The sequence below is a fragment of the Sphaerodactylus townsendi genome, linkage group LG03 (assembly GCF_021028975.2).
Source record: "Sphaerodactylus townsendi isolate TG3544 linkage group LG03, MPM_Stown_v2.3, whole genome shotgun sequence".
Taxonomy (NCBI): Eukaryota; Metazoa; Chordata; class Lepidosauria; order Squamata; family Sphaerodactylidae; genus Sphaerodactylus; species Sphaerodactylus townsendi.
In genome coordinates, this window is record NC_059427.1 from 154535553 (window position 1) to 154599397 (window position 63845).

Genomic DNA, 63845 nt, shown 5'->3' on the forward strand with positions numbered 1-63845 from the left:
TGCGGCGGCGCTGCTCGACTCTCCTATGGCCTGAGCGCATGAAATGCTTAATACTGGATGCTGTCGACGGTAAGCCGCTATGGAAACGGTGTTTTAATTCGGTCCTCGCGACTATTGCTGATTGATTGAATTGGGATCCTGGCATGCCTCGCTTTGAGTACGCTGCCGGAGGTCACCCACGCCTGGCCGCCACTCGCGGCCCACTCGCCGCTTCCAGCCGCCTCTACTGAGACCACTCTCCGCCGTCAGCCGACTGGGATTGTGTCTTTATCAGCGGAGGTCCCGGGTCATCTAGCCACCAACTGCCCTAAAACAGAAGCCAACCACCGCCGCTACACCCCATCTGCCAAGCCACCACGGCGAAATCAGGGCTTCAACGGGCTCGCTGGGCTTCAAAGCAGCGTCATCGGCTTACCTCGAGGAGGGGAAGCAGCTGCTTCGTCTTCAGCCCAATGGCGGGTTCGACCAGACGCGGGAGTGAAGGCAGCCCCATTACAATCCGCCGCTTCTGGCCAACCCCGCTTAAGCATACCTTCGCATTATAGCCTTCAGCCCTTGTGGATTCTGGCTGCTCCCATTGTTTACCGCGCCCCAGGTGCATGGAGGAGCTAGGTCTAGACCAAGTCCCCTCGCTAAGCCCATACCTTTCACCCAGATGGACGGCAGTCCTCTCGAGCCGTATGACCGCCCAGTTCAAAATGCAACCGGTTACCGACCATTGGGAGAAAATTAGTTTATTCTGGCTTGTGGCCAAACACTCCATAGTTCTGGGCATGCCATGGTTGTTGTTACATGAACCAAAATTCCTTTGAAAGAAAGGATCTTGAATTACTGGACCTTCCCTTAAGCGGGAACATACATGAATTGGGGAAACTGACTCTCCTGACACACAATAATACACCCCTGGCTTCATCAGCGATGTTCCGATTCTACCGCATCCCACCGCGCATCTTCACAAGATCTGTAGCCAGAGCATTTCAGGAGCAAGAATGCATCAGTTGCCACCCCATAGAGACACTGACTGCAAAATCGTGAATGGCTGCGCCAGGGCTTAACGCCAGCAGAATCTACCAGGAGGAGGTCCTAATGAGGAGAAGGAACTTCGCGTTTCTTAGACAAGAACCTCGCCGCTGGGTTCATACGCTGGCTACCAAACACACACATGCTGTTCTGTATTGTTTGTAAAGAAAGATGGCCTCCTACTGCTCTGCACAGATTACCGAGGTCTCAATGCAGTCTCCTGTCCAATAAATACCCCTTTGCCTTGATCAAGGACCTTAGACCATTTCAAGCAAAGGACGATCTTTACTGCTGGACTTGAGAGAAGCTTACCACAGGGTCAGAATTGCTGAAGGCCATGAACACTCCTTGACTGCATTTTAACAAAGTTTGACAGTTTGAATACTTAACAATGCCATTCGGGGTTATGGGCCCCCCGGAGCTTTTATGGCCCTTATCAACGGTTCTCCATGATTTATTGTACAAGGAGTAGTGGTGTACTTCTAGATGACGCTTTAATTTATTCACAAAACCATGGAGGAGCATGAAGCATTGGTTCGGGAAGTATTGAAACGCTTTGTTCAATAACTCCCTTTGCCAAATCCTTCCAAGTGTTGCTTCCACCAAACCTCTATTGACTATTTGGGTTACCGGATCTCTACCGAGGGCCTGTACCGGATCCTGCTAAGATTGATGCGTCCTCCAACAATGGTCGCTCCCCAACAACCTAAAAGAACTCCAATCTTTTTCTAGGTTTTGCTAATTTCTATCGCGGACTTTTATACCCCAATTCGCTAAACTGGATTCCTCCTCTCACAGACCTTCTTACGCTACTAAGGGTAGCGATCCACTTCGTCCGGCCAGTCAGCCCGGCCCTTTCCTGGTCCGAAGAACGTCAGACAGCCTTTCAGCTTTTAAAGTCTGCTTTTACCACCGAATCTTATCCTAAAGCACTCCCTGACCCAGATCTCCCTCGCTTTGTGGTTCACGTGGATGCCTCGACAAAGCGCTTTGGGGCAAGGTACCCCTGCTGCGGTGAGAAATAAAAGATGATATATTGGTCCGCAGGCTACTTTATCAAAAGAAATTCGCGCTGAACTCAACTGGACTGTGGGGATAAAGACCGTATGCCATTAAAGTAGCACTCTCCTTAATTTTTACATACCACTGGCTGGAAGGGGCTAAACACCCCTTTCAAGTTTGGTTGGATCACAAGAACTTGCACGCCTCTCTATACCCCTCAAGATGTTCCAGCTAAGCAACTTCGCTAATCGCATTTTTTCAAGCTTTTCACGGGTCCATTTTTTTTCCTCGAAAACTAATAAACTGGCTGATGCGCTCGCCGCCACCCGAGGGGGTGGAGCTTTCAGCTTACTGGACATTCTCACGCGACTATTCTCTCCTCCCACCATTAGGGCTGGCTGTCACCGATCTCACAGACATCCACTCCTCCTTCTCCACTTCCATTCCCAGCCTGGTCTCTCCTTTTCCTACGGAACTTTGAGGGAGTATGGGCTTAACGCTGGTCTCGGGCGGAGGAAGGCTTAATTCCAATTGGCGCTTGAGTATCGTATGCGTTTACGCGGGATTGTTGGTAATGCGTCTCCTCGCGAAGCAGGTTCGAGGCTCGCCATGATGTTCCGCTCGCTGGATTATTTTGGCTTTCTAAAATCCTCTGCATTTGGCCCGGCCAAGGCCATCGGTATGCCATGGCGCGATGATACAGACATTGAGATCGACGCATTAAAGGTTGCCTGGCTTCTTGTGCAGAAGCTACTATCGCTTCCGAAAGCCCCATGGTCTGTTGAAACTCTCCGGTGGTTTTCCCCGCCTCTGGGAAGTCATCTCCATGGATTTTGTATTACAGATTTGCCAGAAAGCCGGGCGGCAACACGGTCTTGTGGGTGGTGGTGGACTCTTATTTTTCTAAAACAAGCCCATTTTTAATTCCATGTGCTTCCCATCCCTCCGCCTCCTAAGTTTAGAAACTATTCAGCATATTTACCGCTCAAGTAACTCCGCACTCTACCAAGTATATCTCCCAACCGCCGCCCCCCCCAATTCATTTCAAAGTTCTGGAAAGTTTCTAGGGTTGTTAGGCGTTCGGCCACTTCTTACCACGCTCAAAGTGACGGTGAAGTCGAGAGAACTTAACAGAACCCTAGAGCAGTATTTTACGCAGTTGTTACACCAACTACCACCAAGACAATTGGTGCGAAGCTAATTCCGCTATGGCGGAGTACGCCCATATAACAATGCGTGTTCATAGCAGTACAAAAAAACCCCTTCAAATTGTAAGTCTGGTCAGCCTCTTTCCTTTCCCGCCGCTGTTTCGCAACTAGCCTGGCGGAAACATTGGATCCTCCAGAGTTTTCAACAATGGATTTCATCCCTGGCCGAGGGTGGAAAACGGTCCAGGACTGCCTTACAACAGGCTAAAGACTTCCCAAAAGCCGTACGCGATAAGCACCGGCTGATTTCCTCTCATGCAGGGCTTCGGGGCGTATTTGTCTCACCAAAAATCTCAGAGACGGCATAAATTTCTAAACTAGGCAAAAGATCAGACCTTTTCACAGGATACTAAAGTGCGATTAATGATGTCACTGGCCCGATTGGATTTGCCTAACTCTCTTAGTAACATATTCATCCTGTCTTCCATTCCAAGTTTACCTAAGCGAGGCTCCCCTGCTCGATGTTTCGGCACGACTACCGGAGAGAGGCTCCCCATCCACTATTATTGATGGGCTACAAGCATTACGAATTGACGCCATCCTGGACTCTCAAGCTTAATCGCAAACGCTTTACAATATGAAGGCTAGTCTTCTGCGGGTGGGGTATTCCTCTGGGCATAATCAATGGGTTTATTCTCCGAAAATATTGACGCCTTATAGGCCCTTCTTATTTCTGCTTTCCAGCTTCTTCCGACATTGCAAACCTAAAGGGGTCTTCTTTAAGCGAGGCAGCGTGTAAAGGATTCAATGGTGTTGATGAGATATAAGCAGCCGCCTGGCCTTTGACTACATCTACCCACAGCCCGGCGCATGGGCCAGCCCGGCGGAGACCTTTATCTCTGCGTAGGGAGATGAGACTCGCTCCCATGGGAATCGGAGGGGATGGGATGTACAGAGTTATAACCTGTGTTTCTGGCGGGAGATCTTATTCCTGCCACTGCGTGTACTTGAGCTTTCTAAGATGTCTGAATAAACGGTCTTTTACACCAAAGAGCCTTTTATTTCTGCTTCTATGGAATTCCTTACAATAATATGAATTTTATATTGTGAGAAAAAGTTAAGAAAACTATGACAGTAATTCAGTGTTTTTAACCAATCTGTTGTGGAATATCAGCAATATTTTAAAAGCAATAACTTTGAGATTTTGAGAATTCTGTTAAGGTTTCTGTATAATTTTATGCATAAAATTTTATTTATTTATTTATTTGTTCAATTTATATACCGCCCTCCCCAAAGGGCTCAGGGCGGTTCACAATAATTAAATACATTAAAAACATGAACAGCTAAAACATTCCACCCTCACAAAGTTAAAAGAACCATAATTTGTTGATGGCATCAGAAAAAATTATTCCCTCCTCCTTTTGTACTCTTTTTTAGCCCTTAGAATTGTGACTATGATTTTCCATTACATTTGTTAATTATTTACATTTTACAAAAATTACTTAGCCTCTTTCTCTCAACTAGTGATATAGCTAAAACACTACCTCTGTCTCTCCTCTTCATTATCAAGTATTTTAGTGACTGAATAAAGCTTTACCTACACTTTGTGCACCTTTGCTGTGTTAGGCTGAGACAGAATGGCTGGTTCCAGGTCACTCAGCAACCTTTATGGCAGAGGAGGGTTGGGGATTCACCTTCCAGCGCACAATCACATGAATCACAAACATGCAAAACTCTTGTTAACAAAAAGGCACGGGCAGAATCTGACACCTAGTTCTAAATGAGGAGCATTCATTTATATGACTTTCCCCCTCCACTTTCACCTCCAGTGGAATAGAGCAGGCTTAACACCACAGAAATAGGCCACAGTGCTGAAAAGATGGATGAGTTCTCTTAACAGTACCCAAAAGTTCCCAGATCAGGCTGGATGTTTTTAAAAAAGGCTAAAAGAAAAATAGGAATGTTTCAAGTCATGATCTCAAGTATTTTATTAGAAGGATGTTCCCAGTGCCGGTCAAAACACTATAAGCGATCATGAACTGTCATGTTTGAACTGAGCAGAGACGCATTCTTTGTCTTTGATTTACTACTGAACATCACTGGGTGTGCAAAGATGAAAAAGAATATCCTCCCACTGACATAGGCCTTGTTCCTTGATGCCAATGTTGCGGTCAAGGGGAAGTGATGACGGCTTTGGAAGTCTCTATACAGTGTCCAAAATGGAAAAGAACTGCAGTAGCTTTGCTCCAATGGCAAACGACAGCTGTTCTACATACTGGGTGAGAAGGTTAGAGAGGATGTTTGAAGGGAAAACTGACTCCGCTGTCTTGAGGGGAAACAATTATGCACATTTTATTTCCTTTGGTCAGAAAACAAGAGAAGCCATTAATGAGGAAAGCTACATGACATACACAGAGTGAGATGTTTCTGGCTCCTAACATTATACAACATGCTCCTCCCTCCCCCCTTTTTAGAAGCTCATACAGAGTTTTGCACATAGCTCCCCCTCCTTCCCCCAGTTCGCATACCTTCTTAATAATCCATTTTTCCCTCCTGCATGATGCATCCACCAACATTTAAAACTCAGAGAGAAAGAGAGGAGTTTCCAATTGTGGTGTTTTACAGACCTCTCTACTACCCCCTCCCCTTCCTGTCTCGTAGCAGAATGCTGGGAACAGTTAGTATTGTGCAGGGAAGGAATCAGTTGGGGTTTGTTGCCCCCTCCCCAAAGGATTGTTTAATACAGCTGAAAAGAGTGTCACGTTTTTGCAGCAAAAATCAGCTTTCTTCTACCAATCTCCAGTCATCTCCTGGAGCTTGGCAACCCTAACCTTCTTCTAAACCGAATAAAAAATGCACCCCTCTTACCAAAGAGAGAGTGTCTTCAACCAAGTCACAGCATTTTCAAGTTACAGTTGTAACATGTATTGTAACATGGTCAGTTTCTCAACATTTCCCCAAACCCTTTCTGCGTGTGTGTGGCGTGTGGGTGAAGTAACAATGTATAAGATCTGTAAGGTGGGGAGATCAGTAGTTGTTTTGATGATTAGCCTCAAATATATAGGGAGTGTTTTTACAATGGGAACTAGGCTAGAATATTTGGGGGCGGGGGACCCGAACATTTAATCCTTAAACACACAGCCCCCCCCACCCCATCACATGGACCCCTCCTCCCATCCCTTGCTCATTCAACTGTACACCCTGATCTTTTTTTTTTAAAAAAAATCCCATGGGAGTCCATTGTGTGTTTTTACCATGGAGATTAGGCTAGAATATTTGGGGGGGACCCAAACACTAAATCCTTAAACACACACACCCAAAAAACTCCTGCTTATTCAGCTGTACACCCTGATATGTTTAAAAAACAAACAAACAAAGATTAAGACTAAACGTATGATAGTCCTACCAAATAGGAACAGGTGACAGAACATAGCATTGCTGTTTTTTTAGAGGAGTGCTCCAAAATGCTTGGGGCATTGCAGAAGTACCCCAGTGATGAGATGAAGCTGCCTTGTGGGGTTTGGAGTGCCTTCTGTTGCACAAAATGTAATCTGGGGCGCCAACCCCGCAACATTTTTGTTTTCTTTCGGGGGGATGATATCTCTCCAAATGCATCTTGGGGCGGGGGACCACAAGGTGGCATTTTTCAAGTGGTCTGATGTATGAGGTGTAGGGGACCCAAACTTTTGCAATGTCAGGGTGTGTTGGGCATTTACAGATTTGGGGTGACCTTGTCTTACAGCCCAGAGCATTCTGGTGTGATTTTGATAGCGGAGCCAGGAGAGAATCCCGCTCCTGGACTATGTCTGAACTAAAAACAATTGGAAAATTTATTTCTGTCTTGTATTTGTTTAGGTAGGAACTGATTTGTATTAGGTAGAAATAGGATTTGTAAGTTTCCCTGTATTTGTGCTTGTATGGAACCTCCTTGGCGCGGGGCAGAGAGCCATCTCTGCCCCACCCGGACTTATCCCATTCACGTAAAAGTCCCCTGATGCGTAATTAACACGGGACAAAGCGGTGAAACCCCTCAGCCGAAGCGCGCCTTTGCTCCCTGCTCTAATCTCGGTCAGCAGTGCAGATAAGGGGACTCACCGTCATCGCCTCTTTTAAGCTTCCTGACCTCCGACACCTGGAGAGGCAAAACCTTTTGTGTGTCCCCCCGGTCAGTGGGATCACGGTCATCGCTCGCCAGCCTACTCTTGGCGCCGAAACTTGAGAAGAGGATGCCCATCGGACACTGATTGGTTCCCGCAATGTTGCGGTAAAATGAATGATTGGTTGTTTTGAATGGTGGTGGGCTGTCTTTGATTCTCCCGGGCTCCCGACGGGAGAAAGTGTACTTAAGGTGTTGTAAGGCTGCTAGGCAGCGCAGTGTTGGTGCGGAAGGGAGGTGCTGACACTTAGGTCAGCATCTCAATAAATCTCTTTTATATATCCGAGCCTTGTCGGGTCTTGCTTGGGTTCCTGGGCGCTGCCGAGAGCGGGATACTCTAGAGCAAGGAAAGTGTTACCCTGAGCAGCGCGGTAACAATTTAAATCCACCAATGAGAGAGGGGGCCACCCCAAGACCTATCTCTTTAAAATGGGCTGTGGAAGGTACATGTATCAGCTTTTCTGCTGTTCTCCCACAGCAACTAGGTGGATGCATCCAACAAATGATTCAAAAGTCAAAAGTACTAGGATTACTGTGGAGAAATGGCTCCTTCCCCCCCCCCCCTTCTGTTTCCTTTTTCTTTCATCCTCTCCTTCTCCAACCAGGTACCAGAGATTTGGAGGACTTAGAAATCCCAGAGAAACATCAGGAAATGCTACCTGACCTAGGGGGAAATGATATCTTGACCCAGTCTGACCTGGTCAAAGGAGGGTGGGGTCTGGGATCTGATAAATTGAGGGGAAGAGAGGGGCGAGGTCTCTTGGCTCAGGTCTCTCTGGAGGGGAGCAGAGCTCTCGCCTGAACTGGGAAGGCGGCAGCCCCTTTCTGGACCATGTGCTCAGCCAGGTAATGGGAGCTCTTTGCCAATGGCAACATTTTAAGCTTTAAGGACCCACCCTGCTTTCTACAAATTCATCTTTTAGCCAGGGTATGTGGTATTAGTGATAGAAAGAGGATTTGCGGCTTTATCTCCTTTTATTTTGTAACCCTTGCATAAATCTGGTGTGTGCTAAAACATATGGTGGTAATCATTATTTTCTTTTTTAATAAATACTTTTTAAAACCTTAGCTGTGGAGGAAAGTTCTCTTGTACCACTTCTATGCCCTACTGTCTTGGACACGCCATATTTAAACAGGGGAGTGTAGAGGAAGGCTGAGCAGCTTTTCCTCCAGGATCTCCAGTCTACCCTGTGGAACCCAGGAGAGGGGAACCAAGGGGAAACTGAGGCAGGGGCCTTGTGCAGTTGGAAAGGAAGCTGGGAAATCCTGATCTTCCCCAGCAGGCAGTCCTCAAATGATCAGGTGGTGGCAGCATACCCAAAGAGAAAGTTAGCCCTCCCCAGGAAAAGTCGGTAACTCCTGGGGGTGTGCAGAGTGCGAAGTAGGGCCTGCCAGCCAAAAGCAAGCCCGTTTCGCCACAATTACCAACAATGCCTCCATCAAATTATTAGGCATGATTACATCAGAACCAGTGCCTTCCCAGGAATTACCAAATGATGGGTCTCTACCACAAAAAAACACTCTGCAAAGCAGATCACCATACTTGAACCATAAAGAAGGAGGGGTGGTGGTAAAATTTTGAAACAAACAAAATCTTTAGATTGCAAGCTTGGGGAGGTGGGGGGTGATTGGAGATAAACTGCAAACTAGTTTTTTTGAGAAGGCCTCTCCGTTAAAAAGCAGTGAGTTCGGATCAGAAAGCAGTAATTCTGTCCAGATGTAGTAGGTTAAAGTGTGGGACTAGGATCCAGGAAACTCAGGTTCGAATCCCCACTTTGCCATGAAAACTTTCTGAGTGACTTTGGGCCAGCCACACGCTTTTAGAAGTATTTGGATGGGACACTGCTAAGGAATACCAGGGTCGTGCTGCGATGATAGGCAATGGCAAACCGCCTCCCATCCAGTTATCTCTTGCCTAAGAAAATCCTCCACCCAGGACGGGCGCGGGTCCTTCGCTTTGGCACTGCTCCGGTCGGCGGGCAGAAATGCTCCTCTTAAAGGGAAGGGCCTTCCCTCCCCGGCCCGCCCCTTTCCAAAGCCGGGGTTTCCCCGCTCTCCATCCTCGGAGCTCGCCCCGTGCCCCTTTAAGGCGGCCTTTCCTGTCGGAGGACGGACAGTCAGCCAGCCAAGGGGACCATGCCGCGCGGGGGCTCCCGGCTGGGTCTGCTGCTGCTGGCGCTGGCGGCGTGGGGCGCGCGCCCAGCGGGGGGCTACTTCCCGGAGGAGCGGTGGGTGCCCGAGTCCCCCCTGCGGCCCCCGCGGGTCTTGCTGGCGCTGTTGGCCCGCAACGCGGCTCACTCCCTCCCGGCGGCGCTGGGCTGCCTGGAGAGGCTGCGCCACCCCAAGGACCGCATCGCGCTGTGGTGAGTGAGTGGCTCTACTTCTTCCCCGCGGCAGGCTGCAGCCCCTGCCGTGCCTTACTCCCGGGAGTCAGCGCCAGGCAACGCGGCTCGCCTTGGGAGGCAGCCTCCGCTCAGTTCACGGAAGGAACAGGAGGGGGCCTGCCCCCCCCCCCTCCACTTCTTGCGAAAAACCCTTTGCCAAAGAAACTCCGCCAAAGAGACCCGTCTGCGGCGGAATAATTTTTAGGGTTGTGTGTTTTTGCACTTTCCTGCCACGCTTTTTTTGGGGAGCGGGAGCGAGGAAATAATAGAAACAATATAAATGAGCTTTCAAGTTTATACAAAAAGCTGCCTGTTTTAAATGCCTCTGAGCGAATGCAGAGTAGCCCCTTCTGAAGAGGACTTTTATTTCTTTTCAAAACGCACCTTTCCGGTTTTCAGAGCGTTCTTCACTAGAGAGCGATAAGAATTTCACCCCTTACTGGCAATAGGGGAAGTGACAATGTAACGTGGAATTTGGCAGTTTCAGTGCAGTGAGAACTGTCCTACAACTAGCAAACAGTTTATGCCATAAAGTTGCACGGTTTTACCAAACTTCTATGGGGATTTTATAATCACCTAGCTGCATATGTGTTCTATGATGCTTTTCTTCAGAAATCATACATAAAACAGGCCAGGGTATTCATAAATATCTAGATATGTTGCTTTCTTTGCATTGCAAGCTAATATATGTGGTTCAAGGGATGGAGGCAAATATGCTGTATGAGTTGGGGTTTTTTTATGTAGTTCTGTTCTCCTTGAATTAACATGTTCAATTTACTTCTATAATCAGTAGCTTCAAAATCAGTTTTGAGACCCCCTTAAAACATTCTGCTTTCTGGCTCTCACTGCCTCTGCACGTGCTCAGAGACAGGCAGTTTGCTCCCTCTGGCAAAGACCGGCTTTAAAAATTGGAACCACCATTTCATGTGCAGCGTGGCCCCTTCTGAAGGGTGCTTTTCCTCTGAACATCTTCCATCTTATATATATTCAGGAAGTTTTAAAAACACTGATCACATAATCCTGACTTTCCACACTCCTGTGCTGGCAACCGGCTAAGGGAATGACACTGATACTCTGCTTTGCTGTCCCAGCAGCAAAAGGCATTTATCTGACTGGGGGTGTGGAGACCAGGAGGAGCTGATTCATACGTGGCAGTTTGTCAGGTTTAAGCAATACAGTTATCCTGTACTAAAAAGGCATGGTTTGGCTAACATTCTCTTTCCAAAATCATAGCCTATGTGGACATAAGTCATAAATGTATTTAAGTTTGCAAATGTATTTAAGTTTGCAAATGTATTTAAGTTTGCAAAAGTTTTAGGCATAGTGGACTGTTTGCAGTGCAATCCTAAAGAGAGTTACACATTTCTGAGTCTGTTTAGGTTTGCATTGTCAAAATGCAAATTATTGTAGGCTTGGGAATCTTCTCTTAGATCCACATGTGAAGTTTGTTTGATGTGCCTGTTTAAAACTGATCAAGCTTTACAATGGCCTCTTCGGAAAAGTGAGACTGTGGACTCTGCTGACTTGTGTGGCTGTCTACATTGTACTGCTTGAGAAAGAGAGGCATCCCCATTGTAAGACGGATGTAAAATGGTTTATTTTCTTTTATTTATTTCCAAAATGTATGCCCTGCCTTGCTGGCCTCTTCAGGGCCACCGAGAAACAAACTGATTACAAACATATCTCATGGAAATGCATCTTTAAAAGCATTTAAAACAACCACATCCATGAACCAAAAATACACATACAAAAACATCAAATCAACAAAGTGGAGGGAGGGAGGAAGGGATCACCTATGTGAAACAAAAACAAAATCTTCACCTACTGGCAGAAGACCATACAAGAGGCAGGCAGGTCTCCATCCTGAGAGAATTCATAGATTTGGTCCCATGAACTATTGCCTGATCTCAGAAGGTGGAGGCAATTGATCCACAGTCTCAGAAGATGACTTTAGTGGACAAATAGGTTTGTAGGTAGCTGGTATGGTTGTCTGAATGCAGGCTACTCTCTTAACTAGGGTTAATTAGGGTCTTTCCAACCAGGATCAGAAACCATGATTTTGGTTGATGAACCACAACTAGCCTCAAGCGTGCTTTCATGTGACTTGTGAATGTGAACCACCTTGGCTTGTTGCTAGTGGTTCCCAAACTTCCTAATGCCACGACCCTTTAATTCAGTTCCTCATGTTGTGGTGACCCCCAACCCTAACATTTATCCATTTTACAGATGGAGAACACTGATGCAGAGAGTCTTAGGCGACCCCTGTGAAAGGGTCGTTCGACCCCCAAAGGAGTCCCGACCCACAGGTTGAGAACCACTGTGCTAGTTGGTCTCTATAGCTAGGGGGTATCAGGCCAGAGAAAAAGGCAGTAGAACCAGTGTGTGTCTATGCAAACAAGGTTTTTGAGCAATTGTGCTCTGTAAACTAATCTTAACTAAGGTAAACCGTGGTTCTGTGTTCCATCTGAGTTGCACTGCCCTGATGTGTGTCACAATACCTCATTGTGCCAGTGACTTTCCCACAAGAGGCTGTGAAACTCCAGAAAGAAGGGCAATGTGACTATCCCAGCATTCCCTGGTATGTTGCCAGCTGTGTTCACAAAAGTTCCTAGTATCAACAACAGCAACAACAACAACAAGCCTTTATTGGCATACAAGTTCCAAGTATCAAAGACACAGGCATTATGCTCAAATATTATTCGTTAGAACAGAGGTCCTGAATCTTTTTGAGCCTGCGGGCATATTTGGAATTCTGACACGGCATGGTGGGCGCAACAAGAACATGGCTGCCACAGGAAGTAGAGCCAGCTGCAAAATGATTGCCACAGCTTCTCTTCAGTAATACCATGTGGATCCTTGTTTTATGGTAACAGCTACTGCCAAAGCCATGTTTTTTAAAAAAGCTGCACAACCAATCAAATCTCCAATAGTCATTCAGAACCCTTGCTGGCCCTACCTCACCCCACCCATTTCCTAAAAATACTTGATGGGTGCCAGAAAAAAATGTCAGCTGGCATCATGCTGCCCATGTGACCATGTTGGGCACCCCTAATTTGGAATGTCAGATTGTTCAAAATGCTTAATCTGCATTGTATTGGCGCTCCTTACAAAAAGTTTAATAATTGTCATTAAAGAAGTCAAATAATTGTAATTAATGATTAGGTCAGCTTACCTTTGCATTTGTATAAGAATGGAGACAAGCACAATTGTCATTGTCTTAGGAGAGGTATCTCCCCCTGTATGGCAGATGGGTGCCAGTTCTAAAACAGTAACTCCCAGGTGAAATTTTTACAGAGGCCGTTTCCGCACGGCCACGGTGCGGGGGTGCGTCGGCGTAAACGACGCCGACAAACCCCCCCTGGGACCGTTCGCACGAACGGTCCCAGTAGGGGTGGGGAAGACAGTGCAGCCTGCGCTGAGGCTGTACCGTCCCCTGAACGCCTTACTGTCCCTCTGGCCTTCCTGCACGTCGCACAGGCCAGGGGACATGCCCCCCTGGCCTGTGCGACAGCTCTGGAGTCGCAGGGCAGGGGGGGCATGTCCCCTGGCCTGTGCGACACGCAGGAAGGCCGGAGGGACGGTAAGGCGTTCGGGAAAGGGGGGGAAATGGCGCCTTCCAGCTGCTGCCGTTCGCATGGCAGTGGTTGGAAGCCACTGTTTCCGAAAAAGAAACAGCAGCTTCGCACCGCTCGGGAGTTGCTGGCGCTGCTGCGAACAGTCTCCCAAGGATGCTGTTTTTAGCGTCCCTGGGACTCTGTATTTGGCCCATGCGGAAAGGGCCAAACACTTGAGGTTTAAAAAAATAACATTTTAGTAAAAATCAGCTTCCTAATTACTTTAAAGCAGTTAAGGTAGTCCTCTGAACAAGCACCAAGTCAGAGTTTGAGGATTCCTGCTGTATGTGTAAGAATGGAGTTGCAGTCAATTCGTTAAACGAGGCAGTCCTAATGATTGACTCCACTGCAAAGGCTCAGTGGGACAGTTATGCTGAGCACCACTTTGCAGTTTGGCTCTTTGGAAAAAATGAGGAAATGTGAGAAAGTAACACTTTGGAACCACCCCAGAACATCATGAGATTACCCATTTGAAAAGAAGAAGAGAAACTCCGAGTTGTAGAGAAAGGCCAAAGAGAATTGTCTTTCTTTAGTGGCCCAGATTGTCCCGATCTTGTCAGATTTTGGAAACTAAAAGGAATCATCTCTGGTTAGTATTTGGATGGAAACCTCCAAGGAAGTCGAGGGTTGCTGCACAGAGGCCGGCAATGACAAACCATTTCTGAATATCTTTTGCCTTGAACCTTATGGGGTAGCCATGTCAGCTATGACTTGATAGTCCTTTCCACCACCACCACCACCACCACCACCACCACCACCACTACATAAGAAAAAGAGTTTGGATGTATACCCCCCTTTTCTCTCCTGCAAGGAGACTCAAACGGGCTTACAATCTCCTTCTCTCCCCCCACCCCACAACAAACCCCCTGTGAGGTAGGTGAGGCTGAGAGAGCTCCGAAAAGCTGTGACTAGCCCAAGGTCACCCAGCTGGCATGTGTTGGAGTGCACAGGCTAATCTAGTTCCCCAGATAAGCCTCCACAGCTCAAGTGGTAGAGCAGGGAATCAAACCTGGTTCTCCAGATTAGAGTGCACCTGCTCTTAACCACTATGCCACTGCTGTGTAAGGTGACCTAGAAAACTCCAAGGGGATCTTGTTGGCATCAAGCTGGGTCTTAAAAGCAGGAGCCCATCAGCAGTCTGTTGGTGTGTGGAGGCCATGGCTGACTCCGGTGATCTCTAGTGTGGTGCCCAACAGGCTGTAGGGCCAGATACAGTTGGTAAACCAGACTCTGACTCTTTCAACATACTTGGGAGCTTCTGGCCAATAGCTGAAAGCTGCAGTAACTTGAGGATCTATTGTGAAGGAAGACAAGTACCTTTAGAAGATTTCTTCCCATGCTGCAGCACAGGGAAAGCCACGCATAAGTGAGGCCTCTCTTGAGTTCTACAGCAACACTATTCCCTTCCTGAACAGCGTTAAGGTGCTTGGAATGACACTTGTATTCTCACAGCATCAGTCTGCCTCATCTGCCCTCTTTCTTCAGTTGTCCATGTCCTCCTTAAAACTTGCCAGGAACGAATGCAGGTAGAAACATCTCATGCACTTATATGGCAAGCCTGAAGTCGTTGTGGAGGATTTAAGAGAGACGATCTCCCATTTTTTTCACTATTGTAACAGACTACCAGCTGTACCCCGCCCTCAACAGAGGAACGTGCTGAGAAAGTAATCCATTTCCCCATAACTGTACCTATTTTTGAAAGATTTTTTCACCAACAGTAGTCAAGATGGGGAAGGAGAGGGGAAGAAATGCAGAACTATTGTTGTTCTTTATTGTTTAGCTCTATTCTGATTGCTTTGGATGGGAGCGAGCACTTCAGAAGCAGAGTGAGAAAGGGATGGCTTTTGTTCACTCATTTTTGGCAAGGCTTTGTGGACTTCAGTCAGTGGTGAAGAGCTCAAGGTGTATTTCTAATAGGGAGTGAGAAGGCCTCCCCATTCTTCCCTCTGCCCCACTCTAGAGGTCAAAGCCCTTAAGCATCTTTTGACATTCATTTCTGTTCCAGACCTTGAGTGCCGTACTCTCATCTTGCCATAATAAACAAGGCAGGTGTACAACAGGTACTGTCACAAACATTACACCCATGCGTACTCCAACTCACTAGGTGAGTATCATTTCAACATTCTTTCTATCACAAATATACAAAAAAATTTTTTTGGGTAAGTACACCGTCAGATATGGCTATAAAACCTCTAGATTAGGTTTTTATTTCGGCAGTCCTTTGTCAAGCCAATCTGAAATGTATAAATACAAGTGTCAATATATAAAAGTCTATCTAATCCTTTCATTTTCATATAATTAACAAAAACCCAAAGAACCTTCCCATATGCACGTACAATTGTTGTACAAAGTATTTTTTTTCCTTACTCCTGTAGGAGCACAACTGTTTTTTCTTACGCTATATAAAAAATAAAACATTCATATTATTCAATATTAAACCTAAATTTTCATATAAATAATAATACAACACTTTTCATTGTAAAAATTCACCTACATAGTTTCCAAACTGAATTTCAAATTTCACTTGAATGGCTCTTCTTCTATAAGAGCAAACAAAAGGGGGGAAGAGAGAAAAAGATGAGGAATAAATTCAAAATATATTTGTTCTAAGCTTTTTCAAAAGTAACCAAATGCCTTTCCAAATATATAAGTACATTTACTAAATAGTCCTTCTCTCTGGATATCAGGATCTTATGTGAGACCATAATACAAGGAAGTTTCCACAGAAGACATTTCTCTGCAAATCTGGAGCTGGTGCCTTTCTTGTGGAATGACCTGCCTGAGGATATCAGGAAGCCCCCCCCCCTTTATAATTTCACAAAACATGCAAAACGGAAATGTTTCAAGAGGGTGTTTTTATAAAGGGATTAGAACTGTGGCATGAGACTTGAAAACCTTATGGGGTCGCCATAAGTTGGCTGCCACTTGCTGGCATTTTACACACACACACATAATGGAACAGTTCAGGAGGTCACTTTAATAAGAGAACAGGATTGTAGGCTATTGCAGTGTTATCAGTATGCACCCCCTTGTATTTATTGAATTATCTTCTACCTTTGTAACCTACTTTCTGCATTGTGGCATGTCATGCCTTAGATGGGTTTTTGTTGACATTGCATTCCAGTTCTATAATCCTAGTACTATTTTTTTGTCTACTGGATATCTTTTGCTGTCTGAACAGTTTTCTGTATTTTGCAATCTGCCTTGAATCTCAGAGAGAAAGTCAGGCTATAAATGAAGGGATTGTCAGAAGTTTTGCCCACAGCATTTTAGGAATCGAGCATATATATCCTGGAGTGCTGGTGTTACTAGAGTTCTATACACTGTCTCTGCTGCGAGATTTAGAGGGGTTGGGGAAGGCAGAGTTTGGGGTCGATCAATGTGATGTTGCCCCTGAATAACATTATAGGCCCCATGTCTTTATGTTTCCTTAGTATTTTTGTTTTTACTGTAGGGGCTAGGAAAACTTTCTAGAGCATCGTTACATGGAGGCTATTTTTGCTGTTGCTCCTCGTTTTCCCAAGGGTGGCAAGTTAGGGCTCTGAGCTAGGGGTTACATGACCTGCTGTGGGTGGCTTTGGAATGGTAAAAGGAATACCAGGCTGCGTCTCATTGTCCCCATCTTTGCAGGGTGGCGACTGACCACAATGTGGACAACACAACAGCTGTGCTTCGGGAATGGCTGGTCAATGTTCAGAGTATGTACCATTCAGTGGAATGGCGTCCCATGGACCAACCCAGGTGAGTGAGTAGTTATGGGGGTGGGAGGTGGTGAGAGGCATGTGGTCTACTAAGGTGCACTTTAAAAAAGAGCAGAGGGAGCTCGGACAGAACAAGCCAACTAGAGCTGGATTTGGAGGTGGTGCCAAGTCCAAAGAAGTTACATTCTAGCTACAGCTATGCTTCGCAGTCCGCTTCCTTTTTTACATTTTGCAGGCATAGTAATCTGGTTTGGTAATGACAGCATGAGCAGATCTGTTTGCAGAAATCTTGGTTCACACCAAAGTTTTGATATGCAGTTCAGTGCAGGGTATTCCCTGAACAAAGTAAAATTCTGAGCTCAGATAGTTTGCATTCTACTGCTTGTGTACATCATACTTGTCTAACATAGTTGCATACTTTTCTCTTACATAATTGTACAATTGTTATCATTTTGTATAGTTTATTCTAGTGAAGAGGAGAGGTAGGGTTCTGCAGAGGCCACTGAAACACAAAGCTACTGGAAATGTTAGTAGATGTAGGCTGCAGTCCTAAAGACCCTTTCTTGAGAGTAGTCCCCATTTAATAACATGGAATTTACTGAAGAATAGACCTTCTTACAATTGCTCCGAACAGCACTCCCCCCGCGTTATCATTTAAGGGTAGGGAAAATGATGCGATGGGGGAGTACTGAAAACTCCCTCTCTCTGCACCACAGTGCCAGTCTGAATTGTCCCCGAAGTTACTGAGACTTCGTCATGACCATGAGAGCTGGAGTGTCATGTATCTGATCATTGGCACCCAGGGAGTGTGTGAGGAAAATGCATAGTTAGTACCCCAAGAAGCTGAATTCTTTTTGTCTTTTTCTTTGCTCATATAGAATCAGGGGGTCTGCACAGCCATTGCCCTACCAGAATGGCTGAACTTGGGTAATTGCAAAGGCTGAAAAAGTACCAAGTTCTTGGTATATATTCATTTTGTATAACTGCCCCCCCCCCCCATTTAATATTTTCAATAGTTTTTCCTCTGATCTTTGCTCTTTTTGGTTTGGAAACACTTTTTAAAAGAAGCTGCTAATATCGACTATGTGCATTTACTCAACAATAATCAAAAGAAATTAATACACTAACTTAGAAGGAGATTCGGCTTTAAAATGGGATTAGATGGATCCATGAAAGAGAGGTGTACCATTGCCTCCTAGCCTTTGTAGCTAGTCTCCATGATCAGAGGCAATAAACCTCTGAATCCTAGCGCCAGGAGGCAAGATCAGGGGAAGGCTGCGGTCTCTATGCCCTGTTTGTTGGCATTCTGGTTGCCCACTATGGGAAAGGATACTGGACTGGATGGACCACTGGTCTGCACCAGCAGGGCTCTTCTTGTGTTATTATATAGGTCTTGGCCTGTATGCCCTGTTTGTTGGCCCTCCAGAAGGACTGGTTGGCCACTGCATGAGGTGGGATTCTGGGCTAGATAGACTGGTGGTCTGATCCAAAAGGGCTCTTCTGATGCTGTTAACCTCACCTGCTGTATCTGGTAGCATTTTGAAAGTCCAGCTACATGAGTACCAAAAAAGCTGGGGGTTTTTTTGTGTAAATTGTACAAATGAAGCATATTTGCACATAGTTTCTTGTTTAGCACAACTTGCTTCACTTGCTTGTCAGGGTGGAGTAAAGTGGTGGGTAAGATGAAGAAGACCCCCTCTGCGACCTTTGCAGCAACCTCTCAGATCCACCCTTGAACTGGACGTCTGAGATTTAACCTGTCATTGCTTGTTCCCTTAAGAACATAAGAACATAAGAACAAGCCAGCTGGATCAGACCAAAGTCCATCTAGTCCAGCTCTCTGCTACTCGCAGTGGCCCACCAGGTGCCTTTGGGAGCTCACATGTAGGATGTGAACGCAATGACCTTCTGCGGCTGTTGCTCCCGATCACCTGGTCTGTTAAGGCATTTGCCATCTCAGATCAAAGAGGATCAAGATTGGTAGCCATAAAGCAACTTCTCCTCCATAAATCTGTCCAAGCCCCTTTTAAAGCTATCCAGGTTAGTGGCCATCACCACCTCCTGTGGCAGCATATTCCAAACACCAATCACACGTTGCGTGAAGAAGTGTTTCCTTTTATTAGTTCTAATTCTTCCCCCCAGCATTTTCAATGAATGCCCCCCCTGTGGAATTCCTAGTATTGTGAGAAAATTTCTCTCTGTCAACATTTTCTACCCCATGCATAATTTTGTAGCAGACTTCAATCATATCCCCCTCAGTCAGCCGCCTCCTCTCCAAACTAAAGAGTCCCCAAACGCTGCAGCGCCTCTCCCTCATAGGAAGGTGCTCCAGTCCCTCAATCATCCTTGTTGCCCTTTTCTGCACTTTTTCTATCTCCTCAATATCCTTTTTGAGATGCGGCGACCAGAACTGGACACAGTACTCCAAGTGCAGTCGCACCATTGCTTTATATAAGGGCATGACAATCTTTGCAGTTTTATTCTCAATTCCTTTCCTAGTTACCCCTAGCATAGAGTTTGCCTTTTTCACAGCTGCCATGCATTGAGTTGACATTCCCATGGAACTATCAACTAAGACGCCTAAATCCCTTTCCTGGTCTGTGACTGATAGCACTGACCCTTGTAGCATGTATGTGAAGTTTGGATTTTTTGCCCCTATGTGCATCACTTTACATTTAGCTACATTGAACTGCATTTGCCATTTCTGAGCCCACTCACCTAATTTATCAAGGTCCGCTTGGAGCTCTTCGCAATCCTTTGTGGTTCTCACCACCCTACATAATTTGGTATCATCTGCAAACTTGGCCACCACGCTACCCACCCCTACTTCCAGGTCATTTATGAATAGGTTAAAGAGCACTGGTCCCAAAATGGATCCTTGGGGGACACCACTCCCGACATCTCTCCATTGTGAGAACTTCCCATTTACACCCACTCTTTGTTTCCTGTTTCTCAACCAGTTTGTAATCCATAGGAGGACTTCCCCTCTTATTCCTTCATTGCTGAGTTTTCTCAACAGTCTCTGGTGAGGAACTTTGTCAAAAGCCTTTTGGAAATCCAAGTAGACAATGTCCACAGGTTCACCCCTGTCCCTTCCAAGTGTTATCTTTTCAGTCTTGAGGACTAGAACGTTGGTTATTAATTGATTTTTGCTTTTTGAAAAAGAAAGCGGAGGGTGCCAGGATGCTGAATCTTGAGCCCAGTATCACAAACATTGGTTTCAAAGTTCTTAGGGCTGGTTTTGGAGCATGGCCATATGCAAGCATGACCATTCAAGGGACTGCCCATCAGGGTATACTGTGAACTCTTCAGCTGTTGGAGTTGTAGCATAGAATGGATTAGACAGGTCTCTGTGGAGTTAAAGTTCATCTACCCTTCTCAAAATGCCAATTTGGGCATGTTCTCTGTGACAGAGAACCTGTCACTCTACCTGTTCATCCCCAGATCTTTGGGATACTGAACATCACCATGCCTGAATCCTCTTAATTTCTAACAATTGTACACCTAGTCCAAGCACACAGAATGACGTCAGTACTTGGAAGGGGAAGTTTTACTGCTTTCAGAGTCCTGATCGTGGGCCTTATTTTTCCTTGCAGGACTTATCCAGATGAAGAAGGTCCCAAGCACTGGTCAAATGCCCGTTATGAACATGTTATGAAGCTTCGCCAGGCAGCGCTACAATCTGCCCGGGACGTTTGGGCTGATTACATCCTGGTAAGGAAGAGGAGTTGGGCTGGAAGCTTGTTGGGAAGAACTGGTTGATATAAGCTTTTATTGCGGAGCTGATAGGGCTACTGTTACAAACAGATCATGGACACATGAATCTTCTGCCTTATACTGAAGCAGGAGCAGCAGTGGTGTAGAGGTTAAGAGCAGGTGCACTCTAATCTGGAGAACTGGGTTTGATTCCTTCTCTGCCACTTGAGCTGTGGAGGCTTATCTGGGGAACTAGATTAGCCTGTGCACTCCAATACATGCCAGCTGAGCGACCTTGGGTTAGTTCAGGGATGTAGGTATAGATTTTTTAGGGGGCGGGGTTCGGGGTTGGGACCACACCCCCACCTGCCCCTAGGGCATGGCCACGCCTCCCCAAGCCCCGCCCCTGGCCTAGCACTTATAAAAGCAGCTCTCCGAGGCTGGGGATGGCAGACTCTCCTGCCCTGCCCTCCCCTGCCCCCCGCCAGCTGGGCTCCCAGCCAGCAGCCGGCAGTTCCTTCTGCCCGCCCCTCTGGGCAAAGGCATAGAGGGAAAATGGAGCCCCCCCCTCCCCCCCGGCAGCCGCTGTGATGCTGGACCCCCAAACAGCATCACTTTCAATAGTGTTTAAACTAGAGAGCCCAAATTCTCCCCAGTTAAACAACATTGAAAGTGATGCGGTTTTGGGGTGGATTATCCCCCATCCTGAAACAGCATCACTTTCAATGTGGCGTAGTTAGGTTATGCAGGTGCGTTCTAATCTGGAGGAACCAGGTTTGATTCCCTGCTCTGCCGCTTGAGCTGTGGAGGCTTATCTGGGGAATTCAGATTAGCCTGTGCACTCCCACACACGCCAGCTGGGTGACCTTGGGCTAGTCACAGCTTTTCGGAGCTCTCTCAGCCCCACCCACCTCACAGGGTGTTTGTTGTGAGAGGAAGGAGCCAAAGCAGAATTGTAAGGTCCCTTTGGAGGTCTCCTACAGGAGTGAAAGGGATAGAAAATCCAAACTCTCTCTTCTTCTTCTAAAACCAGGGTAGGGAACCTGCTGTCTCCAGATGTTCGAACTACAATTTCCCATCAGCCTCTGTCCAGCATGTGGCCAATTGGCCATGCTGGTAGGCTTGATGGGAGTATGGACTCCCACATCAGGCTCTGTTCTTAAACCAGGGTAGGGAACCTGCTTGACTCTCCAGATGTTCAGGAACTACAATTCCCATCGGCCTCTGTCAGCATGGCCAATTGGCCATGCTGGTGATATGAGGGACCTCAGATTCTCCCTTTAAATCCATGCTGAAGGGGTGTGGATTTAAAAGGAGAAATCCTAAGAGGTAGGGGAAATTTGGGGGGGGGGCTGCTTTGTCAGGGGGTGCAATTGTTAAGCTAGAAGCAATCTCAAACTTTTCAGGGGTACCTTTAGGAGACTCTTCTAATGATACCACCCAGGTTTACTGGTGAAGTTTTGATTCAGAGGGTCCAAAGTTATGGACCCTCAAGGGATTCAGCCAACCCCATCTCCTGTATTAGTCTCCCATTGGAAACAATAGAGGGATTGGGGAGCACCCCCTTTGGGAGACCATAGCTTTGGACCCCCCCTGGACCAAACTTCACAATATCTGGGTGGTATCAGTAAGAGACTCTCCTGATGATACCTCCCAAGTTTGGTGAAGTTTGGTTCAGGGGGTCCAAAGTTATGGACCCTCAAAGGTGAAGCCCCTATCTTCTATTAGCTCCCATTATAAATCCAAATGGAGGATGGGGGCACCCCCTTTGGGAGTCCATAACTTTGGACCCCCTGAACCAAACCTCACCAAATCTGGGTAGTATCATTAGGAGGGTCCCCCAAACAATTCTGGAACGTTTGGTGCTGCTAGCCAAACAATGTGCCCCCTGCAGGCCAAAAACAAAAAAAAACCAGTAAAATGTTTTTAAAACCCACAAATGGGAAGCGGAGCTTTGGACATGAATGGGGGGGGGGTTGAAACCGAGAAACCCTCCCCCTTACCTACGTCCTTGGGCTAGTCACAGCTTTTTGGAGCTGTCTCAGCCCCACCCACCTCACAAGGTGGGGGTGGGGGGTGGGAGGGAAAAGAGATTGTAACCCCCTTTGAGTCTCCTTACAGGAGAGAAAAGAGGAGGGTATAAATCCAAACTCCTCCTCCTTCACCATCACTAAGCCATGGTCATTCCCCTCTGAAAACCCATTCTAGAGAGTGAGAGCAAAGACAGATGTCTTGAATGTCATTTTGACCTGTGACAGCAACGGCTGCACTTCAAGTCTGAACATATTGAAGTACAACCCTGGCTGGTTTCCTTCATGGCTGGTGCAGGTGACTTAGAGACTTGTGCAAGCTGTTTTACTTTCTCAGACTACTCTGAGGAGGGCAGGGAAAGGTTTCCACCCTTTCCAGGGATCCTGCAGCCAACAGCTCTCTTGAGGATGTCCTGATGCAGTGTATTAGGTGTATGTGCGTGTGCACGTGTGAGATATATAGGAAGTCCCTGGTTCAAATCTTGCCAGTTAACTTGATTAGATTCACTATTTCAGCCATTAGTGGTCCTTACGTTAAGGTGAAGTGACGGGGTTTAAACTTAAGGATAGCAGGATGGAGACAGATGAGTAGAAGCTACATGTTGCTGCCCACAGGAGAGTTCTTCAGCTTAAGCCACATGAAAGACAGGGGGAGTTATTCCAAGAGTGCTGCCTTGTGCTTCCTGATAGGATTTGTGCCTTGTGAAGGTAGGATTTAGGTTTTCTGACTCAGTTGCCAAGAGATTTTGACTTCCATTCTCCTTCCCCCCCCCCCCCCCCTCTCTTCACTTACAAATCAGAAATAATAGGATAATATTATGGAACTAACTTGCAGAGGGAGCAAGCTTGTTTTCTGCTGCCTCAGAGACTAGGACACGGAATAATGGATTCAAGGTGCAGGAAAAGAGAGTCCACCTAAACATTAGAAAGAACTTCCTAATCATCAGGGCTGTTCAACAGTGGAATTCACTGCCTCGGAGAGTGGTGGAGTCTCCTTTGGAGGTTTTTAAACAGAGGCTGGATTGCCATCTGTCAGGAGTGCTGTGATTGAGTGTTCCTGCGTGGCAGAGGGTTGGATTTGATGACCCTTGGGGTCTCTTCCAACTCTATGATTTTAACATCATTGAGAGTACTTGTGAAGCACTTTGAACTATTTTTTAAAGCTACTTTTTTACAACAACAAGGATAGAGTGAGGTCATTTCCAAATTGTTTAGTAGTGCCCACAATGAATTGAAGGTGGGGGCATGACTCAGGGGTAAAGCACCTTGGCGTGCAGAAGGCTCCAAGTTCAATTCCTGCCATCTACAGTTGAAACAACTAGATGGCCGATGATGTAAAAGTCCTCAGCCTGAGACCCCTGAGAGGCTGAGTGGACAATACTGGTCTTATTCAGTCTATGGCAGCTTTATGCGTTCATTTCCACAGACAGCAAGTTTGACTCCAAGAAAATAGGAAACTCCACCTTCAAGATAACGCAAATTTTACAGTGCCTAAGCAAAGGCAACTTTAGTTTTTGTTGGAGTTTGTCATGGAATGGTTCAGAAGGTAATACTTCTCTTTACCAGGGAGATGGCTCGGCATTGCAGGGATTGGACGGCCACTGACTTCTGCACTTCTACTTTTGTGCACCCTCCCTAAAGCCTAATCTACTTAATGTTGATTGCAGCATGCCAAGAGTCAATCAGCTTGTTCCAGGTAACTCAAGTTACTGCCCTGCCAAACACCACTGGAGATAGCCACTACCTCCCCTCATCCCCATGTCAGGGTACTAATCAGTTGTCCTGGAACAAACTGCCTTTCAAAACCCAAATGCGGTCATCAGTCAGACCACTGAAGTTTTTCTATTAAAGAGAGGACTTGTTGGGCTGTGACACAAGTCTGGCATAACGATGGAAGTGGTGAATGTACATAACAGCAAATGGAATGCTGGTTTGTGTGGTCAGTCTGTTTGGTCTGTTTGTTTTCAACATCACAGGAACATTCACACACTTTATCTGTTGGCTGATGCCTTCATTTTTATAAAAGGAAACATTTCTAAAAGTAGAAAATTGCTAGCGATGGAGGAGGCAGGGTTACTTGGTGGAACCCCTGGGGTCAGCAAAGCAACCCCCGGCCAGAGGCATATCTACCAAAAATAGTGCCTATGGCAAGTTCCGGTCAGCTGCCTTATTCCTCCTGGTGCATATACACATGTCACTGGCCCACTGGCCCTTGGCTTTTTATCTGAAGTGCAGCCTTGCTGGGTACTTACCAAACTCACCTCTTCCATCGAGGCTGAGCAGGTGGCTCAGCTCCCAGACCTCTATGGCGGAAGAGGGGCTTAGGATATTACCTTAAAGGAGTGTGTGTGTTGGGGTGGGGAGAAGTGCAAATGGCAGGGAGGAGGGCAAGATGAATCATGTTCTCTTCTTGGCGCCCTCTCCTCCCACCGTCTCCTGCAGTTTCCTTACAGCAGCAAACTCTGACGGAGAAGCAGTCGAGAGGCAGCTTTTGGCCACCAGACCTGGCTGGGGGTGGCTTTCCTCCCTTGAGCTTCCAAGTACAAAACTGAACTCCTTCTGTGGCTATAGATAATTTGTCATAATGAGGAATTGTGGCCAGATTAAAAATTATTTTTCCCCTGGCTTCCCCTTGTCTGCTGCGATGGACCCACATGTCCCATTGCAGCCTGTCGACAGAACCGGTGTAATTGTGCATGCAGCTAGCATTCTGAAGCATGAACAGCCTGCCCACCTTTGTTCTGTTTGCTCCCAGGCTGAAAACAGCTGGGATGGGATTCAGGGTGAAGCTGGAGCCAGCTGAACAGCTGTTCTTCTAGAGAGCCATCCCCTTGACTTCTCTTGCCTTGTCCTTCTGCTCTGAAATTAGATGCTGGCCTGCAGCCCAGAAATGTTTGGCAGTGTATGATTTGTATATCTGTACCCATCAGTATGGCTGGGTGGTGGATATTAACTTTCTATCCTGTTCATGAAAGCCATGGCGCCTGGTTGTAATAGGCATGTGTCTAGCATGTTAGGTTTCTTCTCATCCTAGTGGGACTATAATAGTCCTGGTGGATCTATAATAGCCTCAGGCATATAACCTGAGCTCTGTCTACAGTGCTGGGTCCTTATGGGGTAACAGATTTAGCAGCTGTTTCCTGCGACCATGTCTTCCAATATTTCACAGGTGGAAATAGAGGGGTTTTTTTTTCTGTTCTCTCCTCCTGAATATTCGCTGTACTTGATGATCTCTTCCTAACCTAACCCCTTTTTTGTCTGTCTGAAGTGTTTCTGGCAAGTAATTTTCAAGGGATGCAAGTAATTCTCAGGCTTCCTGATCCCTAAACCAAATATTTCATTTGACTTTCATGTCCATTATCAAAAGTTGATCCTGCAGCTTTTATTGCATCGTCTAAATCAGGGGTAGGGAACCTGCGGCTCTCCAGATGTTCAGGAACTACAATTCCCATCAGCCTCTGTCAGCATGGCAATTGGCCAAGTGAGAACTGATGAAGTATTCGGAAAGCCTGGAGTTCAATCCCTACTGAACACTATAGCATATCTGAATGCCATAAGGTGTGCTCCCTAGGCTAGCCTGATCTCATAGATCTCAGAAGCTTAGCAGGGTCAGTTCTGGTTAGGACTTGGATGGGAAACCATCAAGGAAACCCATGATTGCTATGCAGGGACTGGCAACGGTAGGCTACTTCTGAATGTGTCGTGCTTTGAAAACCCTACAGTTTGACCATATGTCAACTGCACCAAGACTGCACTTTGTCCCAGCATCACGTGCATAAGGTAACTAGCCAGGCTAGAATTGGCCATAAAAGTGATTGAAATGCATTGTTTGGCTAGCCAGGGCTCTTTGCTGGTTATCTCATTAAAGGAGTGATTCCCCAGGGACATGTGGAAATTCTCAAAACTGAAAATGGAACAGCTGCTTTAAAACTAACTCTGCCTTTCTCTTGCATTCTTTGGCAGTTTGTGGATGCAGACAATCTCCTGACAAACCCTGACATCCTGGGTCTATTGATGGCTGAAAACAAGACGGTGGTGGCCCCAATGCTGGACTCGCGGGCAGCCTATTCAAACTTCTGGTGCGGGATGACTTCACAGGTATGTGGGTTACAGAGTCTCTGGCTTAATCGGATTCCTCGTTTCCCATGGGCACAAGGCAGTCACAGAAAAACGGTGCAGTAGTTGATTTCCCGAATGAGGAAGAGAGATGCGTGTGTTTTTAGAATGTTGTTGCACCCATTGGAAATTTTTATTCTGATGCAAATTGTTATGGTTCTCATTTTATTGCCTTGTATTTTAACAGTTGTCAAGCCATGTCAAGATTGAAGGGTAAACGTACTTTAAAGAAGCATAGAGGTTTCTATGTCTAATTTTATTGTCAGCCTGATAGTTAGCATGTTGTTCAAGATGGGGCCTCAATTCATGTTATGTTTTCCCCATGGCCACATGAAAAGACATGCATTTTAGCTTCTGTGCTGGGAACACAAATGCATAGGAGTCTGATTTGGATTGAGATAACTGTACACAGGGTGAGAGTGCTTGTGCCACCCCCCCACCCCCCAGTCTGAAATGGTCCTGGGGGAGCACTGTTTGCCTCATTACAGAAATCTCTGTGAACCACATCAGTAGATAAATAGCCCCCAACAAAGCAACTAGTGTCCCTATAGTAATTTCAGGAGAGGAGGAGGAGTAGGAGTTTGGATTTATATCCTACCTTTCTCTGCTGTAATGAAACTCAAGGTGGCTTACAAGCTCCTTCTCCTCTCCCCACAACAGACACCTTGTGAGGTAGCTGGGGCTGAGAGAGATCCAAAGAACTGTAACTAGCCCAAAGTCAACCAGCAGGAATATAGAAGTGCAGAAGCACATTTGGTTCACCAGATAAGCCTCTGCCACTTAGGTGGAGGAATGGGGAATCAAGCCCTGTCCTCCAGATTAAAATCCACCTGCTCTTAACCACTACACCACGCTGGCTGTAGTGTAGGGAGGAGTGTTGAAACCCCTTCTTCTCACATGCAGCAGTTCTGCTCTGAACTTGGCTCCATGTGCTTGGGAGTTCCCAGCACACAATCAGGCTTGATTGTGCATACCTGGGGAAAAGTGTAATGTGTTTGGGCTGGGGAGAAGCTTATCGGATATATTCTCACCTTCATTCTTGGCTCTCAGTCACTCTATTACTACTAGTTCCAAACTGTCCCTCACTCATACATTTGTTCCCATCTTTAGCTGTGGGCAGAATTCTTTCCAGGTATGGATTGGCTATAGTCAGCCATCTGTTTAACTTATCTGTAAGGTATTGCATGCTATTCTGGGCCAGGATCGTTCCTTTACAGGAAAGCTCATGCAGCATTTCCCTTCTGCTTCCTTCAGGGCTATTACAAGCGTACCCCTGCTTACATTCTTATCAGGAAGCGCTCCCGCCAGGGTTGCTTTGCTGTTCCCATGGTACACTCCACCGTTCTCATCGATTTGCGAAAGGAGGCTTCCCAAAACCTCGCCTTCTACCCACCCCACCCAGACTACACTTGGGCGTTTGATGACATCATTGTCTTTGCCTTCACCTGCAGGCAGGCTGGTGAGTTGGGATATTGCCACTGCTTATGGAGAATAATGTTAGCCAGTCTGGAGTCCCAGTGTGGTGCCAGAATTACATCGACTGAGGCCTGATTGTTCATGTGCAGCTGCCTTCTTCCATAGCTAATCCAGTGAGACACTGATTGGTGACAACTGGACAACCACCATAAAACATGATGAGGATTCATAGGATTCCCTTGAAAATAATTGTTTGGTGGATCATTATACCCTTCCCAAACTGTATTGCTATCCTCCTCCCTCCCTTCCTCTCACTCCAAAGGGAAGTACAAACAGTAGGGTTTTCAAGCCAAGAGGCGCAAATGTGGTTTGCCATTGCCCGTCTCTTCATATCAATCCTGGTTGGAGATCTTCTTCCCCTTTCTGTTTAGGGCATGAAGCAAATCATACCAAATGTACCCTCACCTTGGCAAACCAGGCTACTCAGATCAGAGACGCTAAGCAGGGTCAGCATTGGTTGATACTTAGATGGGAGACCACCACAGAAGTCCAGGGTTGCTATGAAGAGGGAAGCAATGGCAAACCACCTCTGTTTGTCTCTTGCCTGGAAGACCCTGTATTTTGGGGTGGATGTGGAAAGTAGGGCTGATCCTTAATTCAAGGGTCAAGTTCATCCCAGGCCACAGGGTGTAAGTCAGGGACCAACAGCCCATTGTTTTGGCCTCTGCCTAAACTTCATTCCTGGAGAAAGGAAGACCAATGTCACACATGGCATTCCCATTTCTCCCAGTCTGTCCTCCTGGCATGCTGTTTGCCTGCAATTCCCTCAGTTCACCGCTGCAGCCCTTCAGAGCCTGGAGAACCCACTTGGTTGCTCCTTGAAGCTGGAAGTAAATAAGTAAACACTTCACAGCTGTGTAGTCATAATAAGGATGATGGGAAGTAGACCCAGTTTTGTTCTCAGCTGCCCATGTAGGGCCAGCTCAGTTGCCTTCACCTGAGTGGTTTCTGGATTAAACACCTGTAATAAATTAATACCTGCTGACATTCTCAAGATTCTGTACAAGTGACAGGATTCTGCAGAGAATAGTCCTCAGCAAGGCCAGGGTTGAATAATGTTAAAAGCAAGATAGAAGCTGAATCCTGTAAACATGATGCGAATTGTACCAAATTTGCATAGCTGTTATTTTGCACATAGCTAGCGGGTAAAAGAATAGCTGGGGAAAGCAATGGCAAACTACCCCACAAAAATGGCTTGCTGATAAAATCACTGCTTGCAGTGGTACCCCAGAGTTGGATAGGACTGAAGGGGAAACTTTACCTATTTTGCATTGTTTAGACTGCTACTTTGAATATTTTTGATCATTGAGGAAGGGCTCCCATTCTAGAACATCCTATATAGCCATCACTCTCAGTCTTGACTTTTGGCATTTCAAGAATATCTTTGCAGCTATAAGGATTAGAAAAGTTTAACAAGAAAAATGGAAACAAACACACTCCTTTTTTTATAATAGGAAAGCTAATTTCTACATCGTCTACCACATGGTGTGCTCTGGTACAAAAATAGCATGCAGACCACTCTTAACTATGCAGGTTTCTTGGGCTGGTTTTCAGTGCAAGATCCACCTCCACTGTAGCACCAGTGCAAGATCTACCTCCACTGTAGCACCAGGACACAGCTGAACCAGTGAACAGGGGCTGAAATTCAGCAATGTGCAGGCAGAAATGGACTTGGTGCAGTTCTGCTTGTGCAAGCTCTTTTGCAACACCAAGTGCTTTGCCTCCATTTGTTAAAATGCCTAGAAATTGGTTGCACAATGTGCACAAATTGGGAACTCAAGTAAGGATTTAGGCAGCCTGACTTAGTGTGAACATTGACCATGGTCTCTTTCTTGCACTTCCGCTTTCATGAGAGCTCTAGCGAATGCAGAAATTTTACATTAGATCCAACCTGGTATATTGAACTATGTGGACTGCAATGCTGGTAGTTATTAAGAATCTAGCCGACAACACTCCCCTTGAGATCAAATATGATGTTGGCCCAGGTACTCTTATGTATGGAGAATCCCATCATGCTCCTGTGTGTTCACTCTCACTTTCTTTCCCCATTGGTTGCAGAGGTCCAGATGTATATCTGCAACAAAGAGGAGTATGGCTCCCTGCCTGTACCTCTGCGATCCCACAGCACCCTGCGTGACGAAATAGACAGCTTCATGCATGTGCAGTTGGAAGTAATGGGTGAGTATCTTACAAACCATTAGTTGGAAGGCAACACACTTTTTATGTCCTAACTCCAGTTTCAACTAACACTTGTATGGTCAGAAAACTTGGTTGGTCTAATGTCTATGCTCTCTGCAGCATGGGGGTGGACCTCATTACGGGCAGTTACAAAGCCTCATGTTGGGAGACTGTAAGGACCAGTGTTACGCCAGTGCTTTGGTGCCTGCTCTGACTTCCATTTCCAGGTCTGTGTGAGCTATAAAATAAAAATCTGTTGCCCAGACTATCCAAGTTCCATGCCAGGAAAAAAAGAGTTTTTTTCTTTTTTGCAACCCCTGTATATAACACAGTCTCCACACTACCCAGGTGGCCGCATGCACAACGGCTGTGAGTATCTCCACGTACTTTCATTGACATGGGCATGTCAGGCATTCGGTGGGAGCGGAATGTGGGCCAATTTATCTAAAACTAAATTGCAGAGGCATGTATAGCTCTTGATTATTTTAAAGTCAGGGGTGACTTAAAAGGGGGGAAAGGCTGTGGCAAGTTGAAACCCTCAAGCAGGACTTCTGCCCCCCCTTGTACCTCTTCCATGTAGTTTTCGCATTAACCTGTGAGTTATCTGTGGTGCATCAGATCGTTAAACTCTGATGTTACGTGCGTGTGGGAATGAGCCCTTAAGCTGTCAGATTTAACTTGCAAAACTCCACATGTCTAGCAATGAGTTTTTTTAAATAGGAAATATGAAACCAATTTAACTGCAAGTTTGGCTTAAAAACTAGTGTATTCTCTACCAACCAAGTGGCAATACTTAGAAGTAGTGTCTTTCTCTTGATCTGGTGTCCAGATGGCAAAATGGAGTGTCTATGTTCAGGGGTTGTGTAGCTCTGAATAACAAAGACCTTTCTTGCAGGTTTTTATGAAGTATCTGTCTGATCACCAATGGTAACAGCATGTTGAAGGGCTCTTGGTCTGATCCAAGGTTCTTACATCTCCCATGCCACCAATTTCTCTCGTCAGCCTCATCCTGGCTTCAGCCTCATCCTGGCTTCAGATCCCTACCTTGAAAATGCAAATATTTTTGAATCTCTCTCTAAGAGACATAAAGCTATTAATGGTGCAATCCTACACAGAGTCATCATGTTAAACTCATTGTTGTGGCCTGCATGGACCAGACTAGCCCAATCTTCTCAGATCTTGGACGCTAAAGAGGGTTGGCCTTGGTGAGTACTTGGATGGATGACCACCAAGGAACTCCACAGTTGCTACACAGAGGCAGAGTACGGCAAGCCACCTCTGAACGCCTCTTGCTTGAAAACCATGGGGGGTCATCTTAAGTCAGCTGTGACTTGACAGCACTTTACTCCCACATACTTACAATCCCCTTGAGCTTCAGTGGACTTAGAAGGATGTAACTGATAGTGCTGTAAAAGTGCCACTGAAACAACAAAGCAGTCTTGTTCCAAAGCCTTTATTTTCCGGCTCCTGCCGTTCCAGTTCAAGGCACCTGGATCAATCTGAACCTGTCTTCCCCAGAACTGCCTCTGGTATCAAAGAGGCCTGTGTGTCCATCTGACAGTCTTTGGGTTCTGGAGGGGGTTGCTGAACTCAGTACAGTCACACTTTGTGCAGACCAGGGCTGGACAAAGATCCTTTTATGAAGCCTGGCTGCCCTTAAAGGGGTGACGGTCACTGCCTTCCTGAAGTGGACGAGGTGAAAGAGTTGAGCAAACAACCCTCTTTAATTGAAGGCTTGCTTTGGAGAATGAAAGGCAACTACTGTATATTTTTAACTTGGCTTTCTTCCCTTTTGGGTATTTTAAAGATTTTTTAAAAATATGTTAACAGTGAATCATTTCTTGGCACAGTAAACAAACCAGCTAATATGGAGCATATTCATATGTGCTGTTTTGAGTTGGTAGAATCCTTTCACAGGACTGTACTATATTGGAACGCATGGAGAAATGCTCTTTTGAAGTTCCCCATGCCAGCATCTCACTGTATGTAGAAATCTAGTATGTTCCAGTAGAAGATTTCTATCTGCCTAACAAGTATTAATGGGAGTGGAATATGAATTAAGAATGGAAAGAGCAGCCAGAAATTTTAAACAACCCAGTAATGAGGCCATACATATTTAAGATGCAATTTTGGGCCAAAATTATATCCACCTATTTGAACTTGCACTCTGTCTGGATGGGAATATAGGTGAATTTTCTTCAAAATGGTGTGGTGGGTAGTCCTTGTGGGCTAATGTGAGTCTGGGCAAATAGCATCACCTAGTGGTGATCACAGGATATGCTCTTTCCAAAAAGTAATAGGGCACACAAGAACTTCCCCACCCAAAGTACTTCTTTCCAAACTTTCCTTAGCAGGATTAAATTCTCTGCATCCATACACCCAGGCAATTTAAAAACTCTCTCCATTCACACCAAAGGGGTACTTTTTGTAGGACGAATGTTCATTCTTGTAGGTTTGAATTCAGACAGTTCAAAATCCTGTTTGGAATATAGTCAGTGGTGGGATTCGCACCACTTCGGTAGAACCAGTTGTTAAAATGATGCTTGTAAACAACCAATTGTTAAATTATTTGAATCCCACCACTGGAACCGGTTGTAAAAATTTTTGAATCTCACCACTGAATATAGTGACTGGACTTATAGATGAGAGGATAGATCTGTGTGGCAAAAGTAATAGATAAAGTTCAAGAAAGCATTTTTTGAAAGGAAAGGGGAATCTAAAATGGTTGCCCTTAAGGAAGACATCTAGAAATGATTCTGTGTATTTATTCCCCATCTGGTATCAGTTTAAAGTTTAACTCTGCTTTTCTGACCTTTTTTGCACTGCCTACTATTTCCTCTTCACAAAGGCAATGTACATACAAATTTGGAACATACACTGCAAAGTTAATAGGCAGAGTGTTGAACTTGAATCTTCCAATACCTCAGTCTGTAATTTGGGACCAGTTACTGTTTCTCAGTCTAGTGTACTTCAGGTTACAGTAAACAAAGAGACTGTAAAGGGGTCAGAGAGCAAACCATAGTACCTTGAGCTCCTCAGTAGAAGAGTGAAATAAACTGCATTAAAATTACTTTTTTTTTTGCTAGCCCCCTTTTAGAGATTTGCTGGCCCAGAGGCTAAACTTTTATAAAGTTTCTTTGCCAAGCTGCCTGGAAGAGATTCTTATTACAGATAGCTCTTTATTATTTATTTATTTCAGTGCATTTTTAAACCTGCCCTTCCTCCAAGGATTCTTGGGCTGGCATCCATGGTCCTCCTCTCGGCCAGTTTTAACATCACAACAGGCCGAGGAGTTTGGGCAGAGTGTGTGTGACTAGCCCAAGCGTTAGTCAGTTCCCATGGCAATGTGGGAATGCAAATCTGAGTCTAGTTCAAGACTGTAATCACTACACACTTTATCCCCTGTATCTCATTGTGAAGTCACCCATTTATAAACCTGCCTAATTCAAGTTAACCTGATCTCGTTTGGTCTCAGAAGCTAAGTAGGGCCAACCCTGGTAAGTATTTGGATGGGAAATCTCCAAAGAATACCAGGGGCGTGACACAGAGGCAGGCAATGGCAAACACCTCTGAACTTCTCTTTCCTTGAAAACCCTACATCAGCACCATGTGTCAGCTATGACTGGATGGCAAAAAAACCCCATTCAGGGTTCCTTGTTCACAGTGTATATGCAGTTATCATTTATGGGGAAACTTCATATTGTTTGTCTCTCTGTGAGTCTGTATGTCTGAATAGGTCCACCCTCTGACCCCGCCTTGTTTTTCTTTGCAGTTAAGAACCCTCCAGTGGAACCCTCCCAGTATCTCTCCGTTCCTCCCAAAGTCCCAGACAAGATGGGATTTGATGAGGTGAGCTGTGAAGCAGCGAAATGTTACAAGGATTTAAGGTGGATTGCAGGATTATAAAACAATGCAGTGGAGACTGGGATAACAAATATCAATGAACAATGCTGTGAAACTGGATCACACAGTCAGATAATCAATTAAATAGAAACTATATAGTACATCCAATAAACAATGCAATATGAAGGGGGAAGAAAGAGTGAAAAAAAATCCTGCCTGCTTTTTTCCCCATCCTTAGAGTACGACACTTCATATGTTAAAAAGTCTTAATATTAATATCGTAATATTTTCTTTAAAGCTCATACACAATCCTGAATATTGCCTTTGTAGTTGGAGAAGTTTTGTTGTTACAAATTGGTCTTTTGGAAATGGTTTTGTTAGAAGAACCGTGAGGGTGACAAAATCTAGTCATTTTGAAAGCATAAGCTGTAAGGCTTCTCCTGTTCAGTGGCTTTGGGACCCCCCATTTTTTCTTGCTTCAAGGACATAAAGTCCATACAGACAGATCACGTGGTATGAAATGACATAGTTTATGAGACCTGGTCTGTACATGTTATATGACAAGGTGGTTCTATCTTGATTACCTTGCACTTTCTGTCATTCTGTTGTAGAATGGGGCCGTTCACCCTTGGGGTCTGCTCCATGTTTACCTATTGAGGCAGTGGTCTTGCCAAGTCCCTGCCCAACAGCACAACACTGTTCCAGGCTGCTTGTTCCTTGGAGGGTACTCTTGAGTGTCTCCACTGATACACTGCCATCATTCAGTTGATTTCAAAATCACCTACCAGCACTCCAGTGCCCTTTCCGTGTTGCTGATGAAAGGCCCTGCTTAGTTCCCACATCTTCCACTGCCCAGTGACTGGTTACCATAGGGATGGCGTACCACTATTTTGCACTCCCAGAGAATTAGTGATCTAACAACAAGCTGTCTTCCTTCCTTTGGTAGTCATTTTAAATAGTGTGTCCCCAATCCACCGTTACGCTCGTCTGTACCCACCCGCCACAAAAGACCTCAGAGACCCAGGCACCGAGAAAAGAAAAACCTAGCATCTTCACAATTCTAGCCTTTTACTTCAGCAACATGAACTTAGTACTCACACGTCCATTTGCACCAGTATTTGAAAATTATAAAAATGTCAGGAAAGAAAGGGAGGGAGGGTGGAAAGGGGCAGATGACTAACTAAAGGAAAGAGAGAATGTCTGAAAGGAAGGATGGGCTGCTTCAAGGAGGAGAGAATGTTCTATGTAAAATTGACAAAATGATCAGATCTGACCTAAAAATGGATAAGGGAGATAGAAAGATAAGCTTAGCACTCGCTCGTCCACTGAAAAATTTGAACATATCCAAAGGGAAACATGGAGGGAAGGAAGGGGGAAAATGTCTGACCAAAGAAAAGAGGAAATGGCTGGAAGGGAGAATGGGCTACTACGAGGAGGGAATTTTCTATGTGAAATTGACAAAGTTGATCAAATCCATCAAGCCTGTGCTTCTCTGCCAGAACGTTAACTTTTAGAACTCTACTAGCGGGCCCGGCCACGTGTTGCTGTGGCTGAGTCTGGTGAAGTGGAAAAGAAAGAAAAGGGGAAGCGAACAGTTCGAACATGTGTCATTGCACAATGCTTGCAAGGGAGGGGCAAGGGGCCCCTCGCAAACCACTCCCTCCTCTCCAGACCCCTTGCATTACGGCAGGCCGGTCCCTCCCTAAAGTTCCCCTTCCTCTGCTAGGGTGGGTGGGCCATGTGCAGGTGGCTGGTCCTGTCCCTTTCACTCCTTTCCCTTATGCAGGCCGAATTATCTAGCGTGCGGTAAAACACGCTGGGAGGCATGAGCTAACGTTGTGTTCAAATTTCAGAGCGTTTGGTCTAGCAAACCCCTGGACCCTCCCTCACCTTCCCCTTCCTCCGCTAGGGTGGGTGGGCCATGTGCAGATGGCCCGCCCCATCCCTTTCACTCCAGATGGCAGTGGTTTTCAAGGAAGGCATGGTTGTTTCCCTTGTATCAGGGGGTGTTGCTTTGACGGCCAGCATATGGCGCTGTTGCGGAACAGAACTGTGGTTCCAACTGTCACAGGTGTGGCATGTATAGAATAACTGGCACAGTTGTGACATGTACACAACAGGAGGCGCGGGAAACAGTATGAAAAACCTGGTCCGCTATCACATTTAATGCGACGTTGTGTGAAAATTTCAAAGCAATCGGCCCAGTAGTTTGGGAGATTACCTGTCAGCAGAAAAACGCACTGATAGATTTATATATATATAGATGAGAAATTGACAAAGCTGCTCCAATTCAACCAGCCTCTTTGCTTCTCCACTTGAACATTAACTTCAACAGTTCTATGTGAAATTGGTAAAGCTGTTCTGATCCACCCTGAAAATGGAGGAGGAGGGCAAGGAGAAAATGGCTGAAGGGGAGATTGGATAAGAGTCAGGGGTTTGGCAGGGTGAAGAAATAAAGAGGGAATCATTATGATTGCATATTTAAGATCAGCTAGCTCAGAAATGAATCAAGCAGAACATTATGGTAGAAGTGTTCCTAAAACAACTGAGAAAATGTTAACTAGAAATGTTTTCAGAACTGAACAGGGGAAAAACGTACAGAAGTCCATGAAACCAGTAGCATTTGCCAGCAGGATATGCAGCAAATGCTTTGTGCAGAAAGTGGCTAGTGAGCACAGAGCCATCAAAGCTTTGTAAAGGTAAATGGCCCTAAGACAATGAAATGGCCAGCTCACATCATGGCTAGACACACAGAGATAATAGAGACTAGAAAAGTAGGGGGCTACACAGGATCTTCCTGGCAAACTCAGAAACAGGAGTTCTAATCCACAGAGGGGGTAGGAAGAGAGATGAGATAAAATCCCTTGGAATGGAGGGAGTGAGGATCATTTTGCCTGATTTCATCCAGAGAAAGGAGTTCTCACACCTTGGTGCCATCATGATGGCATGGGTGTGAAAGCTGGACAATGAAAAAAGCTAACAGGAAGTAAGTAGATGCCTTTGAAATGTGGTGTTGGAAGAGAGGCTTTCAGGTGCCATGGAGACCTCCCCCCAAAAAGTGAGTACTAGATCAAATCAAGCCTAAACTCAGGAAACAAGGTTCTGAGGTTGTCCACTTTCATTATTCTCAGGAGAGTTCTTTTTTGCAGAGAAGTGGTATCCACACCCACACTCTGGAATGGTACATCCATTCTACCATGTACTGTTGGCAAGTGCAGATTGGGCTTGACATTAGCATTGCAGGCCAGTCTTAGTCATTCCTTCCCTTGCCTTTCTGGCGTTGGTGGCCTTCTCTCTGCATCCATGACTGCATTTACTGTGCTACTCTCTTTTTCAGGTCTTCATGATTAATCTCAAGCATCGGGCAGATCGCCGGGAGCGGATGCTGTGGGCCTTGTATGAGCAGCAGATTGATTGCAAAATCATTGAGGCTGTGGATGGGAAGTGAGTGTCCATCCCTGGGGCCAGCATTCATCTAGAAGCAATCCAACTAGCTATCCATTGCCTTCCCCCTCTGAATGCAAAAGGGTTCGTGGGCCTTCTCCTGTTCAGGTAGAACTGTCAGCTGTATTTGCAGGCACCCTTCTATGTAACAATTTGGGCCTATTCTTGATGTTCTCCATGTTTACTGTCTTTCTTACACAGAATAGGAAACTGGTTCTGGAAAGATGAGTGACTCATCCTAGGTCCTTCTGTTGGGTTGCAAACTAGAGCACAAAGAAATAATAGATAGCTCTATATTTTCTTGGAACAGCTTGTGAAGAAATAGGCAAGCTTTTGAATTACACAGACCTCCTTCTCTGCATGCACCACTAGGGTTAACAGGCAGTTGATTCAGGGTTGGGATATGAGGGGATGATATCAGTTGCACTGCTATATCACTTCTGGGGAAAACCCAGAAGTCTTATAGGGTAGCTCAAGGGATTACCAGAAACTGTGGTGAATCCACAGAGATTTTGGCAATTCCTAGAGCTACCATAGATAACTTCAAAGGGGGGGGGGTGTTCCCAGAAGTGATACATTAGCATAGCTATTCCTTTTTTCTCTTGCTGCTGCTTGGAATGATGACAAGCAACTACTGAGGTCCTGAAGCACTCTCGAGATGTATCTGCTTTTTCATTCTGCCCAAACTCTGTATCTACTGCAAGCCTGTGTTGATATGGATCCAGACAAAGATAACTGCTTTGCTTCTTTGTGTGTTATTTTCCCCAAGGTGGGAACTGAACTAGACTGTGTCTGATAATTATCTCCCTGATGCCTCTTGTTCTCTGTGCTCCCCAGGGCAATGAATAGCAGCCAGGTAGAAGCTATGGGCATCAGTATGCTGCCAGGTTACAAGGACCCATACCATGGGCGTCCACTTACCAAGGGAGAACTGGGTTGCTTCCTGAGCCATTATAAGATTTGGCAAGAGGTAAGTTTAGTTACATATTGCCTTTCAACTTAGGAAGCCCTAAGGTAGTTTACAGCATCATGCTACAATAAAAAGTGGGGGAAATAGGCTATATATGCAACCCTTACCCCCCCCCCCCCACACACACACACACAACTATTAAATAAAATAAAAGTCATGTTCTCAATAGTTCCACTCTCGTCACACCAATTCTTAACAATGCAATTCAAAAAATCCCTGGAAAAGACAGGTCTTCAAAAACATACTGAAAGCCTTTAGGGAAGCCACTGTTTTCAATCCCTACTGGAGAGAGTTCCACAGTTGGAATGGAACAGCCCCCTCCCCCAAATTCTCAGAAGCCATTTTGTTTTCATATGATGAGCTACCGGTACTCTGAGATAATAAGGTTGTGTTTTGGGCTTGAGATTCTAGACAGGTAAACTGGGCTCAAAATTCAGTTTCTTGCGAATCTCAGTTTTCTATTTCTTTTTTTGAAAGCAGAGAACAAGCTTTGAAATTTTTTTGGACATGTGGCCAATGCCTTATATAGCCTCAAAGCTTGGGTGAGCAGCACCCAATAAGATTTGCCTCATGTTTTGCTTTTTCCTATCAGTAGCAGAATAAATTATGCTTAAGTGTCATTCCAGTGTGCTTAATTTGCATAGTTCACAGAGGTTGCAGAATTTAGGTTTCCCCTTTGTGGATTACTTGGGTGCAGTGTTTTGATTTTTTTTGCACTATAAAAGCACAGCATTAATACCACCATGTCTCTTAAAGTCATTACTGATTGTATTGTCGAAGGCTTTCACAGCTGGAATCACTGGGGTGTTGGTTGGTTTCTGGGCTATATGACCGTGTTATAGTAGCATTTTCTCCTGATGTTTCACCTGCATCTATGGCTGGCACTTTCAGAGGTGCCATGGTCCTCTGAAGATGCCAGCCACAGATGCAGGTGAAACGTCAGGAGAAAATGCTACTAGAACTCTGCCATCCAGCCTGGAAACCATACAACACCCCAGTCATTACAGTCTTGCCCATTTAAGAGTTTGTGCAAGTGGTCTGTCCATACTCTGTTGTAGAAGGAAACCAGTAGTATGTATCCTCTTAGCCTTCACGAGGAAGGTATGACTGGAGACACGAATACACTTTGCAGGTATTAATCTGCAGAATTTACACATGGCAGCCTGTTCACATGAGTGGACCACTTACATGAGCTGTCATACGTTCAGGAGAGATGGAAAACACATGATGTGAATATTTGCAATTTGATTATTTAGGTCTTCGGATAATTCAGGGCTCTGAGCTCCGTTTGTTCCTAAAATTGGTAACTGGCCCAAGAGATTAAAAAAAAATAAAAGAGGTAAATACTGTGTAATGTATTTGTCCCTTTTATATTGGTGTAGGAACATGGGCACTTGAGTGTTACACGGAATACCTGGCTTCCAAAGCAGGCCTTGATGCCCTTTTGAGACAATGGCTTTATTCTGGCATGGGAATCCAGCATGTGGCCCACTGTGCAGTCCTGCTTATGTGCAGTGGGTTGAAATGGCATGCAGGAATTATAAATTCAGAGAAGCAAATCTACATTTACAGGTTTCTGCCGCTTTCAGAGGTGCCAGGTTATTACATTGAGTGAAAGTCAGAATTTGTTAATCATGTACAAATTAAAATAACTATATGTTCTCTGTGCTCTGGAGCGTTTCTGACTCTTGATATTAAGATGGTTTAGGAGAATGGTATGTGGACACAGTGGTTCTGCATGATCAATGGTTCTGCATGAATGCAGGAAAAAAGCATGAAAGATAGCACTGACTGAAGAATTCACCTTCCTAAGAATGCCAGATTGTGTTCTTGCTTTAAAAATACAAGCTTCTATCCCTTAAGGCTGCAAAGATGCCCTTGAAAATATATGGATATGTTAACGTCTTAAAAGCTAGAAACGTGGTTGAATAAGTTTGCCAATTTGTTGTGGGCATGGCTGTATTGATTCTGTATCCTCTAGCTGCCAGACTCAAGCTGAATTATGTAAAAATGTTGAATAAATTATGGGGAAACACCAGGGATCACAAAAGTGTGTTCAATTTCTGTAATTTCCCCAGTTGCAGAATCCACCATTTCATGATGCAGAATTTGGATTATCCAGGAATTATTTTTACAGAGGAGGCAGAATGCTCACAGCCTAGGAAATAATGAGATATGAATTCCCAACAATTTGAGCTGAAACCCAGAAGTGCATTTGCAGGGAGTTGAAAATGGCCTGGCAGAGGGATGGGGGCATGTGCCAGGACTTTGGGTGCAAAAGGAACTGAAATGGGGGAGGGGCTGCTGGTAGCCGTGGGCGGAGTTAAAAGGCAGAAAAATCAGTGACTGTTTTGCTTTCTTGGCAGATTGTGGAGAGGGGCCTGGAAAAGTCAGTGGTGTTTGAGGATGACCTGCGCTTTGAGATCTTCTTCAAACGGCGTTTGATGAATCTCTTGTATGACCTAGAGGAGGAGGGCCTGGACTGGGATTTGATGTGAGTGAGGCAGTGTCAGGAAAGCCAGTTGGGATAACTTTGGCAGAAGCCTCTCCCAGTAGGAGCTGCACCGTGATTTGGGATTTCAGAATATAGTATCATAGAATTGGAAAAGACCACAAGAGCCATCGAGTCCAACTCCCTGCCATGCAGGAACACACAATCACAGCACTCCTGACATATGATCATCCAGCCTCTGTTTAAAAACCTCCAGAGAAGGAGACTCCACCACACTCCCAGGTAGTGCATTCCACTGCTGAACAGCCCTGACAGTCAGGAAGTTCTTCCTAATGTTCAGGTAGAATCTCTTTTCCTGCACTTAGAACCCATTACTCCTAGTCCTTGTCTCTGGAGCAGCAGAAAACAAGCTTGCTCCCTCACCAACATGACATCCCTTCAAATATCTAAACATCATGTCACCTCTTAACCTTCTCTTCACCAAACTAAACATACCCAGCTCCCTAACTCTCTCCTCGTAGGACTTTTACCATTTTGGTTACCCTCCTCTGGACGCATTCCAGCTTGTCAATATCCTTCTTGAATTGCGGTGCCCATAAGGAGAGTCTGGCTCCGTCTAGTCCAGCCTTGTTTTGGGGTGGTTGACAAACTGGACATGAATGCAAAAGCTCTCTGATTTTGATTTACCTAATTTATCTGCCTCTCTCATTGCAGCTGAAGTTCTAAAATAATTCTGTAAAAATCAATATAGCTCAGGGGCAGTGATGGGATTCAGCTGGTTCAGGCGAACAGGTTGTTAAGCCCCTCGCTCCCCCTCCCTCAGGAGAAGGAGCGATGGGACCACACAGCCGGCCCAGAGGTGTGCGGCCTGATCCACGGGCCTAGCCAGCTGTGGATCACACCACGTGACTGCCAGGCTGCGCAGCCTTCGGGGGAGGCCAGCAGGCCTCTTCCCCCGAAGGCTGTGAAGCTGGTCCAGAGGCGTGTGGCCCAATCGGTGGGTGGGCGGCCCCCCCTTCCCCAACTAGGAGGTGCAGCCAGGGGGGAGCATGCGCGGTAGGGGGGCACTGCAGGGTGGGGGTGAACCGGTGGTTGAGGGATTAGAATCTTACCACTGCTCAGGGGTCCCTGACATGGTGTCCGTGAGCACTATGGCACCCTCCAACATCTTTTCTAGCACCCACCGAGGTTTTTTAGCAATTGGGTGGGGCTGGGTAGGGCTTTTGCTAAGGAAGGCTTTTGATTGACTATTACTAGGGATTTGATTGGCTGTGCAGTTTTTTAAAAAAATGTTGCTTTAGCAGCAGCTGCCACCACAGCACAAGGGTCTTCACTGTGTTTCAGAAGTTAAGCTGTTGCAATGGCTCCTGCAGTAGCCATTCTATGCCAAATGTTTTGTTGCTCTGCCGCCCATTCCATGTCAGAAGTCCAGATGTGCCTGCAGACTCAAAGAGACCCCTAGTATAATCCAGACAACCAACAAAGCAATAAAACTTGGCCAGCCCTACATATTTGTAAGCATACTGCCACTTTTATTTATTTAGGTCATTTTTCATAAGCCTTTCTCCTATTACAGGCTCAAGGTGACACTTTGTGACCATGACTATTAAACTCATCAATCTAACATCTCTATGAATTTGTCCGGTTCCCATTTAAAACCATCTGAGATTATATAACACAGCAACCTCGCTGAAGCTAAATTGATCCTGGGAACCCCAAAAGAGGACATATATTATATTTCTGGAAAGTACTTGTTTTCAAGAGCCTTGGGAACTACCAGTCACAGTGGCGAATCGATAGGTGGAGCCAGTCACAAAACACTGCTTAGTACATATGTGTGCCGCCTTTTTCACATGCAGGGCCAAGGAGAAATGGTTTTGTGGAAGCTTTACAGGGAAGGATAAGAAAGTGATTTTCTTTACAGAATCCTTCTTATCCTTCTCCGCTAGAGAAAGGCGGAGAGGTACTTTTACTTTATGGGCAGTGTCTCATCACCCCTGAACGACCTGTTGGCCACTCTTGACATGGGTCGCCTTCAGTTCTGTGAGGAAAGTAAAGCAAGATCCAAATGTAATAGATCAAGGAATTAATTTTTAAAACAACTTCAAAGCTATATCTGGTGGCAACAAATTCCATACATGGTGGTCATAAGCATGTCAAACTATTTTAAACAAATTGTACTACTATATAAAGTCAAAAATGAGTTTAAACACAACTTGGTTGGAATCTAACAATTCTCAATCATTCCTGTTGCTGTTTCACTCTTGGCACCCCCAGCTACATTGGCCGGAAGCGCATGCAGGTGGAACATCCTGAGAAAGCTGTACCCCATATCCGCAACCTGGTGGAAGCTGATTACTCGTATTGGACCTTGGCCTATGTCATCTCCCTGCAGGGTGCCCAGAAGCTATTGGATGCCAAACCCCTCTCCAAGATTCTCCCTGTGGATGAGTTCCTGCCTGTCATGTTTGACAAACATCCTGTGTAAGGCTGGGCTTCGTAGCAACTTGGAAGGCAAAGTGGGTGAGGGGGTTGGGATACTGTTCCCATGGCCAGTAGTAGTAGTAGTAGTAGTAGTAGTAGTAGCCACAGTAGTAGTAGTAAGCCTTTATTGGCCTAAATTTTAACAATACCACAGTACAATTAAAGCATAAGCAATATATGAACAGATGAATAAAAATTAAGCCTCCATAATTTCAAGCAGGAAATTTGCAACTGTCTCACAAAATATCAAATCAGTACTATTAAGCAAGTAAGGTATTCTGTAATACCTTTCAAATCTGGGAGTAGGTAGGTTTAGCCTACAGTTTTCAGAATTTGTATTTTCCAAAATTGACCTCTCCTTTCCAAAATGGGAAATGTTTCTTCCTGGTTTGTCTGAAAATAATTGGAATTTGGTACATTTGGTATATCTTTTTCCTCACTCTTACTTAAAGGATCTTCAAATTTCAGTCTATTTCTGCTGGGGGTTCCTCCAAGGAATGCTGAGAACCATACTTGTGCACAGTGAAATTTCAGCTGACTTAAATTTGTAGCATTGAAGGGTCTGAAAGCATTCAAGTCTTTTCAGCATGATATTGTGTTTTCCCTTCTCACAGTACTGAGTATATGGAGCATTTTGAAAATCGAAACTTGCTGGCTTTCTCAGTGGAACCCCTGTTGGTCTACCCCACACACTACACAGGTGATGATGGATATATCAGTGACACAGAGACCTCTGTGGTGTGGAACAATGAGAAGATCAAGACATCTGACTGGGACCCGGAGCCAAATCCCAGAAGATGAAGGAACAGCATGGAACTGGAGTAACAAGGCCAAGAACTTCTTCGATGTGCTCCAGCCCCCCCTTGACAGCACAGCCCGTGATGAGCTATGACACCACTGGGGCACAGGTGGAGGGACTGTGGGAGAGGCATGGTGTGAGAAAAGGGAGTTTCTCTTCCCAAGGGCTTATGAGATTGAACCTCTTGGGTGATAGCTGTTGCAGGACTCCAGCATATCCTATGTCTTCAATCCATAACTTTCCTGGACGCCATGTAATGGGTAGCAAACCTGAATGCTGAAGGCATGCCAAGACCCTGTTTGAGGGCACGAGGGGGGCAGCTCGATGCAGCTTGTCTTTCGAGTTCTACCACAACCCCTCTCCCCAAATGTCTACTTCCTTCTTTTGTTTGAGAAAAGAAAAGTCGCGGGTACAATCTTAATATATCCATTTGTGGAAGAGGAGTTTTATTCTCTGAATAATCATTACCCTGCTAAGGGTGAGAGAGGGGCTGAGATGTAGTCCAGACCAACAGGTTTGGCATCCTGACGCCCGGTGTCAGACTAAACTAACTCTTTTGGTGTAAGTTTGAGACCTGTGATTATTTTTATATAAAACTTTGACAGTGACAATTTCACATCTGCTTTCTGTGAAACATTGATTGTCTCTCCCCTACCCCAAATGCCTTGGTAACATTTGATATTGTGACTCTGGTAAGTTCCAGATTCCTCTTGACTTCTTAACCTTTTCTAGTATCTCCCATGCCCTGTGTGTATGAGGACAAAACAGTGCCCTGGTACATCCTGACCAGCTCAATCCAACTGTCCATGATGTGAAGTGTAGTTTACCAAGAAAGGCATGACCAGAACTACATTTCTCAGCAAACAGCCTATAGTTTCAGAGAGTAACCATGTTGGTTTGCAGGAGAACAGGTAGACTTGAGTCTAGAAGCACTTTAGAGACCAACAAGTATCTGATGAAGGTAGCTTTGACTCTTGAAAGCTATTATTCCAAAAATGTTGTTGTTATCTAAGGTGCTACTAAACTAGAATCTGGTTAACCAAGTCCATAGCATTCACCGTCCATGGCTGGAACCTGCAAGTAGGTACATCCTCTAATGTGGTCTGTACCCAGTAAATCTTCCATATTTTTGTTCAGTTACATACAGTTACATTAAAAGCAGGTTCCATATTATTAGTTGGTGTTATGGGTGGGCTCTGGAATTAAAAATACTGAAGACATGTGAGGTGTAGAAATCTTACCTCCTGAAACATGGTAAACACCTTGACCATCCAATTTGTTTGAAAATTTAATGAAACTTGAAACGTTATTGACTGGGGGGTGGGGTTAGAAGACACAACAATCCTACATTTTGGAAAAGAGGGTTTTTATTTCTCATTGCTGGAGAGGTGGAAGTTTTGCATGAGATTGAGGAGAAATGGGAGCAGGGAATGTTTAGTAGAGATTGCGCCATGGCAGTCCAGGTATAGATTCACCAACACTGAAAGAACATGACACATAATGTGCAACATAGTGCATAGGGCTGTCAGCTCTCGGTGGAGAAACACCTGAAGATTTTGGGGGTGGAACCTGGAGAGATCAGAGTTTGGATGGGGGTGGAGACAGGACATCAGTGGAGTCATAATGTTATGGAGTCCACCTTCCAAAATGACTATTTTCTCCATGGGAACGTATCTGGGTCTCCTGAGACCAATTGCAATTCTGGGAGATCTCTAGCCACCACCTGGAGATTGGCAACCATACATATGTGGAGCAAGGGGTTTGGATATCATCTGCTATGGATGCTACACAGCACTTCCTATCTTTTACAATACAATAAGGTGTGATGTATGTGAAGGGCAACAGGTATATTTGGTATATGTAATCCCTGTCCAGAAAGCAAAGTTGGCGGCGGAAATGTGGGTTATTGTCAGCGGCACGCCAAGAATTAGAATAGTTATCTGGCAAAAGAACAGCCGTTTTACCTCCTCAGAAGTTCATGAAAACATAAGCAGAACTTTACGTAACCTGAGAGAGATATTTACATTATATACACAGTATCACAAATAATAGTTACATGCACAGCTAATGATTTGTTACAGTTTGGTTGCATTACAATATCTTTTAGTCTAGTCAGAGCACATTTCTATATCATTTGGTTTACAACAGTATACAGAGCACATCTTTTCTCTTAGTCAGTCAGGCAGTCTCAGAGAGTGTGTGTGAGGGAACAGAACACTACCAACAGATTTTAACTGTCACCTTTAGAATGTTCGTGCACCTTCCCAGAATTCCTTGCTGCTGCTGCATGCAAAGCAAGGCTGGAAATTCCAACAGTATGTACATTTTGATATAGCTCTGTCTCTTTTGTGATAAGCTCTGCCCTAAGTGGATGAGACTACAGCTAGACAGTCTTGGAGAGAAACAATTACAGGTTTGCATAGGTTTGGATCCTAACAGCAGAGTTCTACTCATGGAGCCGGCCATTCCGCCCCCAATAACTGGTCTTAAGGACTGGAAGAGTTTCCAGAAGGTTGTGGGCTGTAGAGGAGGCTGTACTGGAGAGGGTTAATTGGCAAAAATAAGGGACCACCTGCCTCATGTGACTGGAAGAACTGTCTGTTCACACAAGGGTATGTTTATGACTAAGATGTGCATCTGCACTCAAAGATTACCACCTACAGAATTATTCCATCATCAGTTTCTCTTGCATCCTGTAGGTCAGGGGTCCCCAAACTTTTTAAACAGGGGGCCAGTTCACATTACGGCCAAGGTACCAGCCGGGGCCGGACTGCGAGTGCAGCTCGGCTGGGCGCCATCCACCGCCCTCACGACCCACCTGGCCTGGCACGAGCCCCCCCACCCCAGCAAACCTCTTCCAACCTGGTCCCTGAAGCTCCGCCTTTCTCCACTCCCCTTTTTTGCGCAGATTGGCACGGTCCCTCTGGGTCGCTTTGGAATGAGCAAGGAAAGGCTGCTACGCTAGCTTGAGGCTGTTTCTAGGGGTCCTGGGGGGTCGGGTGCCAAGCTCCAGGGCCCCTGGAGTTTGGCATCTCCCATCCCCAGGAGCTTTAGCAAACAGCCTCAAGCTGGCTAATTGCTGCAGACCATGCGTCAATGGCTGTTGGACTGAGAGAAGCGACAAGGCAGAGCAGAGCTCTCCTTGCCTCCCCACTTGTCGCGATATGGTCCCTCCGGCCGCTTGGAATGAGCAGTGAGTCGCCCGCGCTTGAGGCTGTTTGTAAACCTGGGGAAAAGGAGATAGAGAAGGGGGAGATCCGCTTCTGCCCAGCGGGCCGGATAAATGTCTTCCGGGGCCTGATTTGGCCCCCGGGCCGTAGTTTGGGGACCCCTGCTGTAGGTAGATGCCACATGAAGACTGGGGCCCATTATGCATGGAGTGCTTTCTGTAATGGTCCTAGCCCTGAGATCCCTTCACAGTAGGGTCTCCTCACATTTCCCTTTTTAAACATGAGGAGGAGCCCCACTTTCTGCCATGCAGCCTCACTCATGGCTGGCTGCCTTCCTCCACTTAAAAGGCAGGATAGTACCCTTTAAAGGCGATATTGATATTGCTTATATCGATATTGTTGAGGCTGTTTTTCATTGCTTTTTGCAATTTTAGGGAAAAGCCTGCTGTGGATCCTGAAGAGAAGATGGTCTCCCCCTCCCACAGTCCTCTCAGGGATCCATGGTGGCCCTTTCCCTAAAAATGCAAAAGCAACCTCAACAATATTGATATAAGCAATATTGAAATTACCTTTAAAAAAAACAAAACAGGCAGCCTTCATCTTCCCTTTTGACTGCAGTGACCCAGAAGAAGAAGAAGAAGAGTTTTGGATTTATATCCCCCCTTTCTCTCCTGCAGGAGACTCAAAGGGGCTTCAGAAGGAGGAAAAGCCTCAGAGAGAGGGAAACCTTGCTGTTTCACTGCTCTCACAAACTGTGGGGCACCTAGGATCTCTGGCAACATGACTGTAATGGTATCAGTACAAGAATCTCTGTGCTGCAGGAACCATGTGCTCACTGCGAGCCAGAACACCAGTGTATAATCAGCCTGGGACTGAGGAAATTCTCCCCTGATTTTCTTCCTGTGTTATCCAAAATGTGGGGTCTGCCCCTTATAAAATGGGGAATTAATGAGAGCAGACCTTGTGTGGTGAAAGGCTAGATCTTTGCCACCAAGATCTTTGCCACCAATGTTTATGGAGATGGGTTTCCACAAGAAATCTGCAGAAACCTGAAGTAAACGTTTAACAAGTTTTATTAGAAAAAAATGAAAATAATAAACTTACAAGCACACAAATGTTCAAAGCACACAGAGATTCACACGGTCCTAGGATATAGATAGTGTTGAAGGTAAAGATCTAGAAAAGTGAGGGAGTTTTGGGGAACAGTTACCTGATCTAGAAGAGAATTGGTCCAATGAGCAAAGTTCAGCGACCCACGCTGAACTTCGGTAGAAGAATGGAGAGAAGACAACACACTGGGAACAGAATTAACCAGAGAGAGAGATGTCCATGGAAATACTGAGTGCTGGGTGAGGAGGCTAGTTCTAGGGAGAAATGGGCCCTCGAGTTATGCTAAATTACACTAATCTCCCAGAACAAAGGAGGCTGTCGCCTTCCAGAGGGAAGGCAAAAAGTTGGACACTTAAGCGGTGGATACTTAAACTTAATGGTTTGGCGCTTGGCTTAATGTTCTATGCCAGGGAGTGCCCAGAGATAGTTAGCTATTAATGTGAAGCTGATTTAATAACAACCTCAGGACAACGCCAAATGCAAATGGGGGTGGGCTTTGGAGGGGCTAATCAGAAACTAGAAGATGAAATTAGTATTCTGGCAGGAACTCTTAATGGAATCCTTGTTATTTTATCCTTTGTCAGACGGGACATGTGAGTCAGGGCTGGAGTTGGGAACTGGCTTTTAAGTTGAAAGCACTGACTTTTCCCTTTTCCATTGCAGAGGCAGCAACAATAATCATAATGTAACATCATGATGTTATAACGTCATGATGATGTTATAATGCCATGATGTTATAATGTCATAACATCACATCATTTCATAACATCATATAATGGAAGCAACAATAATCATAATGTAATATGATGTTATAACATCATGACGTTATAACATCATGATGTTACAACATTATCATGACGGTATAACATCATGTTATAACGTCACGTTATAACATCATCATGACGGTATAATATCATGACGTTATAACATGACGTCCTGCCTGTGCTCCCTGTTGCCAGAAAGGCCCCCCCAAGGCATTTTCACTGAGGCGGCATTGCGGGAGGAGGCCTGCTTAGCAAATGGCCCGTGAAGTGGTAGAGGGGGGGGGGGGGGGTTAGTAACCCACCCCCTTCCTAATCATTGCAACCTAAAAGGTAGTTGCAGAAAAAGACTGTTTGATAGGCCCTGGGTGTTGGCAAGGCCATACATCGCAGCAAAGGGGTGGTGGCCATTTTTAAGCTGCCAGTTGCTACGTAGATTAAGGTAGGCATCTTATTGTACATCTATTTTAGTCATTAGAGCCAAGTGGAGAGTTGGTAGGTTACTACCCCCACCCTCCTCTTCTTTGCGGTTCCAAAGTGGCTGCAGGCCACAGGCTGAGGAGTAGGCTTTGGGAATTGGCAAGGCCGTACACCACAGAAAAGGGGTGGCAGCCATTTTAAGCTGCCAGTTGCTAGGCAGATTGGGGCAGCCATTTTATTGTACATCTTTTAGTCCAGAAAATTCACGCAGTGCTTTTAGTCATTAGAATCAATTCAGAGGGAGTTAATAATTTGAATTCACCCGGAATTACACCAGTGTTGGCCTTGTTTCAAGGCAATGGCGCCAAAGCCTAGAAATACTAGGAGCAACTTGAGGTGGCCCCAGGCGCCTGACAGGTCAGCCGGGGACTCAGGACAAGGACCCCAGGATGGGATATCAGGATACTCCCCCCCGGTCTAGGCACCAGAGCATCAGTGCCTCTTCAGGCTCAAGAGAACAGGACTTAGATGGGCAGCTGGGGCGGGGGGGGGCAAATTTCCAATCAAGAAAGCAGGGATCAGTTGCCTCCTTCTGCCCAAATAACACAGGGCCATTTGGCAGCCCACACTGCACAGGGCACACCTCTTCTCCAAGGAACTGCGGCTAGGCCAAATCAGGCAATGCCAACCAATTTTAGGGTGGGGGAGGCCTCACCTGCGAGCAATTTCCCTTCAGGAGGTTTTATGGCTTGGCCTTACGGAAATCCCTTGATTGTTACATCCTGGCCCGGTCAAGGCTGCCTAGCCCCTATTTTATAACTTGGTAAGTGGGCAGCATGGGAGTTTACCTCCCTCCAGGCCATGAGAGTTGGCTGCATGGCACCTGCCTTTCCCCCTCAACCTTCCCTCATGGGACACCCGGGTAGGCGTATGGGGGACAACACTCACAACCTGCCCCAGGGCCTAGTATAGCCAGGGAAATCTTTCCCCATGGTCCCTTTGGGAGGGGGCAACAAGCTCCTCAAAGCACAGGCAACCAGCCTGGCTCATCCCAATTGGCCTCCAGTATGTCGGGTTGTAATCCACCTTTGGGTATGGCAGGACAAGGTCAGCAGCCTCCCAGTAGTGTGTTAGGGCTGGGGCAGCAGCCCTCTAGTGGTGAGGTAACTCAGGTTAGCATACCATCATCAGCTCCAGGGTCCGCCAAGGGAAGGCTGGAAGGGGTGGGACCGGAACCACCGTCCACGCGAGGGCCTGGGACACCTTTGGCAACCTCAGGGAAGGGGCGAAAGGATCGGAAGTTGGCTCGACGTTCCCAATCCTCCAGATGCTCACCCAGCACCTCCTCGTCTGGTGAGTCCACTGATGAGGACTCTGCCCAGGCAGCTGGGGATTATTGGATCCAGGGGGAGCAAGTACCGGCACTTTCCAATTGGATTGCCAGCAGGCGGTCAACTAACATTAGTTCTAGCTCGGCACAAGCACCGCCTGAGACCTCAGTCCACTGGGCCGCCTGGGACCCAGGTGACCCCCCAGGGTCTCACCTGCTACATAAAATCAGAGAACGGACTTTAAATGGCTACTTTATGGATATGTTTAAGGTCTTGAGACCTGAGGGGGACCCTGAACTGTCAGGATCGTGCACAGCTTACCCCTTATGAGCATGGCACTTGGCTTCACATTCGGCTAATGTACTCATGGCTCGCTCTTTAGCCGGGGACAATGCAGCCATGGACTATGGTGAAGCATTTAGGAGAAGTGCTTCTCACCGTCCAGGTTTGAGATGGGATCTCATCCATGATCAAACGTAGATGACCATGGTTCAGGCTTCAAAGGTTCAAGGGGACGGGTTTAGAAGGAAAGCCATGGCTCAGAAGGAATCTTATAGGGCTGTTTGCTGGGCTTTCAACATCAGGTCTTGTAATAAGACCAAGTGCAGATTCGAGCATGTCTGTTCCATTTGCTATGGGGCTCATGCTAAGATCAAGTGTACTCAGGGCTCAGCTCGGCAGCCCTTTCGGATAGGCCGGAACCCTGGCTCCAGCTGTCCAAGATGAGATAACGGCGGCCAGGGAGGACTCTCCGTTGCTCAGAAGGCTTGAGACACCTGCATCCCTTCGAACCCCAGCCCTCACTCCGGTGCTTTTGCAGCATCTGCGCAAGTTGCTGGCCAGGTACCCTAACAGGGACGATGCAATTTATCTTCAGGAGGGTTTTGAGTTTGGTTTCCGAATTCCCTTTGATGGCATTAGAGCTGCCACCTTCTCTCCTAATCTTAAATCGGCTACAGAGTTACCTGACATAGTAGCTGCCAAAATTAAAAAGGAATGCTTGGCAGGTCGGGTGGCAGGTCCTTTCTCTTCCCCCCTGCCAAATTTGAGCGTTTCCCCCAGAGGCGTGGTGCCAAAGAAGATGCCAGGCGAATACAGAATGATCCAACACCTGTCCTATCCGAAAGGTGTGGTGGTAAGTGAATGATTATATTGACCCACAGTTATGTTCAATACGATTTGCCACCCTCGATGAAGCTGTGGTGCTTATCAGGAGGGCTGGCCATTCCTCCTTGATTGCAAAATGCGATATTCAATCAGCTTTCCGGTTGCTTCCTATACACCCAACAGATTTCGACCTGCTAGGTTTTTATTTTCAGGGCTCCTGGTATGTTGACAAGGCGATGCCTATGGGTTGCTCCATAGCATGTGCAGCCTTTGAAACATTCAGTACATTCTTGGAATGAGCAATATGGGACAGGCTGCCAGGGGCCCTAGTCACTCACTATTTAGATGATTTTTTATTTGCAGGCGCACGAGACTCCGGTGATTGTGCTGCAAGTCTGGCCTCCTTTCAGGTGTTAGTGGCAGAACTGGGGGTTCCCTTGGCCACTGAAAAGACAGAAGGTCCCTTGGTGTGCCTGATTTACTTAGGGATCCAGCTGGACACTGAAGCTGGCACTTCCTCCCTCCCATGGGAGAAACTGGTGTCACTTCATTCGTTAATAATAAATACCATACGTAAACGCAAATGCAAACTATGGGACATCCAGTCCTTACTAGGGCACCTCAACTTTGCCTGCTGTGTCGTTAAGCCAGGCAGGGCCTTTTGTGCCTGCCTGGCCAGATCCTTGTCAGGAGGCCGGGAGCCCCACCATTATATTCGGATCACAACAGGGCTGAGGCAAGATCTAGAAGTGTGGCTGCGTTTCCTAGAGGAATATAATGGGGTGTCAATATGACAATCTGAATTGCCCCTGGGCGAGGACTTCCAGGTGCACACAGATGCAGCTGGGGGAATAGGTTTTGGTATATATTTCAAAGTCTGCTGGTGTTGGGGAGTGTGGCTGGCTGAGGGGGCCACCTCAGGCATATGCAGGGATATGACTTTTTAGAACTTTCCCCTTTAGTAGTAGCTGTGCGTATCTGGTGAGACAACTTCAGAAATCAGGCAGTTCAATTTTGGTGCGACAATCAGGCAGTGGTAAGGGTTGTCAATAGGCAATCCAGCCGCTCAGAGCGGGTCATGCGGTTAGTGCCGGAGTTGGTACTGTTGTGCCTGTCTAATAACATGTCAGAATCCCAAAAACACACACAAACTCTTGTTGAAGAGTTGAAGAGCAGCTTTAATGGTTTAGGATCTTCCCTGGCCAAAGCCAAGACTGAGAAAAGCCCGCGCAAACTCCAATAGTTAAAACAACTGGCAGCCCCCCCCCCCCCGCCAGCCTGGGAAAGCGCGCCTAAAAGTAAGTGTTAGGAGATAACATAAGATGGGCAAGCAACGACCTTGGACACCACCTGGTGTTTCTCCACATTCCACAGCAAAAGTGAAAAGACAGTTAGAAATGCAGTTAACCCCTACCATCCTCCACCCAGTGCATTGAAACAGCAGCATAAGCAGAATCCCAAACTACAGGCCTCCTGACATAACATCTCTTTTAAGGCTGTTTTCCTCCCAGGTGTCACTAATGACATTGCCAATGCCTTATCTCATCGCCAAGTGGACCGCTTCCGGACCCTTGCCCCTGAAGCCAACACTCAACCAGACCCATTCACAGAAGATCTCTGGCTACTTGGCAACAAATAATAGCGGATAGCATTTTACAATCCCTGGCTCCTGCCACGTGACAGTCATTCGAAAGGGCAGTGACTTCCTTTTTAGTCTTTGTGGCTCCTTTGGAATGGGAGTCACAACATGGGATTTCAGACGGTCTCCTCCTTCGCTATTTAGCCAGTTTGAGGAATAGGGGGTTGGTTATGTGGACAATCAAAGTACACTTGGCAGCCATCTCCTTTTTCTCAATATTTCTCAATCATGATGATGTTATAACATCATGATGATATTATAACACCATGGCGTTATAACATCATGTTGTTATAACATCATGATGATGTTATAACATCATCATGATGTTATAACGCCATGACGTTATTACACCATGCGCTCCTGCCTTCCTTAGAAATGCAGAAGCAAACAATTCCCACCCACCCCTGCCTCCCCATAAAACAGTCCTGACAAATGCCACCTTGCAAAACTGCAGGTAATAGCTCCTTTAAAACCTGACATTGTATTTCTCACCTGGACTTAGCCAGGCTGCCATCTTCCAGGAAAGCCCCTGGCGCTCAGCGGGGCTCCTGGGGATGTTTGCAACCCAAGGTGGTTCTGCTGGGGTCCCCATGTGGTCACGCCCCCAAGATGGACCCGGGAGATGGGGAAATGAGGCCACCTTAGGAACAGGGACTCTTTCCCATTAACTCTTAGGGCAACTCTCCGAAGGAGGCTTAAAGGACCCAAGCCATACAGAGCCACAGTGCAAGGACGAAAGAGCTGCATGTGGCTCTGGAGCCGCAGGTTGCAGACCCCTGTTTTATATCATGCAGATCCACTTTTATCATATGTTTCCCATTTTGAATAAGATTGAACGTGTATAAGAAATTGCCACTCTAGTCTATTGAACACCTTTTGGGCATATAAAGGAATGGTTGCAACTGGTATACTATAGTTATTTTCCATGTTGAATACTATTTAATGCTTTAGTTGTATGAGAATTGAATTTCAATATCTATAAACCCTGTTCAGTCCGTATGTATGTACCTTCCAAAGATTCATACATTAATTTATTACTGGTACATCCCCTCACTTTTCTTCCATCACAAAACTTAAGGTAGCCTACGTACGTTTGGTATTCCATTGAGGCACTGCCCATTTTTGTGCTAGAGCCCTGCTAGAACCAATCTGGCATTCTTAGGAAGCTGAAGGATCAGATGGGGTGAAGCAGGCAGCCCGTGACCAAAAGAGAAAACAACTCCATTTGTTCCTCTGCCACTGAACTGAACCACCTCCATGGCTGTGAGAAGCAGGAAGCATGCAAAGCAGCACAAGCAGGCTGGATGTAGGGGAAAGGGTTGGGGCAAAGCTGTGCCCATTCACAACGCTTTCTGCTCTGGCTTCGAAGCAAAATTAAATTCATACTACAAATGCTCCTCCTTGCTGTGGGGAGATTAGAAAGTGAAGGCAGGGCTAGAGAAAATATGTCCATAAAGTGAAGGCGGGGCTAGAGGAAATACATCCATACAAGCAGAAAGTGAAAGTGCGGTCCCAGTGAAGTATATCTGTACAAGAAATCTTGCCGCAGCTCCATCATGCCTCCACCATGCAGCAAGCAACTTGTGTGTAATCGACCAGTATAAGCCAAATGTGAAAACTCCTGCTTCTTGTTAAGATTAAGCCTGGGAAATGATGAAAATCTGTAAAGAAGATGGAGGAGAAAGATCTGAATAGTGAGATGAATGTGGTTGTATGATTGAAAGAAAGCAAAAAGAGTAAAAGAAGAGTAATTCTAAGGCTAACTAAAAATATGGATAGTCAAGAGACTTGTACAATTTGCTGGAGTTGTAGAGTTGTTCGATGCCTTTGTTGTGTTCCAAGACATGTGCAGAGTATGAAACTGTTCAGCATGTTGTATTTGTGTCAGCTGTTGAGGCTCATGCACGTTTCTTGGGAAGGTACAATTAGGTACAATTATATAACTTCCAGACAACTTTGTAAATTACTTGGAACAATGTCAGCTATATGTGGTTAATTCCCCACTTCAAAAGTGAAAGTAGATACAAACTGGTTTGGTAAGATTCGAGACCTTTTGAGCACGGTTTCATGGGCCCCAGTGCAGCTTCTGCCCCCTTGTTCCCAGAAACACAGCAGCCATGCAGGAGTCCCCACTGTCGGCGGATCAAACGCACAATTCACTCAGGGGCTATCCTGATTATTGCCAAGCTGCTTTGATGGGGTGGGAATTAATTTTTTTATTATTTCAAACTGATGGATCAACATCTCGGCGAAAGCATGCTCAAGAACAGTTGAAAGCGGGAACAAAGCCCCATTTCCATGCTGCTTTGTCCCCTCATATCCGCTTTCCTCGCGACGGCTTTACGCCATGCGCTACCAATAATCTCAAGAGTTCTCCAAGGCTGAAGCGTATAAAGTCTCGCTTCACACGCTAGTTCAGCCGAATAACGAAGAGGCCCCGCAGCAGGCCAAGCAGAAGTCCGCCGCGCAACGCCTCTTCTCATACCTCCGAGATGTGGCCTCGTGACGGAGTCGCCGTCCTAATTACGACAGCTGCCGCCGCTGTTGTCGGAAGCCCGGCTTCACGCTGCCCCTGCCCACCGACCCTGGAGGTCGGAGGACAGTGTGGGCGGGCTTAACGGGCCAGCAGGCTAACGCACGGAGCATTATCGTGGAAGGGGCGAGAGCAAGGGAGTTTTCTCGGCAGCTTCGCATCGCATGCCGCTGGAAGATCTTTCAACAACAACCCTTTAAAGGGTTGTTGTTTAGAAAGCTGCCTGCTTACGCCTCTGGGGGGGGGAGAGCAGTCAGATCGGCCGCTTGCCGGGCGCGTTGCAGCAGCGCTACCTGTAGTAAACGGGCGACCTAAGGCGGCGCTACCACCCTTGGTCGTCGCTTTTGGGTCGCGGCGGAAAACGCCTGATATAGTGTTTCATTGTATTACGCCTTTACTCAGTTAAGAAACGGTTTCAAAACCGCCTTTGCATTGGCGTTTCCTCAGATCCACACTCGCATCTTTGGGCACCGAAATGAAAAGGACGGCGTACATGCATGGAGCAACTGTTAACAGAGCAAAATGTGGTGGCAATTATAAAGTAAGCCGAAACCTCGCTTCCATGCTGCTTTGTTCCCTCATGTAATACGCGTATTGGATACCAAAGTTTAGAGCTACTTTGTATTGCCTTTTTTACTCAGTGAAGCATTCAAACTGGTCCCACTTTGGTTCATATAGACGTGGATCTTAGCTCTGCGAAATTTTTAAACATTTCTGATTGGATGGGAGGCTCCACGTCACTTGCAAGGGCGGGTAGTTCAAATCTGGATTCACCCCCCACCCCCCACCCAACTTCCCAACTGCTCCAGATTGCATACACGTTTTTTGAAAAGGTCTACTTGCTTCCAGGTTCTAAAAATAACACCGCAAGGAGTAAAGAGAGCCAGAACAGTGCAGCTTCTGCCCTTGTTCTGGTGAAACACAGCAGCCATGCAGGAGTCCCCACTGTCGGCGGATCAAACGCACAATTCACTCAGGGGCTATCCTGATTGGCTGCTGTGTTTTGATGGGGTGGGAATTTTTTTATTTTCAAACTGATGGATCAACATCTCTGCGAGCATGCTCAGAACAGCTTTATGCGGGAACAAAGCCCCATTTCCATGCTGCTTTGTCCCCTCATATCCGTTTCCGCGACGCCTTTACGCGCTCAATAATCACCAAGAAAGCCCCATGGCTGGGGCGATTCGCTTCACACGCCAGTTGCCGCGCAGCAGGCCAAGCAGAAGCCCCCCGCAGGAGAGGTGGCCTCGCGACGGAGTCGCCGCCTAATTACGACAGCTGCCGCCGCTGTTGTCGGAAGCCCGGCTTCACGCTGCCCCTCCCACCCCTGGAGGTCGGAGGACAGTGGGCGGGCTTCCACGTTGCATGCACGCACGGAGCATTATCGCGGAGGGGCGGAGAAGGGAGACATGCTCGGCAGCTGCCCTCGCGACCGCTGGAAGACGCCTTCAACAACAACCTTGAAGGGTTGTTGTTTAGGCGGCCTGACGCTCTGGGAGCGCACGGCGCTTGCCGGGCGCTTGCAGCAGCGCTACTCAGGAACGGGCGCCCGGGGCGCTACCACCCCAGGTCGTCGCTTTTGGGTCAAAAAGCGGAAACGGCCTTAGTGTTTCATTGTATTGCCTTTTACTCAGTGAAACATTCAAAACCGGCCTTGCATTGCTTCGTATCCACATCGATCTTGGGCACGGGAAATGAAAAAGGGACGTGCGAGCATGCACAGAGCAACTGTACGGGGAAATGGGCAATTAAGGGCAAGCCCCGTTTCCATGCTGCTTTGTTCCCTCATGTACATGTGGATACAAAGTTTAGAGCTACTTTGTATTGCCTTTTACTCAGTGAAGCATTCAAACTGGTCCCACTTTGGTTCATATAGACGTGGATCTTAGCTCTGCGAAATTTTTAAACATTTCTGATTGAATGGGAGGCTCCACGTCACTTGCAAGGGCGGGTAGTTCAAATCTGGATTCACCCCCCACCCCCCACCCAACTTCCCAACTGCTCCAGATTGCATACACGTTTTTTGAAAAGGTCTACTTGCTTCCAGGTTCTAAAATAACACGTGCTGGAGGGAAGAGAGCGCCAGAAACAGGATAAATGCGCGTTCGGCGCTGGTGCAGTAGGGAGTTCTGCTGGAAACCTGGATATTTGGAGTGATGAGCACGCATCTAATCGTGAGTGGGGAATCAACCTATGAGAAATGTGTGCTTATGTGCAATTAATCAGTTACTACACATGGGGAAACCTGTGTGTTTTTAAACCTTCCCTCTCATAACTCTTCCTTGATACAAATTAATCCTTGGAGCTGCTGTTAGTTACAGCAGAGGAAAAAAGAAAGGTACCTGTAATGCAGGGTTAAAAATTACATAAGGGTTCATAAACCAGGGGACCAACAGGGAATTATGTTGTGTATTGCTTGTCAAATTACTGTGTGTCCATTAGGTATTGTCACATAAACACATTGTGCACAACAATTAAAACACCATTGTGACCACATGGGAGCCTAGCCAGCTCATGAATATTATCTTGACCCCTTTCTTGAATTTTCAGTTTTCATTTAAAAACAAAATAAAATAAATCTCTAATCCTTTTCCCACCCAATTTCTCAGAAAAAAAGGAAACTGGTTCTTCATTCTTTAGTGCAGTCCCCTGTTTAGGAAATTTTCCATTCCCAGAATGGTAATAAGGACCCTGGGTTGGTGGTTCCCTGATAAGAATTTGGGGGGAGGTCCAGGGGCTATGGTCCCAAAAGAAGGCAAGGTTACACATTAACATTTTGGAACTCCATGCTGTCAAAAAGGCCCTTAGCCACCTCACAGATATGCAAAAGGGACAGCAATCATAATTCAAATGGACAAAGTGCTTATAGTCTTTGACCTGAACAAGCAGGGTGGCATGGGCTCACAATGGTTGTGTGAGGAAGCCATAGCTATTTTACTTTGGACTTTTGACCACAACTGCACCATTCAGGTGACCCACATTGTGGGAGAGGAGAATACAAGGCCAGACATCCTGAGTAGAACCTTTCCAGCAACCAAAAAATGGTCAATAGGGGAAGTCTACCAAGAACTGGTGTTCAGCAGATGGGGATACCCAGAGGTGAATCTTTTTGTTACACAGGTCAGATGGTTCTGCTCAAGAGTGGGGAGGGGGAATAATTCATTGGGAGATGCATTTCAGATCTCCTGGAGAGATGTTTTGTGATGCATTCCCATTCCCCTTATACCCAGAATCCCGGAGACACTTGGAAGGGAATGACTCTAGTGCATACTTGTGGCTCCATTTTAGTCCAGACAGGCCTGGTTCCCAGCTTTGTGGAGACTAGCATGGAACAGATTTCTTAGATTGCCAGTCCAACCACACCTTCTGGAGTGGGAGGGCAGGTTGCATTCATATATACATCACAGGCGTAGCAAGGGGGGAAAGCACCCGGTGCACTGGTGCACCAATGTGTTTTCCGCCCCGTCCCGCCCTGGAATGCCCCCATCTTGCCCCCACCATGTCCCCAGAACGCCCTCGCCATGCCCCCACAGTTGCACACCACCTGCCTTCTTGGAGCTATGCCTCTGATATAGAAGAAGAAGAGTTTGGATTTATATCCCCCCTTTCTCTCCTGTAGGAGACTCAAAGGGGCTTACAATCTCCTTTCCCCCTCACAACAAACACCCTGTGAGGTGGGTAGGGCTGAGAGAGCTCTGAAAAGCTGTGACTAGCCCAAGGTCACCCAGCTGGCATAGGGAGTGCACAGGCTAATCTGAATTCCCCAGATAAGCCTCCACAGCTCAGGCAGCAGAGCGGGGAATCAAACCCGGTTCCTCCAGATTAGAATGCATCTGCTCTAAACCACTATGCCACTGCTGCTCCTATATATTGCCTATGGATCTAATGGGAAGGGTTTCTTGTACAAGCGCAGAAAGTCCTGATTCAATCAAGGAAGCTTTCAACTAGTTGATTGTATAAGTTGAAATGGGTCCATGTCACTGAATGAGCAGTTAAGAAGGGAGTGGCCCTAAAGAAGGCAGCATTGACTGATTACCTTGTTTATCTGATAGAGTTGAAGGACACTAAGAGCTTCCTAGAGTGCATCTAGCGGGCCATTTCAACCATGAATGACATGGAAACATCTCAGTTTTCTTCCAGAATGTCAGAGCTTTTCCTTAAAGTTCTACTCAACTCTGATCCTGGACATTAGAAGGGTTTTGAGCATATCTAAGGGATTCAGGAGAAACCAGTTCCTATTTGTGTGTTATGTTCCAACAAAGGGTGGAGAGCTCTGCTTAGATTGTCCAGATGGATAATGACAGTTGATCCACTGATGCTAGAAGATGACTGACAGAGTTTATTCATTGTTGATATGAGTTCACTCCACCAGGAGGCCTCAGCAGCCTTTCCAGGTTGGGTGTCATTGCTGGACATTTGTAAAGCTGTCACATGGTTGTCTGCTGACACCATCATAAAACACCGACCTGCAAACAAGAAGAGAAGCGGAGGTGGGAAAAGCATCATCACACCACCAGGTAAGAAGCTTGCTAGAATCTCAATGAGACACTGCACTGAAGACCGAAGATGGAAGAACAGAGTTGCACTTACCTGTAACTGCTGTTCATTGTGGTCTTCTGTGAAAGCACACATTCCCTCCCTCCTGCCCCAATATGAGTTCTCAGTGTTGCTGGGAGTCTGACAGTGGAGAGGGAACTGAGGGAAGAGAGAATGGTAGCATTGGCTCACATAGCAGCCTAGCTGGGAAAAGTCTCAACTAATGCAAAGCTCTTTGCCCCCTAGTGGATTAGTGTAAGACTTGCAATGCCGATGGCAGGCCTGCGTGTGCTCAGTCCCAATATGTGCCTGCACAGAAGATCTCAAGGAACAGAAGTTACAGATAAGTGCAACTCTGTCCTTTACTTTGAATATACTGGCCAATTCTTTCAAAAGCATTACTAATGAGAAATGTAATTGACTTCCAGTCTATGACATAAGATGGTTGGACTCAAATCTGCTCTGGAATCTGAAGCTCCAGTTAATGGTGCAAAAGAAGCAGGATGCCTCTCCAGATTAAGGAGAGACCCAGAGGAAGCTGCATAGATTCTCAAGACTGTCCCCCCCTAGCTAGGATCACCAGGGAGAGATGCTTACCACAGTGATTTTCTGGGGTAGAGAAGTCGAGTCAGTGGCACTGTCACTATTTCCTGTTGGAAACTCCAAGTTTTCTAATGGAAGTTAACATCCAAGTCATGCACCTTGCATGAAGAAATTAAGACAAAATTGAGATAAAAAAGAAAGTCCAGAATCTATTGCAGAATGGTCCAGCAAAAACAAGAACATCTCTCTAAAAAGTATGGACTTACAGTAAAAAAAGTGTTTTAAAATAAAACAAATTAAGCAAAAAGAAACATTTCAAAGAAAAAGCTAGGATATAAAGGTGTTAGAGAATAATAGCTGCTTTGTGGCTATAAAAATAAGGCTGAGCTGATTTTCTTTGTTCTCTGGAACTGATGGGGTGCCAAGTTAAGACTGGTTAAGACCAGAAAAAAGATTACACAACACAAGGAAGTTTTACTGAATCATAGAAAGAAACATGAAGGAAAGGATAGTTTCAGCTACCCCTATTATTAATAGGGTAGGTGTAAATGGGAAGTTCTTACAATGGAGAGATATAGGGAGTGGTGTCCCCCAAGGATCCATTTTGGGACCACTGCTCTTTAACCTATTCATAAATGACCTGGAACTAGGGGTAGGTAGTGTGGTGGCCAAGTTTGCGGATGATACCAAATTATGTAGGGTGGTGAGAACCACAAAGGATTGCGAAGAGCTCCAAGCGGACCTTGATAAATTAGGTGAGTGGGCTCAGAAATGGCAAATGCAGTTCAATGTAGCAAAATGTAAAGTGATGCACATAGGGGCACAAAATCCAAACCTCACATACACACTACAGGAGTCAGTGCTATCAGTCACAGACCAGGAAAGGGATTTGGGCATCTTAGTTGATAGTTCCATGGGAATGACAACTCAATGCATGGCAGCTGTGAAAAAGGCAAACTCTATGCTAGGGATAATTAGGAAAGGAATTGATAATAAAACTGCAAAGATTGTCATGCCCTCATATAAAGCAGTGGTGCGACCGCACTTGGAGTACTGTGTTCAGTTCTGGTCACCACATCTCAAAAAGGATATCGAAGAGATAGAAAAAGTCCAGAGAAGGGCAACGAGGATGACTGAGGGATTGGAGCACCTTCCTCATGAGGAGAGGCTGCAGCATTTGGGACTCTTTAGTTTAGAGAGAAGACGTCTGAGGGGGGTATGATTAAAGTCTATAAAATTATGCATGGGGTAGAAAATGTTGACAGAAATTTTTCTCTCTTTCTCACAATACACATACATTGAAAATGCTGGGGGGAAGAATTAAGACTAATAAAAGGAAACATTTCTTCACGCAGTGTGTGATTGGTGTTTGGAATATGCTGCCACAGGAGGTGGTGATGGCCACTAACCTGGATAGCTTTAAAAAGGGGCTTGGACAGATTTATGGAGAAGTCGATCTATGGCTACCAATCTTGACCCTCCTTGATCTGAGATTGCAAATGCCTTAGCAGATCAGGTGCTCGGGAGCAGCAGCAGCAGAAGGCCATTGCTTTCACATCCTGCTCCCAAAGGTGGGCCACTGCGAGTAGCAGAGTGCTGGACTAGATGGACTCTGGTCTGATTCAGCAGGCTCTTTCTTATGTTCTTATGTTCTTAACATGGAGGTTTGTTAAACAGTGACATCTAGTGGTTCTAGTGCAGTGGTTCTCAACCTTCCTAATGCCGCGACCCTTTAATACAGTTCCTCATGTTGTGGTGACCCCAACCATAACATTTATCCATTTTACAGATGGAGAACACTGATGCAGAGAGTCTTAGGTGACCCCTGTAAAAGGGTCATTCGACCCCCGACCCCCAGGCTGAGAACCACTGTTCTAGCGGTTCAAGGTGGCTACTAGAAAGGGTTCCTTTCACTTGGATTATCAAGTGTTGTCCAAAAATGTTAGAAACATGGCTATGAATTTACAAAGTCTACAGTTGGAAATGGACTTTATAAAAAGTAGTGTTCAAAACACACCAGCAACAATGGCCAAATGATTGAAGGATATTAAAGAAGAGGGATCTTAAGAAAGTAGGACAGTTGGAGGAAGATGTAAAGAAGGTTATGGAAGAACTTAAAGGTTTTTTAAAAGGAGCTGACTCAGCTCAAATGGATTCTAAAGAACATGGACAAACCATACTT

General features: G+C 46.0%; 1 protein-coding gene across 1 annotated transcript; it reads left to right on the forward strand.

Moving 5' to 3' along the window:
* The first annotated feature begins 9414 nt into the window (after positions 1 to 9414).
* On the forward strand, positions 9415 to 44738 carry COLGALT1 (collagen beta(1-O)galactosyltransferase 1). Its single transcript, XM_048491678.1, is given in 14 exon segments — positions 9415 to 9689; positions 16955 to 17065; positions 20622 to 20739; positions 26715 to 26849; positions 28122 to 28326; positions 30402 to 30521; positions 34294 to 34370; positions 37702 to 37808; positions 38646 to 38778; positions 41145 to 41272; positions 43508 to 43714; positions 44329 to 44491; positions 44494 to 44532; positions 44535 to 44738. Coding segments are annotated over 14 exon segments (1842 nt in total). The 5' UTR covers positions 9415 to 9462; the 3' UTR covers positions 44607 to 44738.
* The last annotated feature ends 19107 nt before the right edge of the window (positions 44739 to 63845 follow it).